Source organism: Poecile atricapillus, chromosome 1, assembly GCF_030490865.1.
Source record: "Poecile atricapillus isolate bPoeAtr1 chromosome 1, bPoeAtr1.hap1, whole genome shotgun sequence".
Lineage (NCBI taxonomy): Eukaryota > Metazoa > Chordata > Aves > Passeriformes > Paridae > Poecile > Poecile atricapillus.
In genome coordinates this window covers 47,977,491-48,049,579 of record NC_081249.1, presented here as the reverse complement: position 1 = coordinate 48,049,579, position 72,089 = coordinate 47,977,491, and the positions used below count along the sequence as shown (strand labels likewise).

Sequence of the window (72,089 nt, the reverse complement as noted above, 5' to 3'; positions counted from 1 at the left end):
AGACTGCCCTGATACTGTAATTGCTTCCAGTGATGAAATTCAAATTTCAGGCTGTGAGCTTCTGTATACAAATGGATTCTTTATCCAGCCAGAATGTAGAGCTGCAGCCAGTTAAAAAAAGGCAATATCTTTATTCACAGCAAAAGGGCTGTTCTGGCATTAGTGCTACAATTATTGTGACCTTTTCAAATAAACATGCATTTAAACATGCACTCATATCAGTGCATGAGTAGTAGAGAAACTAGAGCTAAATTTGTATAGTAATAACAGCCATCAGTTTTTTTTCATTTATTATTTGAATGTGAAATATAAGTATCCATTTTAACAAATTCAGAGTTTGCAAAGCTAGTAAGGAGTGGCATGAGCGTATCTATTCTGACCTCTATATTAACACCAGCTGTAGAATTTCAGTCAGTAGTTTCTGCATCATGCATAGTACTTTATGGTTGAATTAGAACATAACACTTAGGAAAGAGTTGCTGCATCCTGTCCTTTTATGTTCCCAATGCAAAACAGGCAGTGAGGCAGGCTGTTCCAAAGCAGCAGGCTCAGGAGCTGAAAATGCCTGTGTGCAAGATAGAAGCATGGACACAGACATTCACTTGACAGAGAACTGGCTCAATCTTGTTCTTAAGAAGACATCAAATCTTAATTTAAAAATTCTATATAACAGTGAATTATTGTCTAAATTGTCCTTTTTAAAATTTAACCCCACAGTTTGAAGGGCTCTCTGTTTATGCAGAATATGTTAAGTCCCTGCCTCATCCTTTTTTAAAAAAATTAAATTAAGAACTACTTACATATGTCCATTAGGATATATTCTTCAGTTTTATCTTTATTTTGGCAGTATATTTATACATATATATATATGTATAAACATACACTGCATATGCCGTATCTATTGTGGTGCAACCAAGCATCCACTAGCTGCTCACTCATTTGTCCTGCAGTGGGATGAGGGAAGAATTGGGAAAGCAAAAACTAGAGGACTGTCATGGGTCAAAATAAAGATGATTTACTAAATGAAAGAAAAAAATCACAAAACAAGTGATGCAAAGGCAATCATCTTCCACCAGCAGATCCATGCTCAGACAGCCTCTGAACAACCTTGAACTACTCCCCAGTTTTACTGGTAAGCATGACACCGTGTAGTCCATCAAATACCCCTCTGATCTATTTGGGTCAGCTATTCTGGCTGTGCCTCTGATGCTTTAAGTTTTAGCTTTTATATTTTCCAGATGAGTACTGCTTTAATGTATAATTCTGAAACTCCATAGTCTGTCAGCTGCTGTCTTACCATTTTATTCAGAGAAAACAACTTCTCTCTAGGCCCTGACTTCAAGGATACCCTGTTTTTCCAAACCCCAAAACATGTAAACAACCAAGAAGAACAGCAAAGAGAGAGGGGGATGAACTGGAGATTGGGACTCGATTGCCTGAAGTTGTAATTGGATGATTGGCTTCTGAATTGCAGATGGACCAAGCTTATATCTGTCCAAAACACACGTGTTAGTCATCCAGCTTGGGCGCAGTCTCCGTGAGACTCTTGCATTGCCCAAGGTGCACCCTGTGAAGGCCTTTCAGTAAATACCTACCTTATTCCTTTAACTCTGTCTAGCTTCTGTTCTAGGTAGCCTTCTTCAGGCATCACCTCCTCCCAACCTCTCACCCCCTCCCAGCTTCCTCATGGGCAGAGAGGACAGTGAGAAACTGAGGAAGCCTTTGAAGCTGTTCAAGTACTGCGTAGCAACCTCTAAAAAACAGTGAGTTATATACACCGTTCTGGTCACTAGTCTAAACCACAGTACTACATGAGCTGCTATTGAAGAAAATTAACTCCCTCTCTTATTGAAGAAAAGGAAGCTGGGATTTGATTTCTTTTGTTCACAGGGAACTGATATCCTGATCCATGTATCTGTGCAATAAGGCAACAAGTTGAAGTACCTATAGCAATAATGCAACTTAAATTGCAATGGATGATGCCGTAGCTGAAGAAGAACCTGCCTTCAAATTTTGACAATTATATTTCCTCTGCAATAGAAAATAAAAAATAATGAAATACCACTACTATTGGAAGAAGAGTATAGATCAAGAAAACATCTATTCAATTACATCTCAGTAAAGAAAAAAAAAATATATAAATCACTTTTCTGATTGCAACCATATATAAGTTGCGTTTAAGACAATTTTGATCCCTTGTCTCTTGTTTTTGGGAGGGACACCATTTTTGCCTACAAGTCCTTTCTCTATCTCTGCCTGCTTCCTTAAAAATGTCTTCAAATTCCTTAAGTATATGGCTCATCAAGGTACTAGTCTGTGCTAGGTTATGTGATAAAAAATCTTATCTCTATAGAATCAAAGGTGCACAAATAAGCAGTGGTAACTGGGGTAACCAAACTAAAGCCCTGCATAGCAACCTCCAGCCCCATCACAGAAGACATGTCAGCCCCAGGGGTGAAGCCCATCACCACCAGTCAAGGGAAGCAGATCTCCAGAACAACTTTTGGACTGAGGGAGATCACTTCCTAGGTACATGGGGCATGTTATGGGGCACAAAGGAAGAGTGGTTTGGGATTTCACAGGACCTGCTGTGGGATGGTCAGGGTAGGAACTAGCTGGTGAGTAGGCAAAGTGGCCCGTGAGCCAGAGGGTATCTAAGGATAAGACTACAGGAAAAGCTGGCCACTGGAAGCACTACAATAGTCCTATCCAGCTGCTGGACAAATCTTGTAGGTTGACTGAGAGTGTGGGTGTACATGAGACACCTGGAGAAAAGAGGATTCAGGCGCAATTTACTGGACAGGCTGCATATCCAAGCCCAGCTACTTAAGTTATCTGTGTTACATACATATCTGTATTACATACATATCTGTATTTTTCCCACAAGCAAGCCTTCATCTTGATCAGCCAGAGAACAGGATGAAGCCACAAGTTCCATTGTGTCTGCCTGATCTGCATTGATCTTTGTGGTAGGACAGATATGTTTATTTATACATGTGTATTGTACACACACTTTTGTGCATCTGCCTACTCGGAATACATTCCAGCCTCCTCACTGGTCAGAACTCCTGAAGTTGTGTCTCTTTGGGGACCTCAGATCTGGCAACCGCTATGAACCTCTACTAACATTTTGACATGTTTTACAAATATTGAAGACTTCTGGATTAACTTGGGTTTAAAAATACTACACAAACAGAAGCATAGCAGCAGTGACCTTTGTTTTGTTCAAGTTGAATGGTTCCTTTTCATTTATCCCTTTAGTAATGCATGCCTTTCTGTCATATCTCTGCATTTTACTTTGGAAAGGTATCTGTCGACTTACTTTGTTAGAACACAAGAACTTCTTTCTCTATGTTGGCAAGGCTCATCCAAGTTCAGAGGTATCTTCTGCCAGACAGGTAAGAAATTCCGCTGTCACTTCCGGTGTCTGTCTCTTTGCAGCACAGTGGTGGCACTGCATGTGGAAGGAAAGCTGTTGAAATCAGCTATGTACAGCATATGCAGATCTCACCTATTTTATTATTCATATTAGCCTCACTTCATTTTAATTTTATGTGAGCATTTTGATCCAGGTATAAAGTAATTTTTTTATTATATGTTTTATTATTATTCTTCCACCTTACACCCTGAAAGGTCCCAGAGGCCTCCATTTCTACCATTTGACTATTTGCAGTGTTTCAAAGTAACCATGGGGTGCCTGTCCTTTTTAGCATCTAATTACACTTTGTAAGGGCTTGATTACCAAAATGCATTAAACAATAATTAGATAAGGATAATTTGCATCCAAACAATAAAGTTGAAAGGAACAATATAACTGGTAATTGGCCTTGACCAAGGTAAATAATGTCCTCTTTTTTTATTTACATTTGGTTTTCCCCATAAACTGCCTACTGGTGGTACAGAAGTAAGAGGCTAGCAAAAATCTGAATCCCCATCCATCAGTATTAATCTCACACTTTACTGAGGCCCCATCCATTTATCTTTCCGACACAAATTAGAAATTCAAGAGTTTTAACAAATGAGCCTGCAAATGTAAACTTATTAGGCCATATATTTTTACTACACACTGTGCAGTGCCCTCCACAAAGCTGTCCCTTCAGAGAGTGTTTTCCTATTTTGTGTTATTGATGGCAGCTAACTAATCACATTTTTAATGTTGTCTTTGGGGAGGGCTGTTTGAGTGAATGTGCAAACTAAACTACCCAGAATAAATCTACCTTATTAAATGCTTGAAATTATGTGTCTTTTACAATAAAGAAACTCTCGAGCATTGTTACATTTGCTAACCTTCTTTTTTGTAGAAATCAAAAGACTGGGATTAATTAAAATAATACATCAAAACAGGGGTTTGTACAGAATGTGTCTGCGTGTGAGAGAAAGGCCAAGAAAAATTGGTTAATTGGTCTCTTCATCCCTTCTCTCTTTTCCTCCATTGAAATATCTTTTAAAATTGCTTTTAAACTAACCTTTGTTAGCTAAATGTTGTCATTATCTATACTTTTGGAGAATTTACTAGTGAACATCAAAATGCAAACCTTGAGACACAGCCTTTCTGCACTTGTCACAAGTTTTTCAAAGCTCTTGCATAGCAAGGAGATTCTCTGAACAAAGCATTTCAGATTTTACAAAATCTGGTTATTTTACTAATATTTTACTGACTTTCTTGAGGTTTTTGTTAAGTGATACATTTAGCAATCTATCTCATCTCCTTTTCTAAGGCATACCTGTTTGTATGCCTTTAATTCTGTATAATTTTAAATTAGACTGGGAGAGGAAGGGACTGATCTGAATGGCATAGGCTTTTCTAGAAGATAATGTTTAAAATCCTTTAATACACACAGATAAACATCTTTGACCAGTAACATTCAAGCTGTTTTGTCTCATCATTCTTAGCATTTAACAAAATGATATCATTACTTCGAGAGCCTTATAAGACTGGTTAAATAATTTTAAACAATGATCAGTAGAAATGCTAATTGATCTTTCATTACTCTCTTCCCAGCAGCAAATATAAGTCTGGGTGATATCTGGATTCTTACCTTTAAAAATAAGGCCTAATTTCTGTTTCAAAATTTGAGCAATGAAGCTGGTTTTGTTTGTTGAGGACCTCTAGGACTGCTCAGTGTAGTACATTTAATTACTGACTCCTATAGAAAAGGCAGAGAACATTTTCTCATTTTTCAGATGGATAGGAAATGAAACTGAGAGCTAATAATGACAGTTTTACAAAGCAAACCAGGGAACTTAGTTCAGTTTGCTTTTCATGTGGAACAGTCCTGTGCCTACTTCTGCCCTAATCATCATTTAAAATCAGATTTCACTTGTAACAGACAATTTATAGAAGGGTTTCCATGAAAATTGAAATTATGCACCACAGTTCTTGATATCAAACCAAAGAAAAAAGATATTCAACACAGGATAAGAGAAGCCTTGCAAAAACCAGACAGATTTAGGCTTAGTTTTCTCTGCTTTTGCTGAAATACTCCAGTTAGTGCAATGGACCAGTCGGTCATTATTTTTCTTTTCTTAATTAGACTTCAGATTCTACAGTACTTGACAATTAATAAATTATTTGGATTCTTTTATATCAACTTTTTACATTAAATATATGGTTTTGCAGCTGTTGTCACAAGCAATTTGCTTATTGGACAAGGTTACATTTTTAGCAAATTGCTTGAAATTTTGTATGATTTTTTTTTTTTTGTTATTAATATGTACCAACAGAGAACCCTGTAGATAACACTACAGTAGTAAAATTATCCAGCAGAATTTCAGAGCAATGAATATTCTGCCATTTCAATACAATATATATCCTATAAATAGCACTCTAATGGATATGAAATTACAAATACTGTTATGTTGTCGAAACCCTATGGCTTGTGCTATAGAGGAGGTCAGGCAAGATGATCATAATGGTCCCATTTGGCCTTGCGATCTATGAATTTCCAAGAGTTATAGGTCTAGTTTAAGTGCACCCTCAGCATGAGTTGCCTTATTATTTAGCAGAAAGGGGGAAAAAGTAACCTTGTTCATGCTTATTCTGTAATGCAGTAGGTCAACACACATTTTACCCATAGGGTAAATAAGTTTACTTTTTTATATTAAAAGAACAGGCAATTTAATACATGTCTTTCCTTGCACGTACCCCAGACCACAGAGATGTGTATGTGTAACCTCCTAATCATGTCTGTGTGTTAGTGTTTTGCATTTAGCTAGAGTCAAGAGCTAAGCTCATGGGAAGGAGGTCATCCTTGTATAATAAAATACATGGGGAAAGATGGACCATTTGTCTCTCTTACATGCTGATGAAGTAACTTGCAATCTAAAGCAAAACAAAAAGCAAGTTAATGGAAGTTTTTTTATTCTAACATCCAACCTAAGAGACTGAGCCAAGAAGAAACCTTCATTTACCCAAGCAGACCTGGAAAAATGAGAAAATCCCCACGAATTACATGAAGGTACTTAAAGAAGCAGGGAAGACTGTTTTTAATCAAATCTCAATAGATATCTAGTAGAAGGATAAATGAAAAGTGCACATTTTATTACAGCTGAGGGAATATGGCACAACATTTTTCACTAGTACTTGTTCAAAATTTTAAACACATCTCACATTTCTCTCACTTGATTAGCAAAACATTTTATGGATAAGGATATTAATGGATATAGAACTTAAAGAAATTCTGCAAATTAGTTTCTGAGATTATAGATCAGACATTTACATCAAGAACCAAGTTTGGAGACCTGCGTATTCCTATTTACTTAGGAGACAGACTAATTTCATGATGGAAGTTCAGAACCTAACTTCCCTTTTCAGAAACCGCCTTTAAGTCCTGCTGTCACAGGTATTTTGACCATAAAACTCACCCTCAGAGCTGATATTTTGTTTTCTAGCTGTTTAATTTGCTGCCTTCTATTCTCTGTTTCTTACACTACTTCAGAATAAATATAACAATACACGTAACTAAGTTCAGAGAAAGGCAGAGGTAAAACAAGGGATGAGGATTATTTTTTAATGAATACAAAAATTCTAGGATTTAACAATAAAATTTCCATGCTTCAAGAAGTTAAGTCAGAAACAAAGCAACACATTATTTTGTATTGTTTGTTTTCTGGTTAAAATCTGAGAAACTAATCTCACTCATAAGCTAAGTTTCTTCTATGATATGGCATACAAACCCAAATACTTAATTCAGTTCTACCAGTTTTAACATATCTATGGGATTTTCAGATCAAAACATTGCATGGTAAAATGAGATAACAGTTTACCAATAAACATTAGTCCTGCTGTTGAGGAACAAGGGAACAAAATTTTTATTCTTTATGTGAAGAAAATTGATTTTGAAAACACAACCTATTTCCTTGCATAGATAAATCTTCTGCCTCCTTAGTCACAAAGGTATCTCAGGATATTTCAGCTACTGGGACGTATTTTGTAAATAAACTGGGAGAAGCTGGGAGGAAATATTAGATTAACTCTCGAATGTCTTGTTGAAGGTTACTCAGAATAACTTAAGAGATGTAACAACATTTTGGAAATTTGCAAACAATCTTTTTGTTCTAGACCAGGAGTTGCTACTTCACTGATCTTCAAAGTCAAACCTATTGGTAGAATAGTTGCATTTTTTTAATAAAATGAGAAGGACAGTGCTCTCCAACATACTGATTTGTGAATGTTACAATCTGATATTGCTGCAGTTAAATACATCAGGCTTTGTCAAAGGCCTTTAAGAGTTCAGTTCATTTAGCCTTGGGAACTGAAGGCTGTGACAACATGACAGCTTTTGATGATCAAGGAAGTAAACATCATGAAGGGAGAAAACCTATTTAAAACAAAGGACACCTAACTATAGATAACCTGGATGAAAAGTCAGTTTAGGCTACAAATTACATAAATGAAAAGAAAACATGGGGGGAGGTGTGGGGGGTAGGGTTATTTGGTTGGTTTTTTTTTTTGGTTTAGGGTTTTTTTTGTACAAATTTACCAGAGAAGCAGTTAGAAATATCCTACAGATTTAAGATGCATGTTGATCAGCTTACAAAACAGATAACAGATTACAACCTACCAGTACAATTATTTTCAGAACTTCACTTGACATGAAAGTCACTTTAGTGACTTCTACCCCTTCACAGACACAATACAATGAAATTTAAAAGGATTTTAGGCAAAATAATTTCAATTTTATTTTTTAACAGTATTTCAGCCATAGCTGCTGATGAATAATTTTTTTCATTTGAAAACAATTATTTTGATATTTTAGAACTCCTAGAAAAATAAAGATTTTTGTTATACATCTAAATACCAGTTTTTCTTATCAAATTATTTTTAGAAGCCTTCAATGGTCTTGGTAGATTTATATTCACTATGCTCATGTTATCGTCCACCTCCTCAAATGATGACAGCTATGGGCATTCAGAGTATAAGCAACCAATGACAATACCAAAGAGATGTATAATTCAGATTTGTAGATAATTCTATTTTTTTTAATAGATGATTGTTTGGCTGAACTTCCTCTCCCCTCACAAAAAAAATAACATGATATTCCACTGTTTTAATTGGTGATCTCTTGGTATAAATCATAAGAAGCTTTTATAACTAAATAAAGAGAAAGTATTTTGAATTATAAATGCAACAGCAGTTGTAGGTACATTTGGAAAGCAAAATCAAACCCCAGAATTCTGAAAAATCATAATAATTTGAACAATAATTCATCCATGATCTTTCAATGCCAGTTCAAAAATGGGTCTTTAATTTCAAATGAATACAGCACCTCTGTAATAAGCTGCCACAAAATACCTAGAAATAAGAATGTGTTTTTATTTACTATTTCCATTTCAGGAAAAAATATTAGCTTTCATTTTGAAATAATATATCCTCCCACCTATACACAATCAAAAGCAAAGACATTTTCTGGGTTTACAGAACGACCAGATAAAAATGGCAAAATGCAAAGGCATATACCAGTAATAGACTGCAAAATCAATTTGAGAAGTGCAACTGCAGTCGTCTTTCCCAGGTTTTTAATTATGTGTTTGTTTGCCATGGTGGCCTAATTTAGTCAAGTAGATGAGCCAACATTAAAAGCTGGTAGGAGAGGTAAGTAATCCCCAGGGTGGGCTGCTTGTGTAGAGAGTTTAAAAGCTACATGTACAGAAGCAGAAGCCAAGGCAAATTTGAGAAGGGGGTCCACATGATAAACAGTGAAAAGCCAGCAAATCAAATTTTTCACAATTAGTTGAACAACAACTGTGACAGGTTCAGCGCTTAACATTTTCATTTGTGTGCTCAAATTTGGTTATCCGTCCTCTTTTATGCAAATGTGATGTGACAGGAGAAGCTGGGAGCACTCAAGCAGGCCGATCACTCACAACAGGAGCTGGGTCTGTACAGCTGAGAGGTCTGGATTAAATGGACTGAGCGCTGATGGATAAATGACATAACCTAGGCTGAAAGCCTCATGAAGTGATTTAGAACTTCCACAAGATGATGCCCAGAATATAAATTGTACTTTATTCTCAAATGTAAAAATAGAGGAGAGAAAAACATCAGCTTCTGCTAGTAAATAGCCATACTTATAATCTAGCTAAATCCAGCATGCTTGTTGCCCACTACAATAAGGAACTTGGGAAAACTCTAATAGGTATCTCTAATAATTGCTTATACACCAGCCTTGTAACTCTACAACTCACTGTGATGTTTTTGTGCTTGCATGGGAGACTTGGAAAGCTGATTAGGCAATTAAATCATTCAGTCTACTTTGACAGATGGGAGCATAGCTGATGAAATACATGCATAGACAGAAAATATTTTCACAATGTACTTGTAAGTAATTTGGCAGCAGAAATTATCAGGTCAGAAAATTCTATCCTACTGCAGAAGGTGTAATACTTAAGGTGATATACTGTGCTAAAAGCATACTTACACATGAACAGCTAAGGGATGAATTATATGTGTAGAGCTCCTCCTCTGCCAGTTTATAGGAAACTGAAATTCTAGAGGAAGGTGTGCCAGGAAAGTATCGCAGCTTGCCTCTTTGACTACACCACTGCATTATTGTTAGGTTAATTTTCAAGACTGTTTTAATACTCAGAGATTGTTCAAGAGACCTCCAAACCTTACCGATGATAGGAAAGTTTAAATAAAATCATCTATTTGAATTTCAGCTTGGAGACTACCATTAATTTTCTTTAATAATATTTCATCTAACTCTGTATCTCAAGACCACCACATATTTTACACCTTTCATTAAATCCATTAATTACTATGGTCTACAAAATTTTAATTGTTAATTGCCATTTATTTGTCGATTAGCTAAAGTACTAGGACTTTTATTTTTTTAGTACCCATTCCCTCTTTCAGTTAGTGACATCATCCTCTAGAGAGGATGGATTCCTTGCACAACATTGTTGACAATTGTAACTGCTTTTAAAAAGAACAGGTTTTCCTTAAGGTCCCTACATCTACCAGTGGAATCAAATCATATCACCTACTGTTGGACTAAGCTTGGCAACTCAGACATCCGAACCGGGGAAACAAACAGGTCCAGCATACATCACAGGTACTGGAACCCTGTTGTGCGTTCCACGCTATTACGCTGTTAGGCCATAACACCTCAGATCAACTATCCCAAGACAGACCATTTCCACAGAGAACATGGATATGGTTGTCCTGTTTTAAAGCCTAATAGTGTGTGTGAAACTTGCTCCACGCCAGTTGGCCTCAGCGTCAGAGAAAGTCCCAGCCATATTTAATTTACTAGTATTTATGTAGACCAGGAGGCTGAGTACCAACATTCCGACAGGGAACAAGACACTGAAATAAACTATGTCTCTGGTGAGTTCCACTAAAAGCAAAAGCTACGAAGACATGCTGAAATGTGATAGTGCTGGATACACAGCAACTAAACCACAGCATTACTGCATGACATAAAGTTATTTGGAAGCCACCACAGTCTACCACCTTGCAAGATATTTAGGCAAGTTGCTACAGGCCGAAGTTGGTGTTGCAAGTACATACATAGGCTTTTCTCGCCATTGATTTGGTTGTTGAGGCGGAAGAAAAATTCAGAAGGTCCTAGGATATCCACATCGATCTAAAATACCATTTAAAATTCATGCAGCGGGTTCCTAACACATTGTTCCCATAACCACTAAACAATACTAAACAGAGCAGTTAGAGAAGACTATTCATTCTTTGTTCAGACATTTGGAGGAAAACAAAATGCTGAGATCTTCAAAAGCAAATGTGTATTTTTGCAAACAGTATATATGGTATTTGGGAATATTTTAAGAGAGCTGCATGTGGATCCATGGAGATAAAAGTAGATAATTACTTTTCACTGTGATTTCTGGACTCCAATAAAGACCGAAGATTACAGTCTACCTTTCCTTTCACATAAATATTTTAATTTTGAATGGTTCTGACTATCTTATTTTCGAAAGCAGACATCAAAAGCATACACAACTTCTCTCACACAAGATAGTACTAGGGATGGCTCCTAACACTTTTAAAGTTCAGAACAGTAACAAAACAGTTCAGAGAAAGATGGTCATGACAAGACTACTAATTGAGCAGCTGGAAAGAGAAAGGAGTTAGACACTGAAATTCTTTGCACTGCAAAGTGTCCACTTTGAAGGTTTTAATTGACACAAGCTCCTGTTAATGTAACCATGAGTTTAGACCAGTACCTTTCATCTTTCTACCTTACTCTGCAGCCATGATAATGAAAGAGGATTCCCTCCTTCCACGACAGTAACTCAACATCATGCAATTTCCCACCTGATATGATGATAGTTGCTCATGTAACTGCTTCCTAATTTGTTCACTCAAGCAACAGGTTAAACAGTTTAAAAAACAGGGAAGTTCCATTACCTGACTTGTTGATATTATCCTACCTAATTTGGGTTGAACATAAAAACACCCACTGATTGGAACAGTAGTCTTTCGAAAGAGTAACTGACTGTTGACACAACATACTCCACAGGGACTCATAACAAGGAACACTAAATTCTGCAATCACTAAGCCATGAAAAGGTAATCACTAAAGTGAAGCTTCTCTTTACTTTGAGATATCTTGGATGATACTCTAAAGGTCCAGATGGAAGCCTCTGTGGAAGAACTAGATGGAATCAGTATTTCCTGGCCCTGTTCTCTGGATTTAGCAGAATTTCCTGAATCTTTTACAGCATGGCTTGTCTGCAACAAACTAGGCTACCCACAGGTATGGTAGATTGCAGGAAAGGAAACCTGTACATAAACAACTGCTTGGCCAAGAACTTGAAACCTCAGCTTCCATCTGCCTCAGCACCTCCTTCTAGAATTTTAATACTGGTAGTTTATTTCACCAACATCCAACAAATTTAAACAAAGCCAGCCTTTCTACCAACTAACCTAATTTCAAGTCCTACAGTGCATCCCTACATCCCTATGCTTACTCTGTTTTCTTCCCACCTGCTGGGTTCCCCAGCTAAGGTCCCTAAATGCTGTCAGAATTGCCTTTGTTCCCTGCCAATGGTTTAGCTTTTCTACATAGATCCATTAAAGAAAATGATCTCTTCCTGCTCCAACCTAGCCTCAGGGCTGCTTCATCCAGCTGGCAAAGCTGAGTTCTCCTAGGAAGTGCAAGTGCAAACACAGTGGCTCTGCTGCACAATGGTGAGTAGAGGAGGAAACCCTGCTGCTGCTGCATTAGCCCTGCACTAGCATATGACAGGCTGTGTCACTCAGCCTTTGACACAAAGCTACCGTACTCGCAATAAGCTAAATAAAGGTCCTAAAAGTCAGACAAAAATATTTCAAGGTTTCTCATACCTCTTTTGGAGATGATCCTCGACTGATCTGAGACTGCCTTCCCATCATCAGAATCACTGAAGGATATGCCAAAGCGAGTCGTAACTCCTACAGCAAAGTCCCTGTTTGTAAGGTTATTAAGAAAACAAATGGGTCCAGAGAGTCAGCTCAAATGCAGGGCCATGCAGCTTTCAATTTAGTGAGTCAGGCTGAAGCACGTGAAGCAGGTTCTGTGCTTGTCCTGAGTCCAGTGCAAACTGCAAGGCTTCTGCTCTCAACTGCTCTCCTGATCTGTGGAAGCACTTCAGCTTCCACATTCTGCTCACTTAAGGTTTTAATAAAATGTTTTGTCCTGGCTCCTCTACACAAGAGGAAGAGAAGAGACAAACTAAGAGTTGAAGCCAAACATACATAACCAAGAAGGGCACTGTGGGTGTGGGTTTTATCAGTGAATGTAGCATGGCTTGAAACAGAATCATGGGATGAAGAGGTCTACTGATCTCACCTCCTCACTCCCATCCCAGCATCCCCCACCAGTAACAAGTCGTCTGGTAGATTAGGAAGGTAATTCATTTGTAGTATCCCATTTTCAAAGCATAGCCCAGTTCCTCAATTTCTACATTATCACTCAAATACCTGCTGTGTCAAGTACAGAGGATGGCAGGAGTGACCAGCCAGGGTCCTCTCTGATGCTGTCACAGAACAAGACTATTTATGAGAACATTTTTCACAACTTAGTCCTGGCCATCAAAGAGTTAATACCACTTTATCTAGAAAATGAATTCTTGAAAAACACTATAAAATTCAACAGTGGGCAGAAATTATTTCACAGAAAGATTCAAATGCTAAAACCTAGCTCAGTATTTGTTAGTTCAGGGTGACTCCAGAGAGTAATTCATAAGCTTCTAAATTAATATTTTTAAGGAGGTCATAAAATGTGAACTTTAGTAACTGCTACAGCCAATCAAGGTGCCATCAATCTTGCCTTAGACTAGTAACACACTAGTAATTACCTACTCAAATTACTTTAAAAGTTTAACAAAAGCTTATCTACAGATAGTATTGTAGCTTGATATAACGCCATCTTAAAAATAGTAGCATACTGAATTCTCCTGGTTAATCTTTTAGTTATTTCAGATTCCAATTTCTGTAACTTAATCTCTGTTTTCCTGGTAAGCTGTCTTCAAAAAATTCAATACATAACAGATTTGCAGAGAAGAGCCAGTAAAGAGCAAAGACCTCAGTATTTTTACTAGAGAAAGGATTACAGAAAACAAGGATGGAAAAGAAATAGTACTTACTTTAAATTCACTTGAAAGGATATTTGAAGACAGTTCAACACAGAAACTGAAGAAATAATATATTTAAAATTATTTTAATATTCAAGACATTGGAACTTAAGTGAAGACATGCAAATAATATTATGGGAATTCACCAATATAAAATGGCACATACAGAGAGAACTAACCTGCTGAAACTTAACAAAGTGTAGAAAGGCTTACATTCCTTAATTTTTCCTTATATATTGACAGCAAAAACTGCTCTATATTGTTCTGTTGTACTGCCAATATCCTATATTACTTTTAGTAGAAAACTTACTTTGTAATTCAGGTCAGGCAGTAAGTCTGCTGACCAACACTTTGCTTATTCCACCACAAGGCTACAGCTATTGCTTTTTGCTCTTCCATCTCACATTTTTCAGTAACAGAATACTATCACAGATAAATTTGGCTATATCACATTAATACCTCTGAATACATAATACACAAGATGTTGCTTCTGGGAACAAAGAATTCCAAATCCTAAACAAGAAAAGGTCATTTTGCAAAGTAACTGATGAAATTTTACCACTGGAAAAAAAACCCCAAACAAAACCACTACCACCACCCCCCTCACGCCCCCCTCCCCCCCCAAAAAAAACCAAAACAAGCCCCCACACCCAAAAGCAAACCAAATAACAAAAAATGAACAAACAAACAAAAACTCCAGCAAAACCAACAAAGAAACAAAACAAAAATCCAACAGAAGTACTTGTAGGACCACCAGAGTCCAAGTGTCTGAATAGTGGAAACAAACATTCACCAATTACTGACTTAGTATTTTAAAAGTAGACAGATTACCCCACAGATACTGAATGTGTACTCTTGGATGTAACAGAAAAATCCGATTTTTAATCTCTCTATGGAAAGATTAACCCATTTAATATGTGTTCAAGTACATAAGCATGTTATGTTATGATTCCATATCCAGGTGCATTTCATTACTAGAACAATGCATGGAAGCAAAGTTTTCAAGTACGAGCAGGTAACATTTGCCTTCATTGTAAGAACTTATTTGAAAGATGGTCAAGATTTCAATTATTCAGGTATAGAAAGTCCACCTTTCTGAACATCTATATAAAATTCTATGCTATAGGAAAGTTTTCTAAACCTGCTCACTTGCTGCTTACTGGATATTTCAATTTTTGTGTTCTTGATAAAAATTTGAATTCTACTTAACCTTATTTTTTTGCCTAATACATGCAGGATGGTACAACCAATAGGCAAGTTTTGAAAACAGCACCAATGAAGAAGTTGGAGATTATAGAATTGTGCAAATAACTAAATAGTATCCAAACACTCCTCTCTGTTTTCTAAGGTAAAGTATTACCACAGAGAAAGTAGACAGAAAAATATAATTAAAAACTGTATTAAAATATTCTCTGATTTCCTATTTAATGGGTAGAAAGATCACATGAGGGATGTATCATTTTAAACATTACCTAACACCTCTCTGAGAGCAGCAGTGGATAAATGTTAATAATCTATCAGATCTGAATGCAAAGAAATAATTATGATAAATAAAACCAATTAATTTTTACAACCAGAATTCTTCTCACAATCACTTCTGGTAAGTAAGGTTTCCATCTTTAGGTTATTTCGAAGATACTGACTCCTTGGAAGACTTGCAGCATTTTGTGATGTTTATCCACAGGTGCTGATCCAGCAGCCCCTTCAAGAGAAAAGGAGAACATAAAATAATCTCCACATAACTGATATTATGAGTAAGGAGTGTAACAAAATCTGGTGCCTCAGTAGTTTTTGACATTGCACTAATGACCAAAAGGAAATAGAAAACACAGAATGAGTCACATACATGTCCTGCATGGTGTTGGCCTATATATGATTCATGTGCACAGGCACTACACTCTCAGAGTTCCAAGTGTTCCACTGCACACTCGGTATTCAGTGCATGGCCTACCAGCTTCCTGGTGCACCCAGGCAAGATAGTGAGAGACAGTGAATGGGTGTACAAGGATGAGCAAGTATTCCATATCATAGCTGAAAAATTGTTTCATTTAATTACAGTGCACCAGTTGGTGGAGCTACAGTAGTAACTGAGGTATTTGAGTCTACCATAAAGCAAATACAATCAGCTACAGCGGTGAAATTTATTCAAATTGTGTTATTCTGGTAATTTCTTTTGGAGTTTGTATGAAAACCCAGTGTTGTGTGCCATTTCTGTCCACCTCCACTTTTCCGCAATCAGTTTTAGCTTTCCCCATTCCAGAGCACAAACACATGTTTAAAAGATTCTTATAAAAACCTTTTGACAAATAGGATGAAGCTTCCCAAGTTTTCTGTAAGTTCGAGTGCAATCTATCAAACCTAATTCAACTCCCAGAGCAGAAAAGGCAACAGATACATGCCTCTTGCAACACAGAAACATTCTTCTGTTTTATTCAGATTTAAACACCTGGAGTCATGTTTTATCATTGGTACCTAAATCCAGAGAGATACTTTGTTTCAGTTCACACAAATAGAATTTCTGCTGACATAGTAGAGATGTATACAGGTTTTTGCAAGAAATGCAAATATTAGCATGAGAACTGAAACAGGAAAAATATGACTGAAGTGTTAAAATGGGAGCACTTCCCAGCTTTTGTTTCACTTGTGTAGCCATAGTGCCCTCTAGCAGCCGAAAGAGAAAGTACAAGGCTTTATCTCGTTTAAAAAAAAAAAATTAAAACCACATATGAAATCAGAAGTGCTTTTGGTTTTGTTTTTGTTTTTTTTTAAGCAGAGAAAGGACAGTTTGCAAATGAGAGGAAGAACATTTCTTCATGTTAAAATAAGGTACTTTAATGGAAAGGGCACTTCTCTTGGCTTTTATGCAGCAGAGCTCTGCAGAACTGGGAAACTATAAAAATGAGGAGTTTTACCCTAAAGTAAAACCTTTAGTAGATCTCAGCTACACTACACGTGCATTAGCAACATGCACCTGACTTCAGGAAGAGAGCATAGATTTGTACATGTATAGATCAACACACATTTTTGTGAGGTCATTTTTTTTAAATCTTTGACTCGAATGTCTTTATTGCACATAATTTTGTGCAAGACAAAGAATAAATTATAACCTTAAAAACCTAAAAAACTTTTATCATTTCCCCAGAGATTAAATTATTGGTTAGAGAAGAGTTCATATGCCTTAGAGCTGGGACATATCTGGTCTGGCTGCAGACCATCACAAAAACAGTTTTGAGAAGCTAGTGGGTTTTTTTTAAGAAAATTTTTACCCATCAAATTACTACCAAAAAGTTTATGTGCATCTGCAATGCAGAAAAATAATAGTGCAAAAAGGCTATTTTACCCTCTCTGTATCCAAGAGGTCAAAATGAAACAAACAGGTTTCATGCAACTGTAGATGTTTTTCAGAAAAATGGTTTCTGAAGCATGTATGTCCCAAACATTTTTCTTCCATTTGCTTATAGGGAAATATAAAATCCAGTTCATCAACTAGGCCAGACAGATTTGCTAAATATGGTATTCCAGTCGTTGGCAGAGACAAGTGAGAAACTCATTTAGTCTGTTCTGCTAACAGAATTGGAAGAATCTTGGAATTTAAGAATTAAAACTATAATATAAAAATTACTACAATATACCACAGCGTCAGATGAGATGATTTTCAAAGACATCAACTGGTCTCAGGATTACAAGCTTACTGTAAGAAGAAGAAAAAAATGTTAATCTTCACTCAAACCAAGAACAAAGTACAGTAACTCAGATAAGTTTTAGCATTAACACATACAGGGGGATTTTAAAAATAATTAGGAAAAAGAGTTGGTATGGGTGGTTTAGGTGGTATGTTCTTGAAATTCTTCTCATTAGAGTTCTCATTAGATTTTAAGATAATTCAAATAAAGATTGAAATCATCAAAATCTATTTTTGTTGCAAGTATTTTTGATGTCCTCAGAGTTAAAACGCAGCTCAGAATAAAACATGCAGAGGCATATTTAAATAAAAATTAATTATTTTATAAGACTACAGTATTTAGGTACCTGTGTAACAAGCACACTAGTGCATTTATAAAGGTCTACACTGGCCTCTTTACACTGAGTCCACAAAAAGTAAAGGTCCATCTTCCCAAAGGAATTTACATCTATATTGGCTCATCTGAGAAAGACGAAGCTCTTTCTTTTATCTTGATCAAGAACTTTGTCTGACTTAAAAGGTTCATTTGAAAGCAAACAAGTGCTATAAACCCATCAACACAGTAAGATACAGCTCCAGTCAGAACAGCATGATGAACAATAAATTTATTTCAAATTTCACTTGTTTTCCCAGAAAACCCTCAAACTTCAGTTATTTGTTCCAGTTGCTCTAATCTTTTCATTGTAACTTACCGTCCTAGCTGCAATAAAAGGTAAGTAACACAGGATTAAATCTGACTATATCTTCACTAGTTGGAACGTAAAAAAATCCTAGTTGAATTAGAGTAAATTGAAGTGTTTCACTGAAGGTCTCTACCCATTTTATATTACTTAGTTCATTTGTACAAGTGTAGTGCATGACTGGTCTTAAGAAAAGGAAAAATATGAATAGTACTGGCCCTAAGTGTTGCTTCAAAGAGATATTCTTGTTAATTTACTGTTTTGCAGAGTTTGTAATATAGTCTGAATTACTGATTCTTTAAATGTTTTGAAGTTCAACCAAATGTAGTTTTAAATATTGCCATTGAATGGCATGTCAACTCACATCTTACTCCAGCCCTATAGCATTCAAGTGGAAAATAAAATACCTTCTTAAATGTTACTTTTTATTCCATGGAAATTTTGAAAAGCTGTCTTGAAGAAAACCAAGCCAGCAGGATGTTTGGTTTGTGAATTGAAACAAGGATGCAGCTCCAGGTGACAAAAGATTTCACTGTAAGCTATGTTAATAAGGATCTGACTGAAGTGACAAGTGTTGGCTAAGGTAGTAGCAAAATGATGGTGGAGAGCAGAGCTAGACATGGAAGACAGAGCAAGCCAACAAGAAATCACATGACAAAAATAATTTTAGAATGACAGGAATCTGTATAGAATCTGTACAGACTGCAACTGGGACAGGTTCCTTATGTCAAATGACATACAACCACAGATAGGTTTTGACTGGGGCTGGTTTTAAAGTGAGAATAAACCAAGCCATTCTGATCCAGGTGTTTTTCAGAATGTCACAAGGTACCAGCAGGAAAAAAACACACACCAGTAGGAAGTTTGCAGAAGGAAGGTGATAAAAAGAATTTTAAAAGGTTTCCTCCCTTACCAGGAGAGCAGGGTGCAAAGCTTCAATGAAATGAATCTTGGATGGATGCATTATCAGGCTGAAGTCAAAACAAGCCGGCAAACTTGGAACAAAATTTTTCAAAATTATATAATACAGCAATTTCAGATGATTTGTACAAAGCTTCTATGTAAAAAAACAAACCTGTAGCTGCCTTAGCTTGTGTTGAGTGACTGCAGTAAAAAGGCAGGTTTGAGCAGCAAAGCATGCCACACAAACACTTTATGGAATATGGACAGCGTTTTCCTGTGCTGTACCTGTTCTGTAAGACAACACAGAAAATCTCCACCTTATGAACTGTCAATTTGGCACCCTTCAAATGTACTAAATTAATTAAGGAAGTAGGAAAGCTTGTTCTTCATTCAGTGAATTAGAACAGCTCATTCAGAGCACTGGATAGAAAGGTTCTTAAAATATTTTATTTTGCCCGAAATTCAGTGTAAAAGGAAATCAATTTCCCAAATACAATTCCTTATGGCAAAATTTAGAACTAGTGTAACAAGCATGGCAGTCAATTGTGACATTTCAATGTGAAACTAGGACTGTACAAAAATTTAAGTGCATGTTTTTTGCAACAAGATATGCATACACATCAGGACAGAGGGGAAAACAAACCCAAATCAAAAGCACAACAAAAAAAAACCCAAACCAGGATCCAGTTCTTAAAATCCATTCAAATAATTGGAAAGCACGAACAAAAATTCTACAGCTGGGGCCCTTCTCTCTAAAATGCTACTACTTCTACTTTCTTCCATTCCTACTTTGGAATTGAAAAAAAAGGACAGGGACATGACTAATACCAGTTCTCCCTCTTTCCAGAAAAAGACAAAAACATGGACTACAGAAAACACACTATTAACTGAAGCACTATCACAAAAATCCAAGAATATTCCAAGTTGGAAGGGATCCACAAGGATCACTGAATCCAACACTTAAGTGAATGTCGGTACAGGCTCATATCCATCTACTTGATAAATAAAACAGTGGTTTTATGATGCACTCATTAATGGATTAACAGGGGGGGAAAGAAAATGCTAAATCAAAGCAACACCCCACCCACTCCCTTCATAACAAAAATAAAACCCGAGACTTTACTATTTAACAAATAGGTTTCCTTTTGAAACCAGTCCAGCAAAATGCCACTAAATGGAAACAAAAACAAGTCTCTCTGAGAGGTCCTTTATTGCAAAGGGGTAGGCAGTTCCCCTTCCTAAAAAGCAACTTCAGACCTCACATACCAGAAAGACCTGCTAGAAAGAGCCAATGAAGATTTTCTGTGGAGTACACTAACAGTTTCTGTATTTTTGAATGGCGAATATGTGCTATAGTGTAAACTTAGGATTTTCGAAGTGTTACTTTTAAAATGAAAAAATGTAATCATAAAAACACAGGAATATTAAAAAAATGCATTAGTTGTGTACTCAAGTTTTTAGAATAATACCAAGCATCCAGATTCTCCTCACATATTTTTCTAAATTATATTTCAGTGCTGCATGTTATTTTTGTGGTATCAAATTTTCTTCTAGAGTTGCACAGTGCAGAGATATAAAAAAATTCCTTACTGTTGGAGTATTATTCTGTTTAAGATTTGACTTGCATTACTTAAAATTCAGAACATCCAGAAGTTTTTATGCAGAGTACACCATATGTTAATGTAGATAAAACACGATTGAGATTGGTTTTATATACTCAGTATTGTTTAAGTGTAAGTGATAGTGATTCAAGCTCCTTTTGTGAACATGGGGGTGGGGGTTGCCATTTGGAATGGTCTTGTCTCTTTTTTTTTTTTCTTTTTTTTTTCTTTTTTTTTTTTTTTCATCATGAAGGACCATTGCCTTAGCTTTTTTGGTTATTGCTTTTTTTTTCTTTTTCTTTTTTTTTTTAAGACCATTCCATTTCTTTATTTTTTTAACATCTTAAAGTCATAAGGACTTATATGCAAAGCAGTCATACACTTTATCATTAAAACCCATAGGTAAAATACGTACACAAATCCAACAAAAGGCTAGTACATAGTAAAGCCTAAGCATACTACTATGCAATATTATGAATACATAACTTTAGAGACTTCGGTTTAGTACTGTTATCTATTCATTTCTGAAAACATTCACAAAGATTTTAAATGCAAATTTTCATTCCGTATCTGGAATAGAACAAAAATTATCTATGTTATAACAACTTTTGGTCATTTGTGTTTGACCAATTCAGTAAATTACAAAGAACCCAAAGAATTCTGTAACTTTCTGTAGAACTATGTAATAAAAACATTGCATATGTTCCTAGTATGATGTCTTTAGCAATCATTTACTGAAATGTAACTCAAACATCAATCTCTCAAAATGTATAACCGACCAGCTGCTTTTTAATCTATATCTGAATCCAACTTCATCACAAAACCCCTTTTAATACAAAGATGCAGAAGTACATTAGGTAATACTAATGCAACACAGGTGCAGTTCTAGCATTGTCGTTGATCAGTTGAATCATCTTCTCCATGAACGAGATTCATTCTCCTCTTCCTCTTCATCATCATCTTGAAGCAGTGAGTCATCCACCAAAGATTCTTCCTGAAACTTTAAGAGAAAAATATGATTACAGTTCTATCAGAAAATGTTAAAAATCAAAAGGCAAAATACAAATGGCACTTGCACTATAATAAAGAATAAAACTTAATTGTGAATATGTAAACATTAATGCTTTCAAGAAAGTACACTGGATGTGTATGTCTTATATATATATATTACTAAATGGCAAATTAAACTTTTTTCTTTTCAACAGAATTCAAGATGACCATGACACATGCACCTCATCCTTAAATATCTCTTCTAATTCTTCAGAGTATCATTCATGTCCAAACTGCTATGTTCCCATGAAACTTAATATGCTATACTGAAAATTAACACTATCAAAAAGGTTGAATCTGGGTTTTTTTGATTTTGACCGCTTAATCAAGATTGAAAGCAACATAAAAATTTAAACAACTGAGGCAGGGAGACAGGTATTTAGAGAAATTCAGACAAACAGGATATTTTTAATTCTGTTCCATAACAACATAGTAGCCTGATAGAATTAAAAGCCTTTGACTATAAGTGGCTTTAATTTCTATCTACATATAGACACAGATGTCTATAAACAGTCTATATAACCTATCCTATCTTGGAAATGTTTCGACGATCACAACTAACACTAAGCAAATTCTGCCACAGCTAAAGAAAGGACTAAAACACAAGGAATTCTTTCCCTATCAAAACTGCGCAGCTGTTAGCAAATGTGTTCTTTCTTGCTAATTCTTTGTGTCTAAGGAATTGTAGGTTTTTTGCAACAGTATTTCCAAATTCAGCAAGAGGTGTGAAGGTTTGCAAAATTATGAAGTCTTTTGAGAGAGAAGAGGCTCTAGGCTGAAGAAAGCCTAGAACTAAGTCTTCTCTCTTTCCAGAAGGCTCTTTTACAAGAGGGAGAAAGTATCTTCATTACTCTTGCATATGGAAGGAATGGTTTCAAAATAAGCTCTGTTGACACCTGACCCATCTGTCAATGTATGCCTGATCCTAACTAAAAAACAGAAGCTTTCTGAGGACTTAGATCCTTTCCTGGTATTCCCTGATGTTCAGTGAGATAAAATACAGCAGTGCAACAGTCAAAGAGGAGGAGTCCTGGGCAGTGCACAGGGCAGAACTCTACAGAGCACAAAACTGAGTGGTAGTAGAGATGATCAAAAAGCCAGGCTTCCATACAGGGGAACAACTATAGGGAGAGAAAATAACTGAGAGAAGTATGACAGTGTCTCTATATATTATGCATCTTAAAGAAAGTGAAGAGAGAACATTTAGGTGGCAGATCCAATAGAACAATACTTATTCAGGGTTACTTATTCAGACATAGTTAAACAGTAGCGTTCCCTGTTACAGGACATTACATATGTTATTCAGATTCCAAAGAAACCAAATAAATTAATACCATAAACACATGTCAACGCCATTCAACTACAAAGACACCACATTTCTGACTCAGAGGTCCCTGAACTGCAAATCCCTGATGATTAAAAGCTTATCTCTACTTACACATTTTATACTCTTGCTAGGGATCAGTCGTTGACTCAGCAGAGTCAACTCTTCTGTTAGGCAACCAGGTGTAGAACATAAGGCATCTATGAAGACCAGATGCTTTTTATAATTAGCTGGCTACTCACCAGGGATTTTCTACAGTGCTTAAGCGCAAAAGACTTTCCTCTTATTTGACGAAGTTGGGACTGGGAACTTTGTTTCATTATTAAGAATCTCACTCAGCTGAATTATATAGCTCTTTTTATTTCTCCATTTTTTGAGACAAAGTACTCAGTCTTATTCAAGTCTTAACACTGCTACTTTCTCTAGCACAGTACTCAGCTGAACTAACATGGCACGTATAGCTATGGAATAATGAAGAAAACTTTTTTCATGTGTTTACAATAGCTGCTATAAAACAAATTAAGTAAGTAGCAAGCAGACAAAACCAATGAACAGCTAAGGTTTGGATCCAAGTTCAATTCCTAAGTATTCTCCACAGGAATAATTAGCTAAGGCAGTTAAAAGGCATATGTCTCTGTAGTTCACCTACCAATGAATCTGTACTTTCCTTCCTTTACTCTGCTGAAATGTTTTCATATCCCTGCATGCCCCTCCTTCATTACACAAAAAGTCTCAAGTGAAGTGGTTACTCAGGGAGACCTCTCAATAATGCAGATTCTTTGCATCAACATACTGCTGTTGATCTTCCCAGGCAACACATCCCTGAAGGAGATGTGACAAAAAACCTAAAATGCTCCAAAGATTCCACAATATAGTTTCTTGTTCACTCACACCTCATGACAACACTGAAGGTTTGTGTACATGGGGAAAGTTGCACTCAGTAAACTGGAATGCACAAATGTCTAACATGAGAGGTACCTATCTTCAACTGGCACATAAAAACAAATTAGCATTTTTGGAGACAGGGAGCCAACAGACAAAGTGGCTTTCTTCAGGAAAAAAAACAGAAAGTGAACACCACCAAATAACAGAAAACTAACCAAATTTGGTTGTATCAAGGCAAACTTGTGAAGCTGCTTCGGTGGTAGATCCACCAAAATGCCACACAAAAAAGATACAGACAAAATATTGTCATCAAGTAAGTCCAGGTACACTTGCACTTTAACTTTTCTATGCCATATATGTGGATACAGTTATCTGACAGTATATAAGTCTGGAAAAAGATTGTTTGACTTTATCCCCAGGTGACTTTTCTGAATTCACAAACATAGGTATTTGAGTGTAATGAGTTAGACTGCATCAATACATATTGTCCTACTACTTCTACATTAACTAATTAGGATTCTTTGCACAGGGCTTTAGAATCTTTCATGTATCATGATGAAGACTAACACTCAGCAAGAGTACTTTATATATCTGAATGAAGTCAGAAAATGCTCTGAATTATTCCTTCACCTGTATCCTCCATGACATTATCTATAAAGGAAAATTAGAGTCTGAAATATGATCCTCTAAGAAATTAGTGCCAAAAGCAGATAGCACAAACCCATGTCTTGGAAAAAATCCTCAATCTCTCTTATGCAAGTTCAAACCTGTGCCTTCCATTTTCTAGATATATCCCCGAAAGTTTTTTGCTATGTAAGAAATTAAACATTTCTGCAAGGAAAAACAAAGTATATAGACTTTCAACACCCTAAACCCCAAGAAAGATACAGAAATCTACTTTCTGATATCAAAATATGAGTTAGATTAAAAAATACAAGTATGAATCCACAGATAAATTTTCTTTTTTAAAAAGTGGTATTACTTAATCTTAAAAAAAAAAAATTAAAATAAAAAATAAAGAAAAAGCAAGCTTACTTCTTCTTCATCAGGTTCAGCCTCCTCTGTTTCAACAGCTGACATACTAGCAACAGGCTTGTTCCATGCCAACTTTAGCTCTTGTCCTTTGAAACGAGACCCATGAATTGCAGCCTAAAACAAGTTTAACTATCTTAGTTACATGTGACTTTACAAAACAAAGTCTAAGTTGTAATATGTTCATACTGAAGTGCTGTTACTAGGTTAAATGAAACAACTTCATTCACTGCACATGGAATTCATACATCCTTTGAGGAAAATGATGAAAATACATTTAGGAGAAAATAAGCTTGGAAAGCTATGAATCATTTGGTAATGTGGGTAACACACTGAACCAATACCTTCCTGTTTTTTAGTATTATTTTGCAGGGTTCCTCACCTTTCAAAGACAGACACAAAACTGTTAATTCATAACTTACTGGAAGAAGTAAGACATGGCACAAATTATTTAACATATTTTTAAAAACCCAACAACCAAACAACTGCAAAAAAGTCCCTTTGTGATTACAATTTAATCTACTGGAAAACGTTCCACTTCCTGTAAAGCTGTTGTAATTGAAATGTAAAAATTTTTAACTTATGGGATATTCATGTCTTTCTAAGTACCAGTTGCATTAAGTGGCTGCTTTGGAAATAGTATGTTCAAATTAAAGTAACATGAATGAGCATAAATCAGCGTTAGCAACATTCCGAAATAACCGTCATGGTCACAAAAGATTTATAGTACAATCTGAAAGTACAGCATAATGTGAAATGTAGAAACAATTACATGTTCAATGACATCTGAACATGAATTGTGTGATATTAAAGTCCCCAGGTATAAATTTTAAATCTGTACATATAAATTTATGATAAATTTAAAAGAGTCTATGCTTATTAAAATGCAGCTCAGGAGCTTTTTGTCCATGGTCTCATCACAATGTCACACAACTAGAATTTTTAAAAGTACTTAGATGTGACATTTAGGTCCAGAAATAACTTGTACTCTTTGGAAGAAATTACTACTACATAAAAATGCAACATTTTACAATAGGGAACCTTCCTCTTCCTTCTAGGCTAGAACATATATGATCATAAAGCCTAGGCCTATTTTCATTTTAGAAGGTAAAATATTAGCTGCATTTACTTCACAACTTTCCTCAGCAGAGGTTTTTTAATGATTACCTTCTACAACTTCTCAAACTGCCAGCTTTAAAGCTTTAGTTGTAAACACAGACATTCCAATGGAAATATATTTAATATGTAAGAATATCTTAAAGAAAATACAAATTTTCCTAGATTTGATTGAACCCAGTTTTAATAAAATCTTCCCTTAAAAATGAAGCTGAAATTAGACACCAAGTTTAATCAAACACAAAAGTGACAAACGTTTCAATGCTTACAAGAACATGGACATCTCAAACATTGATAATTAATCCTGATCCAGACCCTTGCAGTGAATCATACTCCGTTTGGTAGAAGTAAAGACTTTTATTTATATACTTTACTTCTATATAGAAGTAAAGAGTTATTATTTGGATAGTCCACAAAAACAGGTTATTTATTGTTCTAGGCAACCTATTTTTCTTTTCAGGGAAGCAGAACTTTCTCTCCACACTTAAGAGTATTTCATGTGCAAACAACAATGCCGAAGAACATGAAACTGCAAAAGGAAGTACCCAATACCAGGAAGCATCAAAACTAAAATCCCAACTTTATTTCAATTCATTTATGTATATACTAATTACAGAAGCTTTCATCATCAAACAGGATTTTTGTTCACTGTTGAAGTATGTTCCTTCAGCACAGGTGTACAATACTGTTTTTCCCCTATCAGTCAGTATACACCATTAATTGTACCTCCTTTTCTATGGAATAAATACTATCTCCATACAGTTAGTGCTCATCATTACTATAGCTAAGAGTTTCACAAACAAAACAGAATTCTGTATTTTTGTAAAATATCTTTGGCACATGGATATCAAAATATCTAACTATAAATGATACCCTAAGTGTTCAAAACTATTGTCTCCAGCAGTTAATTTGCATTGTAAATAACAGTTATTTCTGTCAAATCACCTTAGTGGTATCTCAAGATGAAAAAGAGAACAGTCTGGCCAGTTATGAAAACTGTGCTCAGGTAAACTCCACAAGGTAAAATTTGTGCAAAATAGAAACTTAAAATGAAATCTTTCCATACAACCATACTGCAAATATGAACCCATTCTTTCTGTAGTCCCTACTATTTTAAAGAATATTCCATCCCAACAGTGACACAAGGATTTAAAAAAAAAAAAAATATCATTTGCAGAACAACCATATTCATTAATTTGTTCAAGATGTCGTAATATATTGTACGCCTATACCATGGACCAAGTAAGGCAGGAGTCCTGCTGATACAAATGTACTAAGTTCTAACGAACCATATGTAATGATACTGAATTATAACGTAAGTCAACTCTGGATTTTAGTTTCTAGAAGTTACGTCTGCAATTCTATGCTTCTGTAATTTCATAAATCTCTAAAAACATGCTAAAAAAAAAGGGAAAAAAGCATCAGATCAAATCTCATTTACATTACCACAGGCTTTCAGACAAAGGTAAACCAAACTGATCCCAAACCAAATATAGTCCTGATTCTGCAGGATGTCAGTGAAATTCCAGGTAGACTATGAGGTTACCAAATCAGGTAAAAAAACCTGGCAATTAAATGAAGATAAACCAAGACATCTAAATATCAATTCCTAAGTCTTTCTCTTAATATCCCTCTTACATCCTGCACTTCGGTTTGCTGTAATTTCCTAAGTATTTCAGTACTATACAGTTCTGACAGTTCTTTTTTGTTTAATTTAAACTTTTGTGTCAGCAGTTTTAAAATAGCTATTAGTATTACATTTAATCAAATACAGAAGGGTAACAAACAAAGTATTTGAATGCTACAGTGTATTTTCAAGAAAGATTATACTCACAGCTTCAGCTTCTGCTCTTGTTTTAAAAGTAATCACCGCATGGAGAGAAGAGTCATCTATCTGGCAATCTTCAATTTCACCGTATTGCTTTTGATAAACAAACAAACAAAAAAAGTTTAGTAAAACAGTTCTCCCACCTCTAAAAATAAAGTCCTAAATCAAATGCCCTCAATAAAAAAGCAGAAAATTAGAACAGTGTGTATTTCACAGTCTTAATGCCAGAGTACTTGTCCTAGCCAAGAATACAGTTACTTGTACTTGCATTGCTAAAACACCAAAGTGCTCTTGTCTCTGGATTTTCCAATTCCTATAGGTATGAAGTAAAACCATGACAGAAATGTGCTGCTCTGCTTCAGTATTTCTGTTCTGATTAGAAAGGTCTTGAAATGATTCCATTAACTTATTATGAAACATTTTCACAGAAATTTCTTGGAGTCAGGAGCTATAGAAAAAGTTTGAAAACTCAACTGTATTTCAGCATCTTAATAACATGACCTATCTATTCCTGTAATGACCATGATGGTACTGCTATCTTTGCTGCTGCTGCCATCACTGTAAGCTGCAAAGACCAAGAAAAAACCACATCTGTGCAAGAGGACTGCAATGCTGATGTGCACAGGGTTGTGGTATCATATCACAGGAACAGAAATAACAGCTCAAAGAATTTCCAATGGAATTTGGAGCAAGTTTAAAGCAGCAAGCTTGCAATCTGCAAAATTAAAAATTTATTTTTTTCTCAGCCTTGTCCAACTAACACAGTGAATGGAATTGTATTTGTTCATGTTACTAAGTTTCTTTTTGATTAACATTTTGGCTTGTTAAAGATACTAAGTTTCGTTTAAAAAGCCAGACCAGTCGTGCTTGATTTTTTTTTTTTTTTTTTTTTTTTAAAAAAAGCTTGCATGACTGCCTGACAGGAAATATTAAGTACACTGACTGAAGTAGAAATTAGTGGACTAACTGGTTCCTGGACTTCTCTATTCAGAGAGGACCACTGCAATTAAATGTTAGGGGAAAAAAACCCACACAAACAAAGGGGAAGGTGGAACAGATAGAGATTCACATGATATACTTAGCATTCATTCCACGAAATAAACAAATTTGCTTTTACTATAGTCTTTTTTAAAATGGAGGGTGTTTTTATAAATTTAAGTTGATTTTTAACTATTATATTTACAAAGAAAAATCTGCTAAAAAGTATGCGTGCCAGTTTATCATGTTTTAGACTGAAAATAGAAAAAAAAAGTAGAAAAATATCTGACTTCTTAAGCTTAAGTACATGATTAGACAAATACTTGGATGCCTTTTCAAGATCTACAAATAATTGAACAATTTTCACTCTGACTTAAATTCAGAAAGTTGGGCAAAAGCACTGAAAATGTTTGAAGAAAATTTTCATTACACACTTGTTAAGATACTTCAACAAAGACAAACAGACTTCAGGTACTGAAAGTTTGACAATAAATCTATCTTGGTTCTCACCATCCCTTCAGTTATTTTATCTTTCTGTACCTAAAAAATTGTAAAAACTTTACATATATCCTAAGCAAATAAATATTACAAGCTGTTTTTCTTTGTAAGAATAAAAGAAAAGCCTTCTAAACACCATGTGATTACAGCTATAACTAGTTGAAGCAACAGTGTATTTTTCCTGTTTTACCTTTTCCTAAAGCATCCTCTGCATATCATGCTAAAGATTCATTCCTACATAATATTTCCAGATGAACTGAATCAGGAGAAAACAAGTCATTCAATGCAAGGATGTTATGCAAAGGTGGAAAAAAAAAAAAAGTGCAATTTGATATACCGCAAAATGAGGCAGGAGATCTTCCCTGTCGCTTTCGGTAAACGCAGAGATTTCCAGTGCCCTGGGCCGATGATCCACCACCGCGTGCACAGGAACTCCTCTGCCTCTGCCCCGGCCCCGTATTCCTCTGCCTCTGCTACGCGATGCACCCCGGCCTCTCGCATGAACCCCTCTACCACGAACTGAGGAGAGAATCCCTCGCTTGGCAGCCTAAGATGTTTACACATACATATTAGTAGATTAAAATTCACAATCTACATATTTAGACAGAATTTACAAACATATTCTTATGTTTCCTAAAAACACATCCTCAAGAAATCCCCAGAAAGAGCAGCTTGCAGGTATTAAAATAACAGAAGGTGAACATTTAAATAGCATTCAAAAGCTAATTAACTAAAGGTTAATCATTACCAGATAATAATAGGATGGAAAGAGGAAACAGGAACCAGGTATCAAAAGCACCCTTATCTGTGAAGATAAACTCCTCACAGCAACTGCTGTACAACTCAAATTTCATTACCAAAATTTCTTGATACAGTGTTTTACTACTTAATTAGTCTCTTTATTTTATCCGTTTGTTTCTGAAGTTTAGACAAGACTTTTATTCTGACCAGAATTACTGCACCTTAAGAGCTTTTGGGCACAGAACTGTGAGATGTGAAACAAAGGTTTCTAAGAGGCACCTCCAAGGACAAAATACTCACTGAACACTTGGGTCTAGGTACTCAAAAATATATATTTCCACAGCACCTGGGTATCCCTTCTAAAGAACTGGCATATGCTCTTCAAGAATAATCGAAAGGCCAATGACAGTGATTGCCATTTACCTTAAGTTTTGAAAGACCACTTTCAGGTATCTCATTTCAATGTTTATAGCAAGAAAAAAACGTATTTTTGAACCCTAATAGATCTGCCATAGGAATCAAATGCTAAATTAAATCACCACACTTTTAATATATCCTACAGTGGTTACAAACTCAAACAGTGATGGCACTACTTTAATGCATGTCAGTGATATTAGCCACAAGATCATTTTCTTACAGCTTTATTCATTAAATTATTCAGATAATTTTACAATAGTATCTAGCTTGTTTTTTAGGTTTTTATAAACAGAATCCTGTCGTATTTGGGTATTTTTCATTTTGTTCTTTTTTGGGGTTTTTTTAAACATTTTAAAATGTTTAAATGAGTAATTTGGGGCATGCTGACTCAACAAACAAGCTGCAAACTAGTTGGATTTTCTTTCAGTAAAGTCAGGGTCACCTGGAACAGAAAAACAGGTTATGAGTCAAAGAAACAACAAATAAAATATTGTGGGAGTCAAAGTCACATACACAATGTGTGAATAAAAATTTTTAAGAGAATTTTTAAGAATACTGAAGAATCAAACAAACAACAAGGGAAAAAAAAAACACATATCCCTCTTGTAATTTGAACAAGGGATATACTTCATGCTGTTCCCTGAGCCATGTAAGCATGCATCACTGGTGACCCTGTTTTTCTCATCGACTTCTGTTTGTATTTGCTAAAGGCTTCAGAAAATTCCTTTAAATATTACTGTCCTGAAAGAGCTCTTTTTTACCTAACTCAAAATACAGACTTAATGAGAGATGGAGTAGGATAAGTGTACTCAGCTATGATGTAACTATATTGTGAATGTGCACCTACTTTTCAATTCTTATTTTACATGTCATTAAATACACATATTTTCTGAGGTGCAGAATTTAAAAACAATCTTTCAGTACACTTATACAGTTTTACTCACCATCAGAAAATACATTGTTAACATAAGCTTTTGTGTCATCTCTATTCAATTGGCTTGGTTTATTAGCAAAACTATTTTCACAATCACAAAAGCTGCATAACAAGTTTTAAAGTAAGATTTTGATGCAACTTTGCTGCATGTATGTGTGCTGTATTCATATGCAGTTATACAGAAGACATGACCATGTCTTAATGACTTCATTAAGAGCTATTCAAGCGTCACAGCAGCCCTGCTTACTCTTAGTAAAAAGAGATAAGATTATCAACTGATTCAAGTAGATATTACACAATCATATAGGCAAGAAGTGCAATATAACACAGAATAACACCCACAGCACTCATAATTTCTCAATAGACACATATATGGAAAATTTTGTTCAGCCATCTCAATTTTTTTCAAAGCAAGTACTTAAAGAAAAAATTGTGTTTCTACACATTGAATACTTCTTGAAACACTGTATTTGCTTTTATTAAGTTTTCCCCTTGAAACCAACTCTGAAATAATACTACTTTTGGCACCTCAGGCTTTTTGATTAATCTCATTAAAAGGATGCTAACACTTAAGAACAAAAGATCAGGCTGTGTTTCTTAACTTTTCCGTGTCAAACACAAAACTACCTTCAGGCAACAAGTTAAAAACACTCCATGTTCTCAAGAAAGCATTACTACCACAAATCCGTAAAATATCATGTCATCTATACAGTTACAGAATTTAAACAGATTAGCAATCGCAATTAAAGACAATACTATTTCTGAATTCTACTGAAGTAGGTAAAGTGTTTTTTTAAAATATTATTTTTAAATGTCTCCATCTACATGCAACTTAATACTGCACTCTGGATAAAAATAGCTCATGATACAATACACAAGCTAAACATAAAGGAAAATATTTTATTAAAAGTTAATTGCTACAAAAGAAGATACAAACATACTTCCAGCTGCAGTTCTGTATATTTTCGTCTTAATTCAGTAACTTCCTCCCCAGCTTGCATCTTCTTGTATAAATCCAGTTCAGTATCTAGTAACTCCTTCTGCATCTAAGAAATTGTTATGGCAAATTATTAGTTCCACAGTTTACATTCTCTACCAAGGAAACAATTGTTCAATTAAAAGCTGTAACTTTGAAGGTATACTGCTTATTACACTGGCTTTCCACTTTCAAAAGCAAACCTAGCACAAGCTTAGGAGTCTTCATAGCAAGGTAAAACTTTCATCTAAGCTTTGTGATATCAAGCCTTTTAGACTACCAAGCCAATCCAAAGCTAATGGAATTTTTTCTAAAGACACATACAGTAGAAATTCAAGACTATATGGGTATGGTGATGAGATGAAGAAAAAAAAAAAAGCCTGTACAGCTATGAATGAATACAAAATCTATGATCAGTACTGAGAAAAAGCATCTGAGTTTATTACAATGTCATAATGCAAAAGCACAAATGGCAGCTCTATTCAGACAATAGTGAAAAAACACAGGAAGTAGCAAGACCTTTGCTAACAAATGACTGGTCTCTGATACACTCAAAGTTACCTTCCAGGACACAGGATCTTGAAAAAATTATTAAAGTTCAGAAAACATATATGAAACAGAAAGGTATCTCTGAACCCCAATAAGGACATGTTCACTGCAACCACTGAGGTGCAGGGAAAGATTTATGTAAGCATGAAAACTTAATTTGAAGTTCTGATTCAAAGAGAAACTTTTTTGTCTTCTTTTTTTTTAATGAAAGAAGCAGGACCCAAACATTTCAATGACATCACAAACGAAGGCTAACCATAAAAAAAAACTACAGAGGATTGTGAAACAGCTTACATTTACACATGTTGATTCAAAACAACAGCATGGAATATTTGCAAAAGCTGGATGTCAAAAGACAATGGTTATCTGCTTGTGACAACTGGAAACCAAGTATCATCACTTGATAAAGAAAGGTGATGAGTTTTTTTGTTTGTTTTTTTCCTGGAATCTTTAAAAGAAAAAAAAACCTCGATTATTCAACTGGCAGCTTCAACCTCAAGTCTATTAAGCTCCATTTTCTGATTATCTACTGCAACCAGATGAAAAAAAATCCATTATCTTCTGTATAATGGTTTTCCAAATTTTCAAAATTGGAACCAGTGTTTCTCTCAAATTCCACTGTGTTGCAATACATCAATGACATGACAAAAGAAGCGCTTCTGAAGTTTAATGATGACCAGCAGCTAGCACTCACAGAGCAGCCAGTGACACTGGTGTAATGAAGATTTTTGAGGTTTATTATAGTGGTCTTAATGAAGACTCCTCTTTTACAGAGCTGTGTCAAGTCTGAAGAAGAAAATACCTCCTCATTCAGGACACACCAAGAGGCAGCAAAGGTTTCTCACTTAAAGTGGGAGAGCCTTTTGCAATCTGAATCAACTGAAAGAAGCAAAAACAGGTAAAGATAATGGCAGAGTCATGTGGGCCTCATCTTCCATATCTTCTTCAGTGTCTTCTTTAGAGCTGTCCAGGTCTTTAACACTTAAAAATGCAAGAGAACCAAGACCTAAATCTTTCAGACAATTGTCAAAGTTGTAGATTTTAACCAAGAGCTCTGTAAAATCCTCACTTCTACAGAAGTCAGATGGGGTTGATTTTTTTTGCTATTTCAAATGTTAATAAAACTGCACAAAGATCCACTATGAAGTGGGTTTACTTAAAATGTTTCTTCATTTTCTGTATTTCAAAGGAAATGGAAAAGGAGGTCAAAAACTTAATTAAAACTTCAATGTTAGTATATTGCCTCACTTTTTCTTAGTAAAAACAACTATCACATAAGGAAGTGGTAGACCAGGTTACCAAGCAAAGAGTGACGTGGGCAGAATAAACAGATAAACAAAACTGGGTTGAAGAACCATCTCAAATACAAACTTACCAATCATGCAAATGAGGAAGGGCCTACACAACAGCATCAGAGGGGCAAAATCTCCTTCCTCTTCTGGGAAATCAGTGCCTCTCTAAAGAGCCTATACACTAACACACAAAACTTGTGAAACAGAGAAGGCACTGGATGTCTGTGTGCAGTTACAGGGCTATAATCTCCCTGGGACTACAGAATCACAGAGAAACAGACAGTGGAGTGGTACAGTGGACAGAAAGTTTCTTAAGGATGAGCCAAGATGGCAAGGTGTAGAAATTGCTCTTCATTAAGAGAGTGCAGTATGAACACATAGAGCTCTGCCTGGGGACAGATGATGAATCAGCTGAAAGCTTATGAGTCAGGACCAATGGCAGACCTACACAGGTGATATTGTAGTGGGTGTGTACTACACACTATCTAGTCACATGTGAAAGTAAATGAGGCCTTCTTCAGACAGCTGGAAAAAACCTCCTGTTTTAATACCATGGGTCTGGGTAATTGCTGGAAAGGCAGGATGATTTCCAAGAATTGCATCCTCCAAGAAGATGCAGGAAATAAAGGCAGCAAAATGCTTGCCTGAACATGACAATTCTAAAAAAACTTACATCCAAAACCAAGGTGTACAAGAGGTAGAGTACGAAGAGGACACAGTGAAATTGTCTGAACATCCAGGTACTGATTTGGAAAGCTGAAGCCCACCGAGGGCTTTGAATCTGGCAAGGGGGGTGAGAAACAAGAAGGACTTCAACACATCAATGAGCAGCAAGAGAAACGCTATGCTGTGAAAAGTGTGGTCTGACTGCTGGACATTAGAGGACCTGGCAACAAAGGACATGAGAATAGTGGAGGTACTCAATACCTCCTACTCCTCAGTCTTTACTGGAAAGATTTGCCCTCATCAATCCTGTATCCTGAGACTGGAAAAGCCTGGAGCAAGAATCATAGAATCATCATGGTTGGAAGAGATCTTTAAGATCATCAAGCCAAACTGTCAACCCAGAGCTACCAGTGTAGCTAAACCACATCACCCAGCACCTCATGCAGACAACCTGAAGCATCTTAAACACCACAGGGAATGTGACTCCACCACCTCTCTCAGCAAGCAACCTATTCTATTGTCTGACCACCCTAGCAATTTATGCCCATTTTCAGGACAAATATATATTGCTTCAACTTTTTTCTAACAAACTATATAAGAAGCTATAGTTGAGTACACAGAAGTAATTTCAGTATTTCTTTCTGGTATTTCTTTACAAGGCTGTGATCTGTTTAGGAACAAATACTTCTATAAGAAGTAAATTAGTGTATTTTAAAAAGGTAATATGATTGCATCTTTAGGCAGGTAGGAAACTGGTAAACAGCCATGTATCAACAAGCATAGTAGCAGAGGAAAAAGTGCTTCTCACAAGTAAAATCCAAATATGGGCACCTGGATCAAAGGAAAATTGGCAAGTATAATCTTCAATCTTAAAAGGTTAATATATTGACAAATTTCCTTGACACAAAAAATCACAGAAAATTACGTACCAGTACAGGTTTTTTTTGTATTAAGCCTGACCAGAAGATATTTGTGCTGTCTAACTATAATCTTTTCGTGTAAAAAATACTATTTTTATTATTTCTATTAAAAATTTATGAAAGCAATAGACTATACACAAAGCATTGGACAAAGTAAAAGAAAGAATCATAATACTTTTGATTTGTTTCTTTTGATCTTACAGATGATGCAGTATCTGTGTAACAGCAGATACAGCTTTTAGACAACAGCATGGTTTTAAAACTAACCTTTGATAAGAAGGCAAAACGGATCTCACTTCAAAGAGGACTTAAAAACTAAACCAGTTAGGGGTTTAAATACTGCTGATGAGACTACTTCTTTTTATTCCTCTGAAACAAACATGTGAATGCAGCTATTAAAAAGCTCAAAACTTGAGTACCTGAGTTTTAGTTTTCATGCTTTTTAAAGGCGTCCCTCCTCCTGGTGATACACCTTTTAATTCATCCTTTAACTTGGTAATGCTATTAGTCAAAATTTCCAGTGTTTTCATGATTTCTGCTTTGTCTTCTGACTTCATGGCTTTATTCTTCTCCAGCTTTGAAATCAGCATCTGTCCAGTTCAGGGAAAAAAAAAAGTCTTTTTACTCAGCAACTACTACTACAGATCTATTTTCCAGTGGTCATTGTAACTAACAGAAAAAGCAAATATTGCATTTGTTTTGCTGTGACCTACAAATCAACACACAGGACTTTTAACACATTGTGTTAAAATAAAATCTTTGTCTGAATCTGATTTGTTTCCTAAAGAATGTCTGATATTTCCAATTCTTTTGGATAGATTTGTTTAACACACTCGAATTACTTCAAAAATTTATTCGACTTAAATGACATTTTGTCTTTTTTCTCTTCCTAAGCCTAAGTGCAGTCATGCATAATTTTCTAGATCATTCTTCCCTGCTCTTGTCAAACAGAACTTAGGCTTTCCCTTCTCCCAAACAGATTCATGTTGCCTCCAAGTTAGGCAATTATCAATTAAAACTGGACATAAATTGCATAAGCTTGTAGGGGTTTTTTTAACAGGACAAGTTAGATTAAAACTATAAACTCAAAATAGTACGATAATGCCATTCTAAGAGAATACATATTTTATAGGCCGTTTTTTTCTAAATTCTAAATTCTAAAATATTTTACACTGAACTGAGATTTTATAACTGAACTGGTAGACTGTTTTCAATGCTAATATTTTACCTTCTGTGTTTCAATGTGCTTCTCCAAGATTTCTTGCTTCTTTTTCCTCACATCCTGTTGAAGTCGCAATGCCTCCTAGAAGCATAAAAAGATTACAAAAAGTTTCTAGACTTTGAAACTAAATTATTAATAACATACTATACCTGGCAACTACACAGTAGTAACTTACAGTAACAGGGAAAGAATTAGTAGCAGGAAATGCAAGGTACTGGTATTTCCAACTATGTTTTGGAATACAATGCATTACCCTATTAAAGAAAGATCTAATTATCTTTTTCAATTAGATCTGTGCTGTGAAGACTTTACTACTACTCACACATAAAGTAACATCCTACAAAACTACACTGAAAGCTGAAAGGCAACATATTACACTACCTCAAGAGGTAGAGCATGCAAGTGTTTAAATATGTGAGCACAATTATCTTGAAATCAACTGTAAATCAAGTCCATCAATTAAAACACAGTTTACAGAACTGTTACAAGTAAAAAGAAAACACATTCTATTTTCTAAACTTGAAGTGTCACCCAAAGAAAAGCACCTCTTTTGTGTCTGAGTGCTCTAACTGGGAAGCGACAAGTACAGCTACCCCATCTGCCAACAACAGAACCTTGACCAGGCAACGGGCAAATCAAAATTAACTGAAACTGATCAGTAAGTGACAATATTGCACGCAGAATAAGAAGCAGGAGATGCCACCCCTGCTGTGCTCTACTAATGGTGCTTGTAAGAAAGCAGTTGCTTCTTGTTCTCAAATACAGAAGTCTTAGCAGAAAATACTTAAGAGCTTTGATATCAACATATCTAATGGAATAGCTGAGGAGAGACAGAAGATGATCAGCTAGGATCAACTGCAAGTGGAATATCTTATACAAAGACTGTAAATGCACAACAGCCATAGAAAAAGAAGTAATAGTCAAGTTTCTGTATGTCTTCCCAAATACTGACAAATTATGCTGCACGAAATGTTAGTTTTTCAATACAGTGCACAATCATTTTTCTGAAGGGAAAGGGAAGGTAAGATAAGGGGATGAATGCGAAAAAAAGCTAGGGAGACAGGAGGAAAAGAATGGAGTCAGTCCCACAAAATCATGTTTTTCCACAAGTACTAGTATATTGTAACAGAAATCTCTGAAGGCAGGAAGGAGCACAAGATCACATGAAAAAAGAGCCAATCACTTAGGCACAACTTTAGTGACTTCTCTCAAAAAACCCTCTACAGTTGTTATGATGAGTCAACAACTTTATCACAAGTTTTATGCCATTTTACAGGCGTTTAGCATCTTAACTTGAAAGATAAAGGCACTAATTCTAAGAAGTGTTAGGGGACAATCATGAAATGAAATTTCAAAATTAGAACTTCTTTCTTTAAATTCTGGACCAATGGCAAAACTCACATGCAGCTACAAACTGGTAGTTCAAAAAACATTAGATACAAATTACAGAAATTTAGCAGTATTTGAACTAAGTCTTTGTTTAACAATTATACTAATTTCAACACTTGCGTTTAGACATAACTTAGTATTGTATTCTTAATTTGTGGTTAAAAAACAGTAAGGCAAACAATGTCCTGTATTTTAGTTTCTCTAAATGATAAGAATAAACCCCAAGAAGGAGCTCTGCTCTCTTAAAAATTCTATGCAAGCTAGACTGTAACTGAGAGACCTGCTAAGGCCAAATACATTTTTGTTGCATTTTCTTTCTAACATAAATAAAAAAGAGAAAACGTAGCACTATGTAAAAATAAAAATATGTGCAGAAGAATTATAGCTTGACGACAACAAAATGCAGAGTCATAAAAATCTCAGTTTTCTCAAAGAAACAATTTTGGTCACAGATACAAAATACACTGAGATTAGGGGCCAGTTCCAGAAGTGTTTAAAAGAGAAGAACAGTGACTATACTGTACTTCCTTTCACTCACAATAGACAATCCATACCTCAACATATAGATTCTGATTCCAGGAAAAAGTGTTTCACATTTTGAATTCCTACCGTTTTAAACCTGTTTACACTTCCTAAACATACACAGAAAAATAACAAAACAATGCTGAATTTTCTTGTAATATGTGGGAAAAAAAAAAAAAAAACCATTATAGTGAATTTAATCTTGCAACAAGTTTCATCCATGTTCTTGAGATGAATATACATCGTGCTCTATCTCTGGGTCACAAGTTCCCAACTTAGGTCCATTTTAAAAAGAAGCATATTTAATTTACCTGTTTTTTCTTCTGTGCTTCATTAGAGTCTAGCACGGAAGTGGAAACAACAGGCAAAGATTTCTGTGCTGCCTTCAAAGCAGCAGGGTTGTACACAGTTTTTGTCAAGCCAGTAGAAGTAGATAAAACCTATAGGAGGAAATCATTTTATTTTTTTGCCAGTGAATTTCAATCTTTTAAAAAACCCGCATGAGTGCTTAAAAATATATGTGTCTTTTCTTTTGTCTCCTTTGATTACAGAATATAAAAATTTGGTGTAGCAATTATATTTGTAGTTGTTGAAGTTAAACAAATTCTGAAGAGGCAGCACCACAACAGATATGTAAGCTATCAACATCAGCTTATAACTCCTCTCCACTGAGATTTTCTATATACTTCCAAGTTTCAAATACATAAATATTTACGTATTTGAGCATAACTAAGGAAACAGAAGATAGAGATCTTTGCAAAAGTAACTGTTGTTTTTGTGGTTTGAATACAGTATTTCACAGCTGCATGAATTTTCCAAGTAAAAGTTCAACATAATTTTAGATACTAAGGTCCAACAGTTTCTTTTCATATGCAGTCGGTGTGAAGTAGAGTTTGCACAATAGCAAGAGGTAACTCAAGTACAAGGAAGTCTTCAATATTATACAGTAAAGGAAGAGACTCCTATGTCTCTCTGTACTCTTTCCTACAATTGTAATGAGGTATGAAATTTCTCCGTGACTTACTGAGAACACTGATGACTGCTTTACAATTTCTCTAAAACATACTATGCATGTCTGCACAACACCTAAAGATTTGAACTATTCTGTTTTCTTAGCCTGTTCCTTAAAGAGTTTTTTGGGCATGCTAATACTGAAAAATTCATGGCTAAGTCCTAGAGATAATATAGGCATGATCTTGTCCACCTTGTTAGCAAGTAGAAGCAATTATGCAATTGGTATGACTTCCAGGAGTTTAAAAATACTTCCTATCTATGCGGAAAATTAAAAGATGCATGCAGATTCTATTGGTCACCATGCACTTCATAAAATAGACAAAATGCCCACCAACAGGAGGAGAAAAAAAAGAGACAGACAAGAAACAGAAAGACAGAAAAGACCAAGAGATTAGAAGATTTTACAACAGGAACAGTTCATATAAACCCTTTGCACTTCAGTGTGATATTTATCTTCCCACAGTAAAGTGTTTTCAAGAGTAAGCAGTGCACAGAAAACAACAGCAAAAAGAAACTAGCACATATTATGGGGTACATTAGAAGGTGGTACAAAATGCTATAAGCAGGCCATTACAAAGATTAAGGATTATTTCTAAATCTATTAAAGAACATTAAAGTATGCATATCCCAACCATACAGTTTCTATTACAAAGTAGCTTTAGGACAGGCTACAAGACAAGCAGAGGATCAAGCAAAGACAAAAATACTGACACATTCCTTTTGCCCTGAACTGTCCTCAGGAGCAGAGTGAACCACACCTCCTCCTCTTTGTTATGTAGGAGATGTAAGGAGAGACATCACAGCACCAACACAGACAAGTCAAAAGCAAAAACTAAGGTCTTCTAAGTTGCTTAATAGTATTCGAGAGAAGGAACAGTGTGAATAGCGTGAAACTCTTCACAAGTCCATAGACTGCAAGTCCCTATACAGATCTTACAAGGTCTTACAATGACTTTCATCAGCTTTTCTCCTGCTCTTTGGGAAGAATAGCAACCTCCCTTCTCATTGCAAAGTTCTTGTCAAACCGTGCACTCCATTAGGCAAAAAAAAACCATCTAGGACATAACACCTCTAGTTTTTGACAAATGTTGATCACTTTACTTGCAATGGTTATACAATACAATGACTGCAAACTAAAAAAGGTATTTCCTTGCAAAGAGGCAGTATTAAGTAAAAATAAGTCAAATCAAGTTTCAGAATGCTACTAAAAGTGTCAAAGGAAACTGCTGTTTCATAACAAATCCAGTGAACAGCTCAGCTGCTTAGCACAATCACATCTGTACTATAAGACAACAGAACAAAGAAAACAATCTAGCATAAAATTTACTCTTTGTAGCAAAGTGTTTCAGGATAACTCAACTCTTAGGCAATGAGGAAAGAAAAGTATTTCCATTCAAGATGCAAGCTGAAGCAAGCTTCCTATTCCTAAAGTAAGCATGTATTACGTGTGTAAAATTTAGTTCAGGAATTCAGAGCAAGGTATTTATCTGTAACTAATTTAGAGTACCAAGAATGTAACTAATCAAACTAACAACAAAATACAGGCAAGAAGCCTTGATCAATGCATTTAGGTGGACTGCTCAGCTTGAAATGAATCAGACACATTCTCTATTATTACAACTAATATTATCAACTTCAGGTATTGTTACCTTTCTACGCTAAGTATCTCTGGAGTGAATTTTACCTGTTAGATGCCACTTAATCCATCAACTCCCATAATGAAAAGGGGAGGGGATATGTGTGGGGAAATACAGTGGATGCTTCATTTATTTCAGGTCGAGCTAATTCCCAATAGAAAACACATATACCTAGACAGAGGAATGTTGTTTCAGGGTAAAACTTGCTGTCTTTCTACTACAACTTTTCTCAAATGAATGTTAAAAACATTGGGGAAGCCTGTCCCCTGAAGTGCTAAATAGATCTGGAAACATGCATTATAAACTTTGCTACTATAGTAAACACATCAGCCACTTTGTACTCTAAATACTGGAACCACTGGCCAAAATACATAGCCGATTACCACAATTCAGATGCACCTTTCCCACCTTACCTCTCTTTGTCCTTCCTATACTGATTAATTTCCACCTTTATCTTTTCACAAGTACTGCAAATTGTAAAATCAAATAAAACAGTAAATGTTTGCAGCATCACCTTTTAGGGGGCACAGAAGTCCAGAAACATTTTTACAGAACTGCTTTTAAAGTATCATATGTAATGTCAAAATTCATTTATTTTTAAAATTTATTTTTGTACACTTCTAAACCACTCAAGATTATGGAACATACCAAGTTCTTTTTATGACTGAATAAAAGGAACCTGATAGATTAAACAAAATCCACAAAATAGAAGCTTTTGTCCTTCTTATAATCATTTAGCCATCATCTGAGTTTTGATTTATTATACTTCCCAAAACTAATACTTCACAAATTATTTTATTTGTAGTTATGAAAGAATTTTGACACAAGAGGTTTCATAAAAAAACTAATTCTACTGAAAATAAATATGAGAGAAGAGAATATGAGACATTTTCTTACCTTTTCAGTTGTTGGAGTAACTGGCTTTGACACAAAACCCAGTCTATCCTTCACAGATAATTTAGTCACATTCTAAGAAAACAAAGCAAAATTGTAGTTCAAATGTAGACTACAAGCATTAGCAATTTAGAAAAAAAATGTAACTAATAAAACCACAGACTTTTGAACAACAATAGAAGAAAAATATTTAAAGAGTTGATAAAATTAGTTTTAGATATTTGATTTTGTGGTTACACAAACATATACGTCTGTAACTGGGTAAGACAAGTATGAAGCCAAATTTGGAATCAAAGATTATCCTACATATTTTTTGCAAGAAGTCCAAAACATGCTAGATGGCAGAGGATTATCTGCACAGGCCCTTTTAAATACACTTCAGTTCTTGTGCTCTATAATCTGCTATTTGCAGATTACATCTGCATGAAATGCAGAAAGTTGTTAGAATTTGGACTACAAGTATGTTCTGATTTGTGCTGGTCTTCCTTTCCAGAAGTAAAACCACAGCAGTGGCATAATGCTAATAATGAAATATTGCAAATATAATAAAACATTAAAGATTATTTCTAATGGGAGTAACACACCATATTCCATCATTAGTCACACTGGTACTGTGGTTACATTCTTCCTTTTATTAGAGGTGATACACAAATTCTGAAAATTCTTCTAGATACAGAGCTTCATTCTCTAATGGTTTTAAGCACTTAACAGATAAAATATATATACATTTTAAAAAAAATTAGCTTTCAGTTCTTTGGGTAGAGACTCACTTTGTTTTGAAATCTGACACTAGCAATACAACACAACAATCCTGAAACAGTCTGAGAGCCTTTCAGTTTTTCTTTTTAAACTATGTAAAAAGCTATAATATCAAAAAATTATTAATTATTAAACTACACTCAGGTAAAAAAGCCAAATATCATTGCGCTGAGGAAAACCTTAGTAGGAAAACACCACTAACAATGTAAGCAGATGCAATTTAAATAAGTAAACGTGTACTCACACTATAGAAGTAACCAGTACATTCATACACTACAGAACCTATTTCAGAAAGAAGAGGCACTCAACAAACCTGAGTGACTTCTGTGTTGGCACCCTGTGCTTCTGCAGGTTCAATATTACTCGCAGGTACTGGGCCCAGCCGCTCCTTCACCGACTGCTTCACTACAGGCAAAGTGGGCTGCTGCACTAAGGGCTGGATCACCTGGAACACCGCCCAAGCCCCCAAAAGGCACAGTGCAAGATTAACAACAAAAGGCTGCTACGTGGGTCATTAAGTTAGTACACAATGAAATTACAATGGAATTTACATTTATGCTTCCTCCCTTCTACCACTCAATGGCTTTTTCACCTGATGGGATAAACAACTTCTTGAGATTTATTATGTTATACTGAATATTTGTGAAGTGCGAGTGCCAATAACATCCATTTTGCACTTACAGCTAAAAGAACTGACCAAACTCTGATTTATTTCTATTAATTACGTATACTCAGCCTAACTTAGATTCTACCTGTTACAACAAGATAAAACATAATAAAGAAGTCTTCTGATTCCTTTCACAAGTCTTTCAACATCAACCATTTACTTATGAAAAGACAGACTACAAACTTGTGTCACAAAGACTCACTTTTTACACTGATACGTCACTTTTCATCTCCTATGTGTTTAACTTGAACAAAACAGAAAAAAAGGGATAGAGAAACACGCAGTCATGGGACTGAAGAAAAAGAAAAGTGAGCATATAATCTTTGAATCTTCCATGCATATACCCTGACAGCTAACACCTTGCCATTTTTTTTCTTTGACAAAAACATTCAACAGTTGAGACCAAAAAATATGCTTCCAAGTAAGCTTATTGTCATATTTATAGCTCTCAGAAGGTCACCTAATCCATTTCTCCACTGCAGGGCAAAGTCAGTTATGCCATTACTGACAGTATCTATCTATCCATCTCATTCTTACAGATTTCCAATGAAACAGACCCAGTCACCTCGCTTGGCAAAAGTGCATCAGTATGCTTCGGCATTAGAAAATGTTTTTTTTAATATTTAACCTTAATCTCTTTGTGCTGCCTTTTAAGCCCAGAACTTCCCATTTTATCTTCCTCAGATGTGGAGAGCATATAATTTTCTGCTTCTTGGCAGAAGCCTTTTATTTGATGATTTATTATAGTTGACTTCCACTATCTTCACCTAAGTATTTCCACTGCTCTCAGAAATTCTACAGCAAAAAATTTTCCAAAGTAATCCTGCTGATAAAATAGCAATGATTAAGGAATTGTGCTGGACCAGAGACTACTGAAGGGACAATTTAAGTCAACTGACTTTATCAAGTTGAAGAAAATTCAAAAGCCTGTCTTTGGTGCCTGACAGACAAAATCTGGCTGGAAGCCATTACAAATACAGGAATTAACCCATAATTAATTAACATAATAGAAATCTTGACAAAAATACAAATATTTACAGTATATGAAGAAGTATAAAGTTTCCATATTATTCAAAGATATGATACCAAATATTAATTTCAATTGAAAGAGAAGTAAATATTCATGCTCCTGAAAGACTTATGAACAAAAAATACATGTTTACTGACTTAACAATTTGTTAAATGTTATATCTCAGGGTAGAAGAACATAGAAGCACTGCACTTAAAATTTTCATTTCCTGTTTTTCTTTTTACTGTGTGCCTTCTGTTGCTGATAACAGACTTCAAAATGCAGTTGGCTGACATGTGCTGAATGGCTGCTCACGGTGAGGCAGGAAAATTTAATACTGTCCGCAAGACTAAGGGGAATTCATTCTCAAACCAGCAAAGTTAACTTGTTAAAGGTGGTGTGATTGGAAGCTGTTAACACCACTAAAATTATGAGACTACTAAAAATAGCAAAGATATAGATGGAATGTTTGTTTGGAAATATAGAGTTAAATCTCCATATAATACTCTCAACAGCATAATCAGCAAATTAACTGATAGCATAGTCCAAGTTATCCTTTGAGTAAGAGGGAATGTCTGCAGGAATGCAAATTACATACTCCACTGCCCTCTTCTGGCTGAGAAGAAAATCAAGCTTTTTTGAACAGCACTACTTTAGACAAAGCGTTAAGGATATTGATAAAATCTGAAAGATAGTAACAGGGAACTTAGTGAGATAGACGTGGTTAAAATCGAATTTTTTAAGATAAAAATATGGGCATTTCTTACAAAGGAGTGAAAGGAAACTTAAAATGCTGTACAGCATGATTGCCATGGAAAACCAGGTCACTGTTTCTCAATGATGATGACATACACCATCAAGAAAAAGCAGGAATTCTCAACTCAGAGCAGTAATTGAAAAAATCCTCTAGCAAGTCATTCACATATTATATCAGCATATACAATTGACCATTTCTTCTACAGCGCCTGTCTCATGCTTTTGAAGCAGAACATGCTGTTCCACACTGATGGCAAATGCAATAGAGCAGGATACACAAGTATTTTGAAGAACTTGCTACACCAGCTGCTGACAAGCCTCTACTCAATAACCCACAGAGTCAGGGAGAACCAAGGTTCCTCTTTTGCTTGAGTACAGTCACTACTGTACTGCTGACAAGTCTGATTTGGCTTGACACAGGCTACAAATCTACCCTTCACAACAGTAACTGCTGTTTTATTTTTTTGATGTTGCCAATGCTGCTATGGACATTACAACTTCCAGAAGGTGATCCTCTGTAATTCAATAAAAAAATGTAGATTAGTGTATTTCAGTTGCAAGGGACCTGCAACAATCATCTAGTCCAACGATCACTTCAGGGCTGACCAAAAGTTAAAGCACATTGTTAAGGACACTGTCCAAATACCTCTTAAACAGTGACAGGCTTGGGGCCATAGCCACCTCTCTAGAAAACCTGTTTCACTGTCTGACCATTCAGTAAAGAAATGCTTCATGCCCAGTTTGGACCTCTTTTGATACACCTCCAATCCATTCCCAGATATTCCGTCCCAGGATATCATAGAGATCAGCAGCTACCTCTCTACTTAAAAATGTCCCTGATCCCCTCCTAGAAAATTAGTCTCTAATGCACTTCTCCTCTTCCACTGCTTTTTGCAAATCCTTAGACCTATGTTTGTATACTCTGCATAAAACAAACTCTTCTGCTACTTTGTACAACAATATGCATGCTCAACAGGAAAGAAAAGGAAAAGTGCTTGATAGAAAAGAGGGAAAACCAGAACCTCTTGGAAGAAAACGGAGATCATCTTTCATGAAAAGAAATATAACTCTACTGCCTTTCTTATGCTCACCAGAAAAAACAGAAAAGCCTATACTAATTAAAGCAAAATAGATGCTATTCAGAAGAGAGCTGCATCAAATCTTGCTTGACATGATAACAGAGTGGATTACACCAAAAGTGCTAAAGTGCTTTCTTTAAATACCTTCATACTCATCTTGCTAATCAACCGCTGAACGTTGTATATGAGTTGAAGAATTTACAACTGAAGAGTGACTTTGGAAAATTAATTACATGAAGAAGTCATTATCTCAAAGGGACTTAGTTTACTTGATATAAACATTCTCCTAAACATTTTGAATAATCTGTTTTACATAGTATTCTAGAACAGACTTAGATCCTCTACCTTCTGTGCAGTAGTCTGGATTTGTGGTGTGCTGCCTTCTCTATGCCAATAAACTTTAATAAAACGATTATTTAATACTGCTTCTGTACTTGATATAGCTTTCTTTGCTTCCTCATGTGTGGCAAACTGAATAAGGGCACCTTCTGGATCACCTTGATATGCAACCTAAAATTTAAAACAGAAGAACAAAACTTACCACACAGAGGATACTCATTTGTGTCTAAATTATCATTAAATCATTAACTTTTAAGCTTAGAAGCCTATTATATCCATTATGTGTCATTAGATAAATACTTCCCATTCACGAGCCTGTTTGAAAGGCCTGGTGTCAAAATCAACCTTGAGTTTATGCCAATAAACTTTAGGAATAGTTAAAAAAACCTCAAAGAAATGAAGCAAAGCAAAATCCCCAGACAACCAGTATTTCCATCTGCAAATATGCATAGTTGTTTGGAAGACAAAAGGAAGCATCAGCAAAGTAAAGAAAATTACTACAAAAAATGCAGGGTCAGATAGTAAATGTCCTATCAAATATCGGAGCTAAACAGCAAATTTTGATTTCCCTCCTTTGAGCATTAACACATTTTAGCTTCAAAAGCCAAGATTATACTCTTTGCAGGAAGAGCGTAATTTGCAATCTCCATATATACATCTGTCTCTCCATACACATCCATATTCTACTTGTCTTAATAAATAATACTCCCTGCTAATACACCCATATTCTTAGGTGAACTACAGAAAGGCTTAAGAAATATTTATTAGCAGTTAAGAGAAATTTCAAATCCCTGCACTGTTCAGACAGACATAGAAGGTTTGTTCTGTACTGTGACAATACACACAAAAAAATTGTTGCACCTCTTCATTCCAGCCCTCAGTGCAAACAAGAAAGGGTTTAAAAAAATGCAAGGTAGCATCTGAAACTTGTTGATAATGAAGCATGGCGACTCAGTCACACTGAGTAGCTTAGAGACTGGGTATGAAATACTGACATTACTCATGCAGCCTGCAATATGTAACATCAGCCCAAGTTAAGCCCTAGTTCCTTCATTGCTTTCCTCTCTCTTTAATTGTTTATTGACTCCAATAAACCACAAAGTAATTTTAAGGGACAAACCATCGCTACTGCGGAACTAGAAAGCAAGTATGTCACAGGGACTTGCTTTCTGGATGAGAAATACAGGTTTTCTGTATTTACAATTTATCTCTGAATACACAGAGCGTTTATGATAGCAAATGCAAGCTGGAGAAAATGGGTGATAAAAACCAATGTGCAATTTTCAATGTTTTAAAAAATGTCTCTTAATAAAAGTCTTATCTCTGAGGAACACATTTGTTCGAAACCTAAAAGATGACTAGAACATTTCATTTCTGCTTCTTTAATGGCAATATCAGTAAAAGCAATGAGATATTGTTTAAGAAACAAGTAAAGAAAATAATAAAGAGTTTCAGGGAACCAGGAAAAAAACTGGCATTCTGCTTTCAGCAACTACCACTACCTTTGTATCAAAGCGTACTGTACTGCTTTCTCTTTGTTGACTCTTACCTGCAAGTTGACTAAGTTTCCAAACTTACTGAAGTGCTCATTAAGTTTGCTGATGTTGTTAAGTTCTGGAGGAACTTTTCGCAATTCAAGTTTTGTATTTTCATTTCCAAACTGCACTTTCTTCTGGAAACCTGGACTATTTGTTCTGTTAAAATTTTGCCTGCAACAAATAAAAAATCAAGCCAGAAATCCATAGCAAACTAGCAAACACAATGTTAAATTGTATATGCTTACACAGAAGCATGTGTGCATGAGACACAATGATCTGCAGACTTAACAAATAATGCAATTTTAGAAAAGTGAAGGAGCATACAGGACACATGCCCATACATCTGCTATCTTCCCCACTGATATTTTCAGCATATCCCTGCACATAAATCTGTGAGATAACTCACATTTATTTGCTAATGTCAGTAATTCCTGACTTCCACACTGCTTCTCTCCAAAAACTGTTTCTTAGCTAGTCCATGAAATGTCACCACTGCTGTTTCAAATAACTATTATCAAGGCTTTCCACTCCCAGAAATCTCTTAAAACCCATTCCAACCTTGCACACTGTTTTTTTCTCAGTAACATATCTGGCAACTTAAAGGAAAATAGAAGTGCTAAAATTTCACAACTAAAATCAGTCATCTCTAACAACCATTGTAGCTTCCCTGTTTCTTAGATCATGCCAACTTTCAAGGAACAGATCCAAGTATCATCCAAAGCAACTTCATCTATCTCTATACTACCTTTGATAGAAGACAGTCAAATACAGCTCATACTCATCATATGATTTACTTTAGTACCAGCAGTGTACTCACAGTTTCACCTGCTTGGAATTTATAGACATATACATATGTTTCAGGTTACAGTAAAGCAGTTAATGAAATTCCAACTCTTAAGCCAACACTGTGTTAACAGTCACTCACTTGTCAAACCAAGTCTTCTTTGTAGGAACTCCACCATCCCCTGCACCAATTGTTCTTTTCCTGGATTCAGCATCTACCACTATTCTCATACTACTTTTATTAGGAGGTTTTTCTGTAAATAGATGAGAAGATTTTACTTTTTAAAAATTTATTTTCTGTGTATTTGATTGTAAAAAAGTATTCTGCTCACATTGAATTTGCACCGAAAAGCACAATTGTTTATTTTGAAATTACAATGATTCTTGTTCTGACTGAATCAAACCTTGGTCACAGGCTTCTCTTTTAAACTATCAACAGATGCTGTGACAGATCAAAACAGCTAATAGCACTCATTTTGTCACAGTAACATCACACATACAGAAAACAAAAGAGGTGTGACAGAAGGCATCTGCCTCGAGATGACTGCGCTCTGATTCACAATGATTCACAATGTCCCATGCAATACTCTGAGGCTAACACCACTCCAGATAACACCTCCATTCTACTATTAGATGGCACACACAAAAATGGTCATGATAGGAAATGCACAGTACTCCAGGGCACTAACACCTAGGAGCAAGATTTATGGATGGAGTGGGAAAGGAGTCACTTTTGCTGAAGAACAGGAATCACACTGGGGGACTCCTCACTGAAAATACACCAACAGAAACATAGTAAGATTAAAGATAAATACATACAAATGCAAATAAAAACCACATTAAAAATGGTTTTATCCCTCTTCCATTCTCATTTTATGTGCTGCTGCTTCTTCTCAGGGCCACAGGAACTGCGAGGTTAAGAGTACTTGTACACAAAACTGCTACCAGATAAAAATGACTCCCTCCTCTCAGCAGCAAAAATTATCCTGAGGTTCTACTACAGAAACATTAACATTATTCTGCACAAAAGATATACAAAGGGACCAGTTACTACAGCTAAGAGTAAACTATGCAATACTATAGCAAGAGATTTCATTTTACCTGTAAAAATGCACGCACAAAGCAATTATAGACATAGTTCCCTATTCAACTAAACATCTCTTAATTCCAGAAGACTTTACAAAATGCAATGTTTTCCAGGTTTTCTCTGAAAAGTTCCTCAATCTGCATTAATATAAGAAAATCAGCTAAACTAAGTATAGCTTTGAGAGCATACCTCTGGGTGGGAGATCCATATCACCTGACGTGAGTCCTATCAAATTTGGTCTTTGGGCATGTACTCTATGTCTATACATAGGTCTTGAAGTATTTGTTATACTTGGAGCTTCTGGATTATAGCCATCTGTGTCATACGTTTCTGGTAATGAAGAAATTGTCTCATTAAAATAAATTGCAGTTAAAACCCCTAAGGTTTCAAATATAATATAACATTTAATTTAATTACAAGACAGAGTTATAATAAAAGAGTTGTATAATCACTATCATAAAAAACCATTGTGCCAAGTTTTCTGTTTAAACACAATGAAAATATTACTCTCCAGCCAAAATTCATACTTTATATGCAAATTTTACTTCCATCTTGAACTAAGTCTGAAAAGAAGAATGTTAATTTACTGTCACAATCTATATGATACAAACTTATTCTCCCAAACCATGACATTATAATCTCTATAAAGTACACTATAATATGAATCAATGTTATTCTATTTAGCAAACCTTGTGGGCAAAGCCTCAGTACTACACCTGCTGTAAAAAGAGAGGGTGGAGCAGGAGGCGGCTGGTGATGAATACCCGTGGTAACAACAGTAGGAACTGAGCTGGTTGCTGAGTTTGGGGGGGCATCCATGCCAGCAGGCTGTAATGGTGGAAGGGGAGGGGGTGGTCCTGTCAAAAACAAAGGAAAACACTGCATTCATTTATTATCCACTACACTTTGATTACACTCCACTCATAAGGAAACTGATCTGAAATGCTTTTAAGGCCATTTCAGAAAAATGGGGCTGAGGGCACGTATGCAGACTTGATGCTGCACCATAAATACACATGAAACCACCCCCAAAAGCAAATGACTCAGAACTTGGATCAGAGACAAAAGCATCTGAATCATTTAACATTTCTCCAAACACCTTGTCTCTACAAGCAAAATTTAATTGCTAGCCCAGTATTCATCTTCACCAACAGAAGCATTTTAAAGCTCAATATAAACTTATCAAAGAAACAAATCCTATTTTTAAAATAAAAAAAATTATTTTTAATATAACAAAAATATTCTGTGATGACAATAACTAACTTGACTGAAATTATTATACCCAACAAGAAACCTTCACCTAATGGAACTCTTCTTAAAATAGAGGGGTTTTTTTTCGCTTGATTGGTTTGACTTTTTTTCAACATGTAATGTGACACTTCAAAGCTAAGCAGTCAAGCCCAATCTTCAGTTTAATCATTGAGAAGAGCAGGTTTTGGAAGAAGTTATAAAGTGATACATCTGAACTTGTGAAGCAGATCTGAAAACAGCAGGTAGAACTGACCAGCCCAGAGGAGGTTGCACTCTGTATTAACTGAAATAAATACATTCATTTCTATTTTTCTTAAATATACTATCAACAGGAAATTAACACTGCTTAAGAAATTTCTAAACAGTATCAAATATCAACTACTCCTGAATAATTTTACTAAGTGGGACAGCTAAGTTAATAAAAAAAAAAAGAGAAAGGAATAACCATATAAAACTAATGTAGCAGCTTTTAAATAACACAAGGCAACTGAGCACTAAACTTTGTGTACTTTATAAATGACAGCCAGACACATAAGTTTTCATGTAATTTTTAGTGCTTCAGCTGAAGTACTTTCCAGTGAAGCAGTAAACAAAGTGAAGAATTTTTCTTAGTTACTTTATCAATTTAGTTTTAAAATTAATCCCAAATTATATTTTCAAGTATAAATTTGATGTGGTCATGAATTCTCTTTACTACTATTAATATAAATGAAACAGTAAAGATTTGTTATTTACTTCTTTAACAGTAGTCAGCTTTGGTTAACTTCTCTGTAATACTCAAGGAATTTTATTTTACCATGTCATGGATTTGCTAAAATACAATGAAAATATTATTCCATATTAAAGGGTCACATTCAGTATGCCACATTTTACAACAACCAACTCTGCAACAATTATCATCAGAAAGAATAATTTTGAGGTAAGCTATGCCATAGTAGAGCATAGTTCAATTTTCTATAATACAGCTGGGATTCTTCAAAACAGCTTTTTGCACTGTGCACAATCCAAGTAAGACCCAGGCTTTTCTATTAAAAAATGGAATTCAGTATCTTTTAATTACCTGTTACAGGTGGAAGGCTAGGTGGTAAGGGACCTGGCGGTGGTACTGGGGGTCTAAGGTTAACAGGAGGAGGACTCAGAATTGGTGGAGGGGGAGGGAGTCCAGGAGGAGGTGGTCCTTCGACAACAGGGGGTTGTGCTGGAAAAGGCAGAATGCCAGGAAGATTCACATCTTCTACCACTACTGGATCGCTTCCATGATCAAAAGGGCACATGTCTCCTCTCATACAGAAACCCTTCTCTGAAATATCAAAAAGAATTGATGTTAGTATTCAATAGCTGTAGCTTGATTCAGGGTAGATACAAGACATTCAGTGTGTAATGTGGCAGTTTGTAAATTAAGAGCTCCACATACCAGCAAGAAGCCTAGATTAGAAAATGAAATTGACCGTTTAACTTTATTCTCAACAGTCAGCACACACAGGCATTGCAGAAACATGCTAGCACGAAAGTATTCAATTCTACTTGAAGAACTAATTCTGCAGTGATTTATTACAAATGGTGAAAGCAAAGAATGATATGTAGATGTCACCTCATTAACAAAATCAATTTGTTTCTAAGCAAAAAGTGCAGACGCTAGGATTGAGAAAGTCCTGTTAAAAGTCACATGCTAATACTTTGAAATTCCAATATGAACAAATTCACTCACTTTTTTCCTCTTTTGCAATTATTTCAGGAAGCATTATAAGCATTTGCCATAGTTTAATGTGATTATATAAGAAAAAATATTGTTATTTAGATATAACAGATGCATTTGTAAATATTAAATATATAGAAATAAAAATGAATATACGTTCACTTATTTTCTTTTACCCACAAGTCAAACACAGAAGCTGGTCAGAGGAGGGCCTCAAAAATTACTAGAAGGCTGAAGCACCTCTCTTATGAGGAAGGGCTGAGAGAGCTGGGGCTGTTCAGACTGGAGAAAAGAAGGCTCAGAGCAGTGAATTTAAGTACTCACTGCAGCATTTAACTACTTCCAACTTTTTGGTGGGACCAGAAGTGATAGGACTAGGGGTCATAGTTTTAAACTAAAACAGATTCAAACTAAAACAGTAGATTCAAGGCAAATATAAGACAAAGAAATTGTTATAATGAGGGTGGTGAAATAGTGGAAGAGGTTGCCCAGAAAAGCGGTCGAGGTCCCATCCCTGGAAACATTCAAGGTCATGTTGGACTGGGCTCTGAGCAACAAGATCTCGCTGAAGATGACCATGCTCACTGTAGGGATGTTAGATTAGATGACTTTTATAGGGCCCTTCTAGCCCAAATCATTCTATTATCTGTTTAGCAACAGTGACCACAAAAACAACACCAAAATACCAGTCAATGCAACACAGGGAAAAGGCTGAAACACCTTCTGGTAGGAAGAAAGAGTGCCCACTTACTCAAAAAATGATGTGGGGAAGCAGTATGTATTACCTCATCTTTAGGAATAGTTATAGAACACATTCAATTGAAATATTAAACAAAAACAGAAGTTCAGCAGAGGGTAAAGTTGAAAATTTGAAAGTGCAGATAGGAAGAGCAGAATGATGGAACCATGTGATCACTGAAGAGAGAAAACTTCTTAACAAAATTACACATTCACAACTCCACTTCCTCCACAGCATCGCTGTGATGTACACTGGCAAAGCTATTCTTCATAAGTACAACTCTGCCAACACTTGAAAGCTCAGTTTTCTATTTTCTTTACTTAAAAAAAAATAAATCTAATCAGAGTTCTGAATGTAAACTGGCCTAGAAGTTTAACTCCTCACTGTGGTACACAATAATAACAACAAAATCCCTCAGGAGCAACTTTACAGGGAGATTTCAACTCTCCTGAGCTCACAGGCTGACAGGCTGAACTTAAAGCACTGCCAGCTGCAGCAGCTTCTTGTGAATATTTTGGCAAAAGACACTTAAAATGAAAGCTTAAGACAGAGATAAGTGAAAACCTAGACAGTTTTAAGAAACACCTACACAGAAAGAAATTATGGTCTAACATGAGCCTGTGAAGTTTCAGCTCTAGACCTTTATAGTTAAAAATTGTCTCATATAGGATAGAATGAAATAAGATGAGATCAGTAAGGTGCTAACCATTGTCAAAACCATCAAATACAGTATTTGGTTGCAACATGACATAGGACAGAAAACCTGGGTAAAACTTAATTTTTTTTTAATAACTTCTTAATATACTATATTTCATTTATAGAAAATAGTCCTAGCAAGTTAAAAAAAATATACAAATACTAAAAGAGCAGGTTGTCTAAAGTCAGTAAGAAGAGGTACAAAATTTGCATTCAAGAACTGTGTAGAAAAACCCCACATTACTAAAGAAGATCAGAAAAAGAAGGGTGAATTACCTCAATCTTTTCAGAAAGGGGACAATCATAGATCCAGGAAGCAATTGAAAAATTAAAATGTACTTACCATCATAATCTCTACAGCGTTTCTTTGGCAGCGGAGGTCTTCCATAGGAGTTGTGGTCCAGCTGCTCTTCATGGAACTCTGACCAACTTTCAGTAGTGTTATTTCCATGATGAGCAGGAGCAATAACAGTAATAGTACTGCTCAGTGTAGGGACAGGGTAGTGGCCAGATGAAATATTTGTCACAGAAGAAACTGGAGTATAATTGTTCTCTAATGGATCTGTTCTATCCATGTCATATTTTGGCTTTCCCAAATCCCTTTCTGTAACAAAAAAAATAAAAATAAAAATTATATTGGATAATTTCTTATTAACCTTTTCACCAGAAGCAGCCACTATTATTTAAGTATCTTTACTCCACATCAACTCAATATACACAAAAATTGAAATGTTTTACAGGTTGCCCAAAACCCTTGTGGAGTCTTCCACCCTTGGAGTTATAAATAACCCAGCTGATTCTAAGCAACTTGCTATAGTTTATTTTCTTTGATAAAGGGTGTTAGACTATACCATCTTCAGAGGTCTCCTCTAACCTCAACTATTCCATGATTTTACATTCCAATGGTTTAACCAGAAAAATAATAATCTGTGAAGTACATAGTCAGACCTTGGGCTATTTTAGTAACAGCTATATCCACAGTAGAGCAGACACCCTATTTAACTTCAGGCAGTGTACATCTTCTTTAGTGATGCATGTATTGTAAGAACTTCAGATGGAAAGTTTTTTTTAAATAAAGGGAAGCAATGGCAAGAAAAGGGTAACCATTGCTTGAAAATAGTATAAAAGTTACAAATCTTTAATGTTTCAAGACAATGTTATTGTATCTTCATTTTGTTGATCTTTGTTTTCTGTTTCATGCAAATGCATGTATTTACTGCATGCAAAGCTTTGCCATAATAGGTGAAAGAATAATGCTTGACAGGTGTTGAACACTCCTGGGTAGATACAGCATGAAAAATGACCTTTTATTCTGAATACATACAAACTATTCTCTTAATTTTCAGGTATTACTAGCAAATAAACAGTAAATATGCCAATTAAGACAGAATAGCTATTTCATTACATAAGTTAATAGACTTAAATAACTCCACATTAAAGGAACATTATGAAATATCTTAAAGATAGGTCATCAGTATGGGTAAAACCAGCTTCTTTCATGTTCTAAGAAAAAGAAACAAAGCTTTCACTATACAATATTGTCCATAAGGTACTGTCACTTCAGTTTATGTAAATAATCCTTAAATTAAGACTTAATCATGTTGTAATCTTTTAGTTAAACTACTGAATGTTACTTAATTTTCTTTTTAGTAACTTGTTTGGAAAATATTTTTATATTTTCAGAAATCTTCATTCTAGTTTTAAGGCTGGGTTACCAAGGCCTGTTTTACAGAAAGAAAAATAATACACAGGACAGTTCTACCAGACTGTTTTTACCCGTACATTGTCTAAGACAGGACAAAGATATAAAATTACTTTCAGTACTCTTTTCCAATTTACCATTAAAAGCTACTGAGGGGAAAAAAGCACTCTTTTAAGCTGAATAAACAATCCCCTTTTTAAAGAAGTTTAATTCTACAAATACTGTACTGAAGCCTTAAGTCCTACAGATATGTGCACAAATGCAAATATTTACTGTAACAAATAGCCCTTCACCTATGACACTAAAGAGGGGACAAGACCAAAAGAACTGAGCTGTACTGTTCAGCTTGACACACCATTCACTGCCAATGAGCAATTTTTGCCAGTTCCACCTTTGCAGAGGAATATTAATTTCTCTATCTCCCTAAGCCATATTCTGAGTTTCCTAAAACTTAATGAAATGGAAATAACTTTTATTTTTCTCTATTTATTTTTCTTTATTTTTTTATTTTATTTATTGCCTCACTTGCAACAATGCTTAAAAGTGGCCAGCATAGTCACCTCAATACAAAGGTATTAAATAAGAACAAGAGGGTAAGAGAGGAAAACAAGCACTGAGAACACAATCACAGAAGCCTCATTTCCACAGAAAACAAAGCTAAATTTGAATAAAGGAGCAAGAACAATAGGGGAAATACTAGTACAGTTTGAACACATTTTTCAAGTTTAGTTTCTAAATTTTGTAGAAAACATTCACCGTATTTTAGAGACCAACTGTTGGTACCTCTGCTTCGCGTTCTGCTCCGGCTTCTGCTCCGGTCTCGATCACGGTCCCGCAACCGCTCTTTGCTCCAACTCCTACTTCGACTCCTGCTGTAGCTCCGACTCCTCCCTCTCCGTCTGTTGTATCGATCCCTATAGGAATCTCTTCTGGGAGGATTTCGGTCATAATCCCTCTTCCGAGAACGTTCATCTTTTTTCCTTTCATCACGACTTCTAAAAATGAAATATTAGAGGTTAATTACAAGAATTATAAAGCTGTAATTTGAAATCTTAACTACTTAAAAAATTTAAGGAATGTCAAACTAGGGATGAACTACAAATTTTATGTAACTTATGGTTACTCCTTTCTTCTCAGAAGGATTTTAAAATTAATTTTCCTTATTCATTTTATTTTTACCATACCTAAGATTTTAAAACACATATCAATTTCTTTTTCTGCCCAATATTGCGTATTTCCCAAGCTGGAAACACGAAGACTTACTGAAGGGAACACTTCTAAATCAAAATTCAAACTCAATATCAAGCAGAATAAATACTGCAATATAAACCACAAAATCTAACACCAGAATTACTCTTAAAACTCCAAGGATGACAGCTGTGCACAACTCAAGACAGGTGACACGGTTACAATGACACACACTTGCCACTTCACTACATATTTGTACAAGCAATAGAAGTCTTCTTTTTAGGCTTGTAAGATGACAACACAGAAACAAACTATTTCATTCAGTAAAAAATCCAAATTCATTTGTTTACTGATAGAATAGTAAGGTTGATAGAATTCATTTGTTTACTGATAGAATAGATAGGGTTGGTAAGTAAAATCTTTTACCTAGTATCTCTGTAGCGAGAGCTTGACTGAGGAGGGCTGTGATTTAATCTTCTAGAGAACTTCTTCTCTCGCTCTTCCTCTTTTACTATCTGAATTCAAAGCATATATATTAGATCAAAACATGATACACTAAAATGCAGACTTCTGCATAACCAAATAAAACCAAAAACTCTGAACACTGAGCAATCAGCAGTAACACTGAAATCAAATATTTTAGTCCCTAACACAATCAGAAAATCTTCATAACATGTTAATTTCTACTTCTAGGAACATTCAAAGCCTGTCTGAGAGAAAACAAAATAATCCTTATAGTGCTGCACTGAAAATACTGCTGCTTTTACTGTAGGTAGACAAAAAATCACATTAAGGCTTTGGGAAGATTTGAGAAGGCATGGATATTCAACAACCGACACCAAAGTCTTTTTTTCATCAGCAGGTTATCTAGTTCAGTTCACACTTAAAACACTTTCACTCAGGCAAACCTAGGCTGCTATTGCAAAGCACAAACTTAACTCTTCTGGCTCAATGAGCAACATAAACACTTATGACAAAAGGATGTTATCTGGATCAAGCAGATGAAGGAATAAGAATTGTGATTTAGAATGGCAGCCTGGATTTATGGAGAATAAAAGTGCAGCACAATTACAACAGCAATTTTGTCCAGAGAACTAATGCAAGTTACACTGCAGCTCCTACACTACTCAATAACTTCATTTACCTTTGCCTCAGCAAAACCACTTTGGTTTACCTTTGAAACACCCACTTGTGTTAGAAAAATCAGGCAGTAGCACTCAACATGCCAAGCACAAATCTTTTGACTTATTCTAATGCTGTAATGTAATTATTAATAGTATTATTAATAAACATAAATTATTATTGATATAAGCTATAATAAATTACTAATAACTATTACTAATAAACACTATGAAGTTATACACATAAGCAAATTACATGAACGAGGAAAAACATGTACATATAAATTAAATCAATGCCCACCTCTTCTTTTTTTGTCTCTTTTTCTTGGTGCTGAAAAAATTCTACTTTCAGGCTTCCTGATGATGGCTGTTCTGGTGGAGGTAGGTAGCTTTTTGTATTCACAGCATCAAACAGTTTTTCCACAAATATCTGAGTTTCTAAAAGCATAGAGCGTACAAATATCCATTATACAAAACCATGATTAACATTTGCTTTACAAATTAATAAATAAATAAACCCAAAAAACCCAAACAAACAACCAAAACCAGCATTCAGCAAAAAATTAAAATGAGAATACAAAGAGTATTTTCATTAAATATTGCATTCCTAATTTATATCTTAAACATTTACATTTACAGAGTCAAAAAACGTGTCAATAATGAACAATGTTTCACAAAAGTTTACAATTCTTGTATTATTTAATGTCTCTTAATAAAGCATCTGGAAAAATATTTCTGGCATATATATACAGAAGTTCAATACTTGCCCAGGGAAGTTGTGGATGCCCCAGCCCTGGCAGCACTCAAGACCAGGTCAGACAAAGCTCTGATAAACCTGGTCTAATGTGAGGTGTCTCTGCCCAGGAACTAGAAGATCTTTATGGTCCATTTCAACCCAAACCATTCCCTGATTCTGTGCCTCTGTGATTACTAACAAAAAGTATACCTAATATATGCATACTAACCTATACACCTGGGCTTTTAAAATTTACTTTTCTATGAAAACTGAACTACATTCTACAAAGTAACAAAGCAAATAGAGACCAAAGCCCAATTCTATGGTAAATGATTGCTTAAATAAATTGAACAAGACAGAATTTTCACTCAATCTTAATAATTAAGACAAAGCCCATACCTTTCTGAAGAAATACATCCAGCTGATCAACACACAATGCCTTCAGTTCCTTTTCACTTTTATCCTTCTTTACCAAGGCCAGAACATATTTAGCTAGGGCAGATGGATCTGCATCACATCTGCAAATAGATTAGTTAGAAAAAAAAAGCAATCACATTACTGAAATTAATGTCTGAAACAGGTAAAACCATTTCTTACCAAAGCAACTGCAAAATACTAAGGTGCATTTTTCAAAACAGAGTCCACACACAAAACATTCTAAGTATCACTTTCTTTTTCAAGAGAACAACTGCCTAGAATATTTCCTAACAATACAGAGAACATCAGAGCAAACTATTTCATAAGAAACAGCTTCAACTGCCTGTTTTGTATTAAGAACCAAGACAACACTTCCCCCACTCCCCAAAGATGGAATCACAAATTCTGAATGTAACACTGAGTAACTGCTATCTGGGAAAAGTCAGTCTATCCAATTACAAATTAATACAGTGATACAGTAGAAGTGATCTATGAAAAACAAAACAAAACAAAAAGAAAAAAGTCAGACCCTTGAGTATTCTCCTAAATACACTTTTGAACATTCTTATTACTACTTACATGTGAACACCATCAAAAATGAAACTGACTTTTTCAGTTTCAAACTTGGTTTCAAAAGCCCAGATTCATATATTGTAACAAACACTTCCATAAGAGGTACACTGAAAATGGAGGAAAATTTAGGGGATCATTACGCATTTGACATCTGAATTCAGAATTCAAGCTACAATTAAATACAGTAACTTCTCAATGTAGAAGTTGATGGTTCTATACACATCAACAAAGAACTCAGACTGAAGAAAGCCATGTATCCACATTCAGTAGAGCATTATTTAATATAAGTGGCATATTTTTTTTTACAATGTTTCACAAATAGGAACCTACAATGAACTTCGTGGTGGTGTAGTAAAGCCTGCCAAAGCAAGTGGGACTACTGTACAAAACTATTCATGTTCCAAAGAGAGCAACTAATGAATTGGTGAGACACTGGTCTTAAACAACTTAATCTCCTTATTTAGCACATACCAAAGGAAGACTTCAGGTCCCACAAAATAATGCAGGATTCAAGGGATGCATACTGGTCATGTGATACAGACAGCTTATTTGGGTGGTCATCAAAGTTTGTACTCATGTTTTAAAGAATGACAAGAAGAAAAAAAACTGCATCAATGCATCCTAACTGTACATGCTTTCTAGCAAAAATAACCAGTAAGAAAAATTCACCTGTGGTCAGGGAGTGGTCAGGGAGTAGCACTGAATATGAATATTACACTAATACTGCTATAGCATAGAGGTCCAACAGTCATAATAAAGGAGTAAGAAGTTTGAAATCTCTTCCATAATAAGATACAAATGATGAAGCTTAATTACTAATCTAAATGTTGATCACTGAAATAACATTATTTTGGACACTGGGCTAAAGAACCCAAATCCCTAAACAAACTTATCACACCACCTAATTCCTCTCACAAGAGAAACTTATCTCCTGCACAGCAAGCAACATGCCCCACGCAAACAGGGCAAACATTGCCACTAAGCAAAGGAAGCTGATCTGTCAGCATCACTTATGGATGGCCTGGGCCCAGCATACAGAGCCCTGAAGTTTAAGGTCAGAGCTTCAAACATAACCCAGCATCCTCTAGAAAGCAGGCAATAGTAGAATTTCATGCTGAAAAAGCAACTTGGGTTGCTAGTGGACGTACCACTGTATTCCATGTTAGTCTGTTTTATTTATAGATACAGGAAAAGGGAGTTCATAATCACTCTACATTGCAAAAGAACCCACGCACACTAAACTAACAAAATGAAAATATATACTGTGAATCAAAAACCAGACTGCACACTGACTGAAAATTCTTCAGAAATTTTTCACACCTAGTTTGCCCCATTCAGGTATAACAATTCTTTATCCAGAAGAAAATACCCAAGCACCAAGTCACTGCACAACCTGACAGAACCTCCAACGGTGAGAGAAGTATGCTGCAAGCACCTGAGCACATCAGCCAAGCAGATTATCTAAAAGCCCAGTGTTGACCAATATTCATCACAGGTTGCAATGAGGGCTCTCTCTCAGCCTTCAGCAGGCCCTAAGACTAAAATTTCATAACCTCTCAACCCCTGAATTTACAAATTATTAACTTTTTTTTACTGTTTCTTCATGCAACTTCAATGGCACTTCACTTTATCAATACTTTCCCAGCTTCAAGCTGAATTGTGCCATAGAAAATTATTGTGCTGTTTTTATCATGACAGGTAGGGAGCAGACAATTTTCACATGATTATCCTCAGTTTTTCTTTTTTGTGATGTCAATTTCTGCAAATTTGTTTCTCATTCGATAATACAAACAGTCAGCTGTCATTGTTCAAAATCTGTTACAAGTTACTTAAATGACATGCACTCAAAATTTAATAGGGGGTGGGGGGGAACCCCAAGTCAGTCTAGAAGGTAAAAATCTACTGCTCTTAGCTACTACAATGTTTTAATTCTCCAGCTCCTACAGCATTGACTATACAACAACCTCATATTCATTTTAAAGCAATCCCCCTTTCATGAGCAGGATATAAACCAGAAAATCCTCCCTGGAAAGCTGCCTATACTGTAACAAACCATAAACTATCCCCCAAAAAAACAAGCCAAAAAAACCCACAAAACCAACAAAACCCCAAAATCCAAACAAACAGAGGATGTTTAAAAATAATGAACAGTTAACGCTTTCATTCTCTCTGCCATGATGACTTCAGAAATCTTAGCAATCCTGTCCGCCCCAGGACCTGAACTCACCAACCCAACTCCAAAATATGCCTATGAAAATATTCTCAATGAAAATATACTTTTAATTTGCAAAACACAGAATCACTTTCTGCTGTGCACTCATGCACCTGTTTCAACATTTGTCACCCTGTATGGCTACATACGAACAACACAAAACAATTGTACTGAATTCTACTATTATTATTATTCATTGTGTACAGGGGAACTTCTGCAACAGTAAGAATTTACATTATTCCAATTTCGGCTACTTAACAAATAATATTTTTTTTAAAAAATACTAAAAGCAAATTATTTCAAATTGACACTAGTTAAACAATAATGAATACAGCGGGTGTTGTGGTAGAGTGAGATGAAGATGCTTTTGTAAACCAGCATTAGGATTTTATGTGCTTTTAATTTTTTTTAAATTAAACTGCAAATGATCTTTACACAGACAGAGGCTGACATCCTTTTTTAGGTACTGACTTGAAACAGCTTCTTCTGTATCTGTTCTCCAAAGCTTGCAAAAACCCACAAACAATTAATCCTTTTTCTCCACACTACTATGAAGAACTACTATTTCTATAAATAGTATCTTAAACAGATTTAACAAGTTTATAATCTGATCTTTTATTGCTTTCCAAACTCTTGTAAAATGCTTTTTTTTAAGATGATGCTAAAATTAAATTGCTAGCAACTTCAAGTGGTAGAAAAGAGGGCCAACTGGTCTCATGAAGTATAAAATAAATTTAAAGTTTACAAAACTGGTTATAAAGAAAATCTGCCTGAAAATTTCTTTATAGCTTTCAAGAATTCTAGACATGATCTTCAATTATTTTGTTTGCGGGGAGCTCTTTTAAAAAGCAATTCCTTCCCATTTTTCACGCAAACTTAATTTTGAAATGTTCTGTATAAATTCTCAATCCACTGGTTTAGTCAAAATCCGTTGGTTTGGATTATGGGGCCTTGAATTTTTCTAATAAGCAAGATCTTATGTTCTCTAGTTTAACAGTATTTTCTTAAGAGAATAGCAGCCTTTGTGTGCGAATAATACGCAATATGCTTGCTGTGTCTTTGTTGTGTATACATGGATTTTTCACCGACTTTGAGCTAGCTTTGTCAGTTTTTCTAAACCTCTTTGTCTTGCATTTTATGCTCTTATAACCAACTTTGTTTTGTTAACAAGTAGTGTGAGAATAAAGACAGGAAAGGCACCCATGCTAACAGCAGCAAATATACCATATAGCACAAGGATCTATCATACAATGTATGTACCATGCTATATACTCAAAGATTGAAAGATAAGACAGAAAGATCCTTAACTGGTATCTCAGAAAAATTAGAATACCACCAACACATTTGAAATACTCTAAGTTCCTCTGAAATGAACAAAAAATTTCTATTTTGCTTCTACTGCTCACTGAATTAAATACATTTTCAATTATTGAATAGAAGTTTGAATCCTTAGCTAAACTTGAATATAATGTGGTACATCAGTCCTCACCATAAACACAATCTGTGCATTACAAATGTGACAGAACTTTATACGTAACTTAATTCTTAGATAACACCTGGCTACTAGAAAAATGGTCACATTCATTGAAGCATGCAGAAGAACTTCTCAACTCTGATTTCCCTATCTCCACCCCCTCAACATTCTGTAAGCATGTGCTGCATGCACTAATACACACGTGCAATCAAAAATTTCTCCTCCTCTTTTCACTTTTGTATTTTTTTAACAAACACCAGTTGGCACAAGTAATCTGAATTCATTTCCACAGCAGTGTGCTACCATTAAACACCATAGCATGTTTTCTTACACCAAATTTCTGAATATATATCATTGTTCCTAGCCATGTTAAATGTTTTTACCTCTAGTAATACTTTTTTCAAGTATGTATTATGTCAGAAAATACAGTGCCTACTCCTCTCTATTAAACAAGGGAGACTGCTCATGCAACCTTGCTTTAATTAAACAGCATAGAATATATAGGCATAGATGAAAGAATTCTCTTGCTAGATCTTTACACATTCTTCACAGAATTATACTGATAACTCCAACTGCTATGCAACAGATAGATGCTTCAAAAAGGAAAGCAATTCCCAATCAAATATTTTGCTCAATAACAGAAGAAACAATTTAACAAAGCTCACAGGAAAGTTCAAAAACCTGTGTTTCTGACCTCACCTTGTTCTGCAGTTATTATTTGAAATTACAATTTCAAATAAAGATAAACCAGAAAAGCTGAAGCCGTCAGGGTAAATTTAAGCCTTAATTTTTTTGTTGAAAATAATATTTAAAAAAGGAAAAGTAATTTGGCTGAATCACTTCTCCGTACAGTCTTTTCTTCTTATTTGAATAATTTGCAATTCTTTAAACACTTTTTAACCTGTTTCCAATACTCAATTTTTTTAATATAAAATGTGTTCTGAGAACCCACTTTGACCTTTTGAATCACCAGGCAACCTTAATTGAGAAATTCAGTATATGTGGAATAGATATTAAAGATGATCGCAAAAACACATTACTGGTGTGGCTGTATGTTCAGAAGCCTTTATTAATACACAGCTTACACTGTATGCACACACTACTTTTTTAAGATGTAAAAACAACACAAGAGGATTTTTTCTTCAGTTTAAAAATTACTGTACAAACCAAAAAGATGCTGCAAATCCTGAAACTAGTTCCTTGACAAATTTAAACTACCACAACACACTGAAACCTCAAAAGCATGTCTGCAGTCCTCCAGGCAACAAACGGTGTTGCTGTAAAGGAAATAACATGTAGGTGCATGCTATTTGTCATGCTCTGATCCTGAGAGTTAATAACCTAAATATCAGAGTCTAGTTTTGTTGCCTGAAGACTGATTGCTAAAATATTGCTCAGTTCTTGACATTAACCAAGGTGGACATGGCTGTGTTTAAAAGCTGAGAGAAATGCTTTGTACTTTCAGGGTTGAGTGGGTGCAGAAAGACGTACACTGCATACTGGGCCGTGCAGCCAGCCAAATTCAGGCAGTTGCACCACTCTGTTTGTTACTAAAAAAAAAGTCTATAAAAAGCTATGATGTTCAGTAAGTGAAATGAATGACAAACTCATTCAGCAAGATCCAACTTTTATCTTGAGACATTATCATGGCTGAGAAGGACCACTCTTACGATACTCACTTTCATAAACTCTTTAATAGCACTTAAAGCAATAGAAAGACATTGAGGAATGCTGCAGCCTCCAAAGCTGCTATTCAAGCTAGTGATGCCATTAAATCAATTCTAAATTATTATGATACACAGAGCTGACATGTTCATACAGCTGCAACCAGTAATTGGCAGCCTAGAATGCCACCCCTAGACTCAAGACAGCTCTCATGAGGCAGAACAGCTGTCAGCTTGCTGGCTCTCCAACACACATTGAATGCAGAAAGCAAAACTCATCACAGTGTCTCTGATACTTGCAATCTAGTCAAAGGGGTTTCACTTCACTGTCGACACTCACTGTAAAAACAAAAAAGGTTTCCTGCAACAGGAGTAATTTTCTCCTTTTTATTTTCTGCTTTCAAGTATACCTAATAATACCAATCATTTAATACCACTGTAATATTTTTACACAGAAGCTTAGCAGTATCAGCACTCTAAGCTAGGAACCTTGATTTCTCAAATACAGTAGCTCTCTATGTCAGGTGAACAGACTATCAAGTTTCATAACAGATGTAAAAAATAACTAGTGTTAAAAATGACATACCACTGATGCGCATTTGTGCTTTATTTATCTTAGTTACAAATAAAACCTTTATTTTAGTTACAAATGGCTTCATGCAAAGTGTTAACAAAGTAAGTGAAATGAAGGGCAATGCTTATTGCTTCTGAACTTCTTAGGAAGTTTCATGGAAAATGAGAGAAATCTCATGGTGGGTCAATGAGTGTTATGAATAGGATGATGTGCCACATGAAAGGAGTGACAAGGGTTTTATTTCTATGCTTTCAATGTCCTGGCTTATTAGCGTAATCCTTACACCATTGTTAAACTTTTTTTATTCACTACCTTTTGTCAGTAAGCTACCTGTGAAGCCACAAGGGCTGAAAAGCTTGACAAAGAAAGAATATTGAGGGCATAACACCAGAGGATACAGATCATTTGCCATAAAAGTATTCCAATGATAAATATACTCAAAATATTCTTTAAACAATTTTCATTTTATTCCATCTGATGTAAATCATTACAACACCACATTCACTTACAGCATTCACCAATGCAAAATACCTTTCCATTTCAATCAGGTATGCCTACATACTGCAGAAATGTTGTTGTAGGCATTTCATCTTTTTTTCAAGTTTGGTTTAGTACAGGAACAAACCTTCACAAAAATGTAAATACAGTGAAGTGGAAAAAAATTAGATATGGGAGCCTTAATCAAATTGAAAGTAAAATTCAGCGGGCCACAGAAATACTACAATTTAATTTATTTTATAAAAAGTAATTAAAACCAAGGAAACTTTCCAGTGTAGAGAATTAGGGCAAGGGAAAGAACATTATAATGTCTTAAAGTGAAACTGTGAGTGTAGCATTAGACATTTTTTTTTTTCACAAGTAGAGATTCAAACAAATTCAAGGGAAAAAAAAAATTTAAAAATACCTACGCGGAACTTTGCCAAGCCAGATCCTGATATCCAGCAAGGACTATATACACAGTTTACAGAGTATCTGGAATGGACTTGCAGAAAAGAAACCCATCACAATTGACAGGCTCAGTGAATGCCTTGTTAATACAGAAATCAGAAGTGACAGGCATACGGTTATATTCCAAGTTTAGCATTATTTTCCAACTTTTGACAGAAACCATGCCACAGACAAGAAAGTGTGTAACACTAGAAACTTAGCTCACTGCTGCCTGCAAGCAATAAGCATGACTGGTAACAAATGTCTTCTTTACAGAGCTGACTGGAGTTGAATGTACAAGATAATTCTAGTCAAACACAGAGTAGCAGCAACACAAAAAGCCTCTTGCCACTTTGTACTGGTACTACATTTGCATGGCTGTATCTGCAATGATTCTGTGTGTATATTTAGCAAGTCTCTGTACACCACACAGAGCTGCACGAAGAGTTATTTCCAAAACAAAAAAAAAACGAAGCCTCTTCTTGAAGAGCTGTAGAAAGCTCCTGGAGACCTATTACCCCTCGAATGGAGCTGGACTGTGCAAATGCTCCAGCATGCAGCAGCTCCAGTCATGCAACATCTTGTTGCAGTTTCTGCCTCACTGCAACAAGACAAAACTCAGATAAGGCCTTTTTGTATGGATGATCACCAAGGCTTTGCCAAAGGCATTAGAGTAGTCCAAAACAAACAAACCAACCCAACAACCTACCACTAACAAAAAATTCCAAATCTTAAATCCTCCACCATCTGTCTCTTTCAAACATTCTTGTCCATGAACAGTGTTTCCCAGAGACCCCATGTGAAAGCAGTCCAACAACCAAATCATGTCCAGTCCATATAATTACGTAACACACTTGTTTCATTATATTAATAAGTCTGCACTTTTAGAACTTTTAAAGATAAAATGAGACCATTTTTGTGGCTATTGCTGTATTTTAATTCTGAAGCATTACGTTTCAGAAGTACATGCATTATGGCCTTTGGAATAAGTTATACATCCTGATTAAAAAATGCTAGCTCCTCCGAAAAGGCAACTTGGAATGTGCAGCATGTTCTAACTACTCAGCTCTAAGTAACTATCACATAGATATAGAGCTAGACATGTTTGTATAACATTTATTTACGTTTCTTCTTAAATGCACTTCTCCCCTTAAAACCACCAAGACACCACCTCCATAATGACATAATACAGTGGCATCTTTCTTAATGTAGTTAGGACAAGCTACGTATCTTGCAACTAAAGGTTTCTGAAACAGCCACTAGACAAAAACCACTTGGCACTTTTGTTTCATTAACAGGAAAAGACAAGTCAAACCCATTTTTGGGGTACAGCAACACCTCCAGAGGATCACAGCAGTTAGCACATCACTGCATTAGTAGTGCAACAGTTATTTCTTTAGAAGTAGCTCCACACTGAAATTTTCATACGGCCAGAAGCTATGGCTGTAGTCACACACTTCAGATAGCTGACACCGAAAGCATCTCCAAGAGTATTTGACTGCTATGAAAGGACAACACATCTCCAACAATTCTAACACCTATTCAACAGTGCAGCTACACTGGACACTGAAGAAAACTGAACGACAGTCACTGCTGGTTTGTTTCCTCTCAAAGCTAAAAATTCAGAGAACTCATCCTCCAGACCAGCATCTCCCTAGCTCTCCGCAGTTTTCCAAAACAGCAGGCACACTTGATCTGCTCACACACCACATTTAACCTAACAGATACATGCCGGTCCTCTTAGTGAAAAAAACAGAAAATAGCACTGATCACAAAAGCTGAAAATCTCAATTTCACCCTTTAACTGCTGACTATTGCTAAGAGAACTCATTGGTTTACCATTCAAACAAAGAAACATGGACCAACCTGAGCTGTTCCAAGCCTCTTAACCAGCACACTTTAAAATACTGACATCAAACTGCTGATTGCCATTAACAAAACGTTCGTACAAGAAAGTACCCAGAAACTAACAGTGAGCATCATGTAGCAGACAACTAGGGAAGTCTATTACCCCAGAACACAATATATTGCATTATACTAACCCAACAGAAAAAGTAATTCACCTTCCACAAACTACAACTTTACAAGATGATGCCCTTTTTTCCCCCAAAATTAAAAATCTTAAACATCAAACCTTTTATAACAAAGAGACTCAGTGCAATTTGCTGCAGGTCTAATTCAAAGTCCACTGAAAGTAAATTCCCAGTTCATCTATTTCAGTGTGGTCTGGATTAGACCCTGTGGAATAAATGAGAAGCACTATCTCCCCCCATCACCTCAAAAAAAGGTCCCAAACAAACAAAAGAACAACCCAAGTAAAGCTCTCCTAAAAATGTTCCAGCATTTTATAACTTTTTCAATTTATTTCAGCATAAGCCCTACAAATTATATTTGTACGTACATATACTTAACTAATGGTTATGGAAACCATAAAGCAAATTTTGCCTGCCCCACCATCTGAACTCTTCAAGAGTAAAACCTGCAGTGGGCAAACACCTCAGTGCAGAAGTTAACACCAGACTGAATTCAGGAGTTCTAGCTCATTTAACTCAAATCAAAATCCAGCAATTTAATTCAGACATGTTAAAATAGTGGTAAAACAGAATGACAAGAAAGGTGTATGCTTTCATCTGTAGAGATCATATTTCCAAAAGATAAACCTTTAAAACTAAGTTCACACTTCAGTTCCACTAAAATACCACTCAAGGAGGAAGACGCATTTGCCAAAAAGCCCCACTTACTCACATGAATGTTATGCTTAGAGGCCACGCACAGATACACAAACAAGCAAATTATTTTCTGGGGCTCCTACTCCCAAGTCTTCTACTGATGCAATTTTTATTAGGGGAGGGGAAACCAAAGAGCGTCAAATATTCAAAATAACCAAGAATGATGTGCGACGAGTCTGTAGAAAATGCTACTGGGAAGATTCCAGGATCCCGCACGACGTCCCAGGGGCACCTGAGCTCTCTCGGAGAAGGTCCCTGCACAGGGCGGCGGGCCGTGCTCATTATCGTGGCCTCTCAGGGGGCCGAGTGCGGGGAACAGCGAGCTGCACACGCAGCGTCTCCCGCTCTCCCTGGGCTACAAAGGGAAGAGGAACGCGGTCGCTAGGGGGGGAAGCTGCATCCTTCGGAGGGAGATGGTCCTACCTCCCGGCCGAAGACGACGACGGGAGAGCGGGAGAACGACGCAGCCCCTCACACACGGCGGCCGGCGAAGAAGGGCGCTGAGAGGGCATCTCCTGGGATGCCCTCCCGGGACTCGCCGGCCCCGCGCTTCCCGCCCCTGCGGATCCCCATCTTCTGCAAGGGGGAACGTTTATTTCGAGGGGGAGAGAGGGCCAGGAAGGGTCGCGGCTACTCACATGGGCTCCAAGGTTTTGCTGAGCCAGGATTTCAGCGCCTCGAAGTTTTCTATGATCATTTTAACCACCATCCAGAGCGGCCCGGGCCCCCCGCCTCCCCGCCAGCAGCAACAGCAGCAGCAGCAGCCCCGGCGGCGGGGTCCGCGCCGCCCCGCCGGCCGGCACCCCGGTTCCCGCCGCGCCTCCCCGCACCCTCCGCCGCCTCCCGGTTCGGTAGAGGCCGCCCGGCAGGGGCCGAAGGCCCAGCGACACGGAGGGGGCGGAACCAGTCGAGCCGCGGCTGCTTCCCGCGGGCCCCGCTCTCGCCGTTCCTGTGCCGGGGAGCGCGTCCCGGGCGCTGCGCGGGTTCCCCCCGACGGAGGGCGGCGCGGCCGAGTGTGGCGGCGGCGCGGTCCGGGACGGGCGGCCCCCCCGCCGCCCTGAGCCGCAGCGCCCGACAGAGCGAGCGCCCGAGCGAGCGGGTAAGATGGCGGCGCACCGCTGTCGCGAGAGCTCAGAGTCTCGCGAGGCCGGGCGGCGCGCGGGGGCTGCCGGGAGGCGGGGCCGGGCGGGGAGCCCGCGGTGCGGGAGTGGGGGCCCTGTGGGGCGGCCCGGGAAGCCTTGGGCGCTCGCACGGTCGGTGGTGCTGTGGCTGGACGGAACAGTGCTCTAGGGGCAGAAGAAATACCATTGTGTATTCCCGACTGGTGTTTGAATGGCGCATATATTTGTTTTGTTTCCTGGAAACGCTGATAGCCTTAGCTAATGTGATCTCAGAGTCACAGAACGGGTGGGGTTGGAAGGGGCTACATTGGGTCACCTGGCCCAGTCACCTGAACAGGGTTGCTTCCAGATCGTTCTTGAATAATGCGTTTGAGGGGCACAACCTCTCTGGACAATCTGTTCTTGTGCAGGGGCACCTGCATGGTC

General features: G+C 36.1%; 1 protein-coding gene across 3 annotated transcripts; it reads right to left on the bottom strand.

Moving 5' to 3' along the window:
* Positions 1 to 21,111: 21,111 nt before the first annotated feature.
* On the bottom strand, positions 21,112 to 71,664 carry RBM26 (RNA binding motif protein 26). 3 transcript variants are annotated; one of them, XM_058836157.1, is made up of 22 exons: positions 71,181 to 71,664; positions 60,372 to 60,490; positions 59,538 to 59,674; positions 58,542 to 58,630; positions 57,711 to 57,922; positions 55,569 to 55,829; positions 53,155 to 53,394; positions 51,533 to 51,700; positions 51,033 to 51,173; positions 49,899 to 50,010; positions 48,985 to 49,144; positions 47,442 to 47,606; positions 43,899 to 44,030; positions 42,830 to 42,901; positions 39,593 to 39,721; positions 37,377 to 37,451; positions 36,568 to 36,738; positions 32,687 to 32,791; positions 29,991 to 30,200; positions 28,184 to 28,270; positions 25,237 to 25,350; positions 21,112 to 21,942 (listed from the first exon to the last, which is right to left on the bottom strand). In XM_058836157.1, the coding sequence occupies exons 1-22, from the start codon at positions 71,249 to 71,251 to the stop codon at positions 21,853 to 21,855; spliced, it is 3,060 nt and encodes a 1,019-aa protein (XP_058692140.1). In that variant the 5' UTR covers positions 71,252 to 71,664; the 3' UTR covers positions 21,112 to 21,852. The 3 variants fall into 3 exon arrangements, with proteins under 3 accessions (XP_058692140.1, XP_058692147.1, XP_058692157.1); XM_058836164.1 differs by having other exon boundaries at positions 51,560 to 51,700; XM_058836174.1 differs by lacking the exon at positions 39,593 to 39,721.
* Positions 71,665 to 72,089: the final 425 nt, after the last annotated feature.

Excerpts from the sequence above, each read along its gene's own strand:
- RBM26 (XM_058836157.1), bottom strand. The coding sequence starts at position 71,251 with ATGGTGGTTAAAATGATCATAGAAAACTTCGAGGCGCTGAAATCCTGG. Across the intron at positions 44,031-47,441 it reads TCCAGACTACTGCACAGAAG|GTGATCCAGCCCTTAGTGCA; the intron begins GTAGAGGATCTA and ends GCGGTGTTCCAG. Across the intron at positions 30,201-32,686 it reads ATACAGAACTGCAGCTGGAA|GCTGCCAAGCGAGGGATTCT; the intron begins GTATGTTTGTAT and ends TAAACATCTTAG.